Source organism: Neophocaena asiaeorientalis, unplaced genomic scaffold, assembly GCF_003031525.2.
Source record: "Neophocaena asiaeorientalis asiaeorientalis breed wild unplaced genomic scaffold, Neophocaena_asiaeorientalis_V1.1 scaffold29, whole genome shotgun sequence".
Taxonomy (NCBI): domain Eukaryota; kingdom Metazoa; phylum Chordata; class Mammalia; order Artiodactyla; family Phocoenidae; genus Neophocaena; species Neophocaena asiaeorientalis.
Window position 1 is genome coordinate 303,839 of NW_020174423.1, and position 57,560 is coordinate 361,398.

At 41.1% G+C, this 57,560-nt stretch overlaps 1 protein-coding gene and 1 pseudogene across 4 annotated transcripts; one reads left to right on the plus strand and one right to left on the minus strand.

The window, feature by feature from the left end:
- LOC112407312 (60S ribosomal protein L7a-like) overlaps positions 1–5,070 on the minus strand; it is a 38,445-nt pseudogene extending 33,375 nt beyond the window's left edge.
- Positions 5,071–22,740: 17,670 nt separating this feature from the next.
- On the plus strand, positions 22,741–50,440 carry AZIN1 (antizyme inhibitor 1). Of its 4 annotated transcripts, XM_024756578.1 has the most exons (12): positions 22,741–22,878; positions 31,093–31,238; positions 37,220–37,417; positions 39,443–39,616; positions 40,786–40,958; positions 42,613–42,747; positions 44,080–44,161; positions 44,521–44,595; positions 45,193–45,352; positions 46,745–46,860; positions 47,186–47,400; positions 47,948–50,198. In XM_024756578.1, exons 3-12 carry the CDS (start codon positions 37,316–37,318, stop codon positions 48,057–48,059), a joined length of 1,344 nt encoding a protein of 447 aa, XP_024612346.1. In that variant the 5' UTR covers positions 22,741–22,878; positions 31,093–31,238; positions 37,220–37,315; the 3' UTR covers positions 48,060–50,198. The 4 variants fall into 4 exon arrangements, with proteins under 4 accessions (XP_024612346.1, XP_024612345.1, XP_024612348.1 ...); XM_024756577.1 differs by lacking the exon at positions 31,093–31,238 and having other exon boundaries at positions 47,948–50,440; XM_024756580.1 differs by lacking the exon at positions 31,093–31,238 and having other exon boundaries at positions 46,748–46,860; positions 47,948–50,247.
- Positions 50,441–57,560: the final 7,120 nt, after the last annotated feature.

The following is a 57,560-nucleotide window of genomic DNA, read 5'->3' on the forward strand; positions in this document are numbered from 1 at the left end:
TTTTTTTTTGCGGTACGCAGGCCTCTTACTGCTGTGGCCCCTCCCATCGCGGAGCACAGGCTCCGGACGCGCAGGCTCAGCGACCATGGTTCACGGGCCCAGCCGCTCCGCATCATGCGGGATCCTCCCGGACCGGGGCACGAACCCGTGTCCCCTGCATCGGCAGGTGGACTCCCTACCACTGTGCCACCAGGGAAGCCCAAGATAGCATATTTTTAAAGTGGGAAAGTACCAGGTATTGCTCACAGGTCTAGGTAAGGTCTTGAGCCTGTAGCCTTGAAATTAAACTTCAGGCAGGAATATTATGCATATTTTTAGAAATATAGCATTTTATCATAACCAGAGGTCTTCAATCTAGTGGTCCTACTATTGAACTCAGTATCAATATATTTTGAAACAGGACTTATATAAATAGAATATGAAGTCACTGTTACCTCTAACGACTTGAAAGTTTTTCAACAAAAATTCTCGTGGAAGAGATCTTAGAGTGTATTCATTCATTCATTCACTTAGAGTGTATTCATTCATTCATTCATTCAAGCTACAGTTTATTATCCTTTTAAAAAAATATTTACATTCTCTGAGGTAGGCTGATGGTGACCTGAGTATACAGAGATCTTGGGAAGTCTGTAAAATATGAATAAAATTTCTTTGCCATATTCTAAGAACTTAAAAAAAAATTCATGTGAGATAATGTATGGAAAGTAATTGGTAAGTGGTAAAACATGATATGAAATTATTGTGTTTTACCTATTAAAGAAACGAGACATGGAGTGAGCAAAAATTTTGCTGAAAGTCATCATTAGCTAGTAAAGGAGGGACAAAGATGAAGTATAAATTCAGGTAACTGGACACATTACATGCTGGAGTTGATTCAGCAAAACAGTTTCCGGGCTTCGCTGGTGGCGCAGTGGTTGAGAGTCCGCCTGCTGATGCGGGGCACGTGGGTTTGTGCCCCGGTCCGGGAGAGTCCCGCGTGCCGCGGAGCGGCTGGGCCCGTGGGCCGTGGCCGGTGGGCCTGTGCGTCCGGAGCCTGTGCCCCGCGGCGGGAGAGGCCGCAGCGGTGGGGGGCCCGCGTACCGCAAAAAACAAACAAACAAACAAAAAAAAACAGTTTCGTTTTTGTAGCCAGGATGTGCGTGACTGTAAGAAACATCAGTCCAACTAAGGTAAAACGGGGTACTTACTGAGAGTACACAGAGATCTCACAGGATCCAAGGACAGAAAACGAAGTGTTGCTGGGCTCCATTCAAATTGTCCAGAGAACTGGGGAGCCCTCAGGAGCAGGGTGACTCTTCCCTGTGTCAATCTGTCTCTGCTTCTGCGCCAGCTTCCGCCTTTCCTCCATTTTGCCTCCCTTTCTCTGCTTCTTCACCCTGCCAGAGGCACAGCTTGGCCGTTCCTCCTGGACTTACACCATGGCTGGTAAGCTCCAGGACCCACCCTCAATTGACTACACACACTGAAGTCCTTCAGAGAGGAAGGAACTAGCCTGGCTCTTCTGAGAAAACCTGGGCCACTCAAGTCGTTTCTGAGCAAATGATTGGTTCTTGCTGGGTCAGGTGTGTGCTCACCCCTGGTCCAATCAGCTGTGCGTTTCCCCACCCCCATCACCTCCACCGCCCATCCCTAGAAGTCACATTACCTTACACTGTCTTGTGTAGCTATATCTTCCAGAGAGCTGTGGCTGGCAAGGGTGCTAAATTGCCAGGCTGGATGTTATCACATAAAGAGAGAAGCTATTTATAGGGAGACTGTACTTGGAAAGCCTTTATGATGTATTTCATTTATGAAATCTAAGCCCCAAATTTCCTGGTCGAAAAAATTCAATTCAAGGGAACTCCCTGGCAGTCCAGTGGCTAGGACTCCATGCTTCCACGCTGAGGGCCCAGGGTTCAATCCCTGGTCAGGGAACTAATATCCCACAAGCCTTGAAGCACGGCCAAAATAAAAAAAATCAATTCAATTTAATAAATATTGTGTTGGGCTCTGAAGATAAGACATATATGCCCATAAGATATGTCCACAAATAATTATAATACAAGACAATTCTATGAAAGTTTCTTAGAAAACTTTTAAGAAACTGGGGCTTCCCTGGCGGCACAGTGGTTAAGAATCTGCCTGCCAATGCAGGGGACAGGGCTTCGAGCCCTGGTCCAGGAAGATCCCACATGCCGTGGAGCAACTAAGCCCGTGAGCCACAGCTACTGAGCCTGAGCTCTAGAGCCCACGAGCCACAACTACTGAGACCACGCTCCACAACTACTGAAGCCTGCGTGCCTAGAGCCCGTGCTCGGCAACAAGAGAAGCCACTGCAACGAGAAGCCTGCGCAGCGCAACAAAGAGTAGCCCCCGCTCGCTGCAACTAGAGAAAGCCTGTGCTCAGCAACGCAGACCCGATGCAGCCAAAAATAAATAAATGAATGAATACATTTTTTAAAAAAAGAAAACTTTTAAGAAACTTACAAAATTACATGAAAGCTTTATAAAGGATTGTAAGGGTTAAGAACAGGCCTCCCTAAGGTGTGCTAATTTGGCATGTGGATTATTTTGTGCTAAAGGCAATGGAGACCCTGTAGGCTCAAGAGAAACTACTGCCCCTCCCTTAACTACCTGGAAGAGTTAAAATTGGGGATTTTTCCCAGAAAAAGTTATTACCAGAAATAAATTTTATCTAAGCAGCGCCATCTATATGGCAGAGTAAACATCTAATTCCCAGCCATCTGCTCTTCTTATTCTGAAATTGCCTTCCTGTCCTTGGAAATTCCAGGCCCCGATCCCATTCCTTAGCTCAGGATGGCATATATGACTCATTTTATCTTTCTGTCTCTGAACCTCTCATGTATGTAGGGTTTCCATATGCACAGATTAAAATTTGATTTTCTCCTGTTCATCAGTCTTACATCAATTTCATTCTTAGACCAGCCAGAAGAACCTAGAAGGGTAGAGGTAAGCTTTTCTTCCTCCCAGACAGCTTTTTTTTAAATACATAAATTTATTTTATTTATTTATTTACTGGCTGCGTTGGGTCTTCGTTGCTGTGCATGGTCTTTCTCTAGTTGCGGCGAGCGGGGGCCGCTCTTCATTGAGGTGCGCCGGCTTCTCATTGCCGTGGCTTCTCTTGTTGCAGAGCATGGGCTCTAGGCACGCGGGCTTCAGTAGTTGTGGCACACAGGCTCAGTAGTTGTGGCGCACAGGCTTAGTTGCTCCGTGGCATGTGAGATCCTCCCGGACCAGGGCTTGAACCGATATCGCCTACATTGGCAGGCATACTCTTAACCACTGTGCCACCAGGGAAGCCCCCAGACAATTTTAAATCTCCTAGGGGAGTCAGAAAACTTTCACTGAGTAAATGCACTTTGAGATACATCTTGAAGTGTTCATTAAATTTTTATAGAGTGACCAGGAGGACATATGTGAAGCAGTGGGAAAAGGATAAGCAAAAACTTGGAGAAGGGAAACTATGTGTGTGCTCTGTGACAGCAAAAACTACAATGTGGCTAAAGAGCAGGGTGCAGGAGGGAGAAAAAGAAACCAGCACGAATTGACTGGTCTCAAGTATATGCTGGACATTTTCAGATGTCACCTCATTTAATCGTTTCAGCAATCCTTGAGGTGGTGTCTATTGCCCCTATTTTACCAAGTGCACAAAGGCCGAAGCCATTCCCTCCATTGTACCATGGTGAGGATGAGGTGGAGAGGATGCAGAGAGCAGAGGGAGGGAGGTTGCCTGCCAGGTAACGAGCCCACACTCGACTCCGGAGGCACTGGGAGGGAAGTCATGCAAGAATTCAGAGCCAAAAATGGCCTGATTGCCTCTGAATTTTAGAAAAATAATGCTGGTGGTAATGGAAGAATTAAACAGAGTATTCTTTCTCTCTCCTTCATTCATTTAATTCAAAATATATATTGAAAACTTCCTTTGGGACAAGACTGTGGTGTACCAGACCTGTGGGAAAAAATGTCTGGGGCAAGATACAGCTCCAAATCTCACGAAGTTTACAGTTTCTGTGTGTGTGCATATAATGCATAGCTCATATATACTATTTTATTTTATTTTATTTTATTTGGCTGTGCAATGTGGCTTGCAGGATCTTAGTTCCCTGACCAGGGGTTGAACCCGGGACCCCGCAGTGAAAGCACTGTATCCTAACCACTGGACCTCTAGGGAATTCCCATTTGAGCTAATTTTTCTTTGTTTGTTTGGGTTTATTTTTGGCCAAAGAATTTTTATTACTTTTATGTACAGAAAATGCAATTGTGTACACTCACCTGGCCAGTTTGGTAGGCAGCTCTTTGGCCTTTGCCTTTTCCAGCTTGGCAATGTGAGCCCCTGATTTTGGACCAAGGATGTTGCTTCCCCAGTGAAGGCAGAGGTTGTCATATCATCATCGTAATCAGTCCTGATGGCTTCCACTAGCTTAGCCAGAGCCCCTTTGTCTTCCGAGTTGACTTGTGTGAAGGCAATGGTGGTGCAGGTCTTCCTGTGGACCACATGTCCCGCCTGGCCATCCCCTTGATGATTCAGTAGGGATCCCCCATCTTACAGCACAGGGCAGGCAGGAAGACCACCAGCTCAATGGGATCCATGTCATGTACAATTACCACCAGCTGAGCCTTCTTGTTCTCCACCAAGGTGGGGACAGTATTAACCCGTGCTTGAAGGACAGGTGGCCTCTTGGTGGGGACATCCCCTTTGCCCTCAGCTTTCTTCTCAGCTCAGGCCAGCAACCTCTGCTTCTTCTCTTGCTTCATCTCTGGTCTGTACTTGTGAGCCAGCTTAAGCAGGTGAGTAGCTGTTTGGCGGTCCAAGGCCTGGGTGAATTGGTTAAAAGCAGGAGGCACTTTCAGCTGCTTATAGAGGATTTGCCACTGCAGCTGGATATAGCGGGGCCGTTTGACGAAGTAGGTGAGGTCCCTTTTGGGCTGGATGTCCTTTCCAATGCCAAAATTCTTGGGCCTTTTTTCAAACAGAAGATTGATCACCTTCTTGGCCTGCTGCTTCTTCACGGCAGCAGGGGCTGGGGCCACCTTCTTCCCCTGGGCCTTCTTTCCCTTCGGCATCTTGAACGGCTGGCAGAGAGAACTTGATTTGATTTTTATATATGACGTAAAGTAAGGTCCAACTTCATTCTTTGCATGTGGCTATACAGCTTTCCCAGCACTGTTTGTTAAAAAGACTGTCTTTTCCTCATTGAACAGTCTTAGCACCTTTGTTAAAAAGCGTTTGACCGTATATTCAGGGTTTATTTCTGGGCTATTAGCTTCCATTGGTCTATATGTCTGTCCTATGACAGTACCATATTGTTTTGATTACTACACCTTTGTAGTAAGTTTTGAAATTAAGAAGTGTGAGTCTTCCGATTTTGTTCTTTTTCAAGGCTGTTTTGGCTCTTCTCTTGAGATTCCATTTGAATTTTAGGACGGGTTTTTCTATTTCTGCAAAAAAAGCCATTGAGATTTTGATAGCAATCACGTTTGAATCTGCAGATTGGGTAGTATTTACACAACATTTTGAATGCACTAAATGTCACAGAATTTATACTTTAAAATGGTTAATTATACATTTTGTGAATTTCAGCTTGATTTAAAAAAAAAAAATTGGGCAATTTTACCTGAAGAGCAGGTATGGGGATGGCATGAGGCTGCTGGAAGGTAAAGGAGGTTGCGATCAGAGGGAGGAATGTTGGGATTGAAGACACCAATACTGAATAGTTTAGGGCAGGTGAGGGCCCCTGGAGTTGAGCAGTAAAAATGGCTAAGGTGACCCAAACCTTATCTCCAAAGACACTGACTTCACAAAGAGATTCAAGACTGCAACTTCAGAAGGATACATCTCTAGTTAGGGATGGTGGCCATCACTGGAGTGGGGTGGGGATAGCTGAGATTATAGGGGAATTTTATTACTATAGTATCTTTATAAGGAGAAAGAAAAATGAAAGTTGTTTTAAAGCTATAATACAGGAACTTTACTTTAGGAAAGGAGGACAATGACCTAAGTGCCTTTTTTTTTAATCGTCGTGGGAGTGGCAGCAAGGTGTCAGATGATACAGGCATGGATAGGGCGTGGGCAGGCCAGCTGACTTAATCTCCTATTTATTTTCAGAGTAATGGTCTGGCAGTAATATTGTGGAGCTGGGAAATGGCCAATCCTGCCTTCCAACCCTGAAGTATGTGAGGCTTGTTAGAGTAAACATCCCTCAATTCAAGATGATAGCCAGGTTTCAGTTAAGGCAAGGAATGGGAGACAGACTGGGGGTGTGGAAGGATTTGTTCACCATGAAATGGGGGTTCCAGAGAAAAGTGTGAGAAGGAAAGGAGCAGCTGGGGAATGCGTGTGGGAAGGCACAGGGCAGTTTGGGGACCAGTGTACAGGATAAGATGGATGACCAGAGGCATTCACATTTTGGCACTTATATGGAATGGGAATAGGGTAGTTCAGTGAGTCACAGTGGCCTTAAAGGCCCAGAAAGACCTGTGATGTCAAGTTGAGTAACAGTGGGACAGGCCTCCTGGGATTCAAACAGGATACTGGACTTCAGCTGGGACTTCGGACAGTAGAATTTGGGTAGACAATAAAACAACTGTACAAAGTCCCTGAGGCAGACACAATCATGGATAACTCGAGGGCCCACGAGCAAACCAGACAAACCGAAGCTGAAGGTTTGTATGGGGGTTTAGAAGGCTGGCTCCCAAGGGTGGGGCTGGGGTCTGAAGAGCCTTATAAGCCAGCAGAGGAGTCAAGACATGCTTTGTGGGCGGACTCTGGGAGGCTTCACGCCAAGGAGTACTTCCCAGAACTTCTGCTGCCAGTGTCCTTGTCCCCACAGTGAGCCACAGCCACCCCCCGCCTCTGCAGGAGACCCTCCAACACTGGCAGCCGTATGGCTGACAGGGTCTTGGTGCTCCGGCCGGGTGTCAGGCCTGAGCCTCTGAGGTGGGAGAGCCGAGTGCAGGACATTGGTCCACCAGAGACCTCCCGGCTCCATGTAATATCAAATGGTGAAAGCTCTCCCATAGATCTCCATCTCAGTGCTAAGACCCAGCTCCACTCAACAACCAGCAAGCTACAGTGCTGGACACCCTATGCCAAATAACTAGCAAGACAGGAAAACAACCCCACCCATTAGCAGAGAGGCTGCCTAAAATCATAATAAGGTCATCGACAGCCCAAATCACACCACCGGACGTGGTACTGCCCACCAGAAAGACAAGATCCAGCCTTATCCTCCAGAACACAGGCACCAGTCCCCTCCACCAGGAAGCCTACACAACCCACTGAATCAGCTTTAGCCACTGGGGGTAGACACCAAAAACAATGGGAACTACGAACCTGCAGCCTGTGAAAAGGAGACCCCAAACACAGTAAGTTAAGGAAAATGAGAAGACAAAGAAACACACAGCAGATGAAGGAGGAAGGTAAAAACCCACCAGACCAAACAAATGAAGAGAAAATAGGCAGTCTACTTTTGACCATCTAGAGGGGTGGGGTAGGGAGGGTGGGAGGGAGACACAAGAGGGAGGGGATATGGGGATATGTGTATATGTATAGCTGATTCACTTTGTTATAAAGCAGAAACTAACACACCACTGTAAAGCAATTATATTCCAATAAAGATGTTAAAAAAAAAGATATGATTTGTAAGTAACAAAGCTTCATTATGGGTTTTTACCAGTGGAAGGACATTCCACTGGTAAAACAGCATTTAAGGAAGATTAGTATGAGAAACATCCATGCTAAGTGGATTGGGGCAGGAAAAATTGGGCTTGCCACAGATTTTGCAACTATCCAAACATGATGTGGTATAGGATTGGACTAGGGAGGAGGAAAAATGATAATTTCAAAATAAAAACAAACAGAACTCGGTTTATATGTGGGAGAGATAAAGAAAAGAAGGGATTAAAATTTTTCAAAAATTTGAACCTGGCTGAGAGTTATATCAAGCATGGGCAGGGGAGACCTGAAAGAGAAGGACCAGTTTAGGGGGAAGGAGTGGACAGTGATGAATTGAGTTTGGGACCTAGATTCATTTGAATCTTATAGCTAAGTGAGACTTTGCATCTAACCATGTGGAACAACTAAGTATCATGTTATATAGATAAAGAAATCTTGAATTTGAGATAACACAGGACATCCTAGAAGAGATGTCCTAGAGGCAGTTGGCCATTCAGAGCTGTACTTTAACGACAGATCAAAACTAGTGATATCCATTTTGGAGTCACAGGAATCGTCTTGTCAAATAACTGTAGGAATGGATGAATTATCCAAGGGACAGGAAACAGTGAGAAGAGGAGAAAAGCCATAGGAGGAGACAGCAGAGAATTGAATCAAGAGGCAGAAAAGAGACAGGAATTTTGGCTTTGCTATTTGTTACCTATAGGAACTTGACAATTTATTGACCTTCTCTGGGTCTCAAACTGCAGTCATATCAAGGCTTTCCAGAGTCGGGGTGGGGTGTGGTTGGGGAATTTGCTTCCAAGCTTTGAGTGAGCTTGGAAGCAGCCTCCGCTCCCTGGCTGTTGGCTGGAGACATTGGTATCTAACCATGTAAGCTTCTCCATAAGGGCACTTAGAACATGGCAGCTGTCTTCTCTCTGAAAGTGAGTGAATGAGAGAGGGCCCGGTCTCATACAACCAAATCTCAGAGGTAACATCTCATCACTTTTGCCAAATTCTATTCATTAGAAACAAGTCAAGGGGAAAGGGTTACATAAGGGTGTGAATACTAGGGGGCAGGATTATTGGAGGCCATTTTAGCAACTGCCTGCCATAATATCTAACAGTTATATTCTTAGACACTCATACTCATTACTTTTGTAGCTAGTTCACTTAAATTGGCAATTTAATAAATATTGAATCCACTGAGGTGGACACAGGCACAGGTGGGGCACAAAGAAGGCAATTTTACTTAGAGGGAAATTATGCTTGCACTGATTTTTTTTTTTTTTTTTTGGCTGTGTTGGTCTTAATTGCCTCACATGGGATCTTTCCTTTCGGTGCGTGGGCTCCAGAGCAGGTGGGCTCTGTAGTTGCGGTGCGTGGGCTCAGTAGACCTGTGGCACGTGGGATCTTAGTTCCCTGACCAGGGATGGAACCCGAGTCCCCTGCATTGGAAGGCAGATTCTTAACCACTGGACCACCAGGGAAGTCCCGCTTGCACTGATTCTTAACGGATAAAAAGGAGTTTATCAGGAGACAAGATGGCCAAGTTAAAAGTTTATCCAACGATTATAATTTGGACTGTGGAGTTCTTAGGAACTGATTTTAAAGTTGAGTGGAAATATGGCAGGCATGAAGAAAATATTTCCTAATTTGAGAAGTCTCCAATCTTATCAAAATGTGAAACATTGAGCGATTCACAGGATTTTATCATTTGATTTCAAATATATCTTTAGAAATCCTAATAGTTTAACACAATCTACAAGATCTTGAAACCCATTTTACTAAATTAGCACTCCTAAGTTTCATCTGTTTTCTAAAAATATTTTATGAGCACACTGATCAACTAAAAACTTGCATGAAATAATTCAGAAATTTAAGATTACAATTTAGAATGTACTTAGGAAAAACACAAAGGCTATTCTCCCATTTTCAGTGCTATTACTCTAGTACGATAAAGCTGAAATTCTAGTTTTATTTTTCATTGTTGATTTTACTAATTCTGTGGGCTTTGTAGGCCCCCATAGTTGACACACATTCTAGAACCTTCTTGCTTTCCTCACCCATACATTCAGTATTCTGGATGCGTAGGATTATGAGTATGGCTGAACTTCAAGTAAGCTGGTTTGGCAGTTTCCCAAAGTGTCAAAAATGACAGAACAGGGCTTCCCTGGTGGCGCAGTGGTTGAGAGTCCACCTGCCAATGCAGGGGACACGAGTTCGTGCCCTGGTCCGGGAAGATCCCACATGCCGCGGAGCGGCTGGGCCCGTGAGCCATGACCGCTGAGCCTGCGCGTCCGGAGCCTGTGCTCCACAACGGGAGAGGCCACAACAGTGAGAGGCCCGCGTACCACCAAAAAAAAAAAAAAAAGACAGAACATTAAGGAGCTTCTCTAAGGGCTTCTCTCCTCATGACTAGGGCTATCACTGTAGAATGGGTAGTCCCATTTCTTCCCTGTAAGTCTGAATTACTCTTTGGGGCTGTCTGATCACTCAGGCTTTGGCCCAGTCTAATCTAACTCCCCCAGATCTAAGCAACCAGAAGGCATAACAAGAAGTGACGGGAGGCCCTGAGTAATGCCAGCTCATCACATTTGGAAGAATATTGATTTTGATTTTCTGACCATTGTTCTCTAACAACTAAAAGGTTTGGTTCATCATTTTACTGTGGTATTAGCAACCAAATGTTGGATCCCAGTGCTTGATGGTCATGTAACTCTGCTGCCAGTGGGTACGGTGCCTGGGAAGTAAGAGGCATGCCACAACACAGACCCTCTGTGTTAAATCATCTCCCACTCAAGGGCTGCTGCTGGCAGCTGGAAATTTGACTTAGGAATCAAATATGTTGTTAAGCACCATTGTTTTTGTGTACAAAGAACAATGACTGAGACTTTTTTCTTTTAAAGCATTCTTAATGTTATACTATTATAGTGTCCCTCATTTTCTATTTCTTCACTTTCTTTGAAAAGCAAACACTCTTTTCTTGGTAATTAGGCACACAAGTAAACATAAAACACCCCAGTTTTTCTTGGATAGCTTATCTCCATTTTTATGACTACCATTTAAAATTAAAACAAACAAACAAACAAACAAGCACTATTCAGTTCTCTCAAATTAGAGGCATTTTCTTTTCTTGCTTTTTCTTTTTCCTTTTTTTTTTTCCTACTGTAGGCTATTGATTTCCTTGGGGAGGAGGAGGAATCAATAATAGCTAATCACAGATAAAATGCATCCTAATTTTAGTATGAGTAAATAATGCATTATAAAGAAATAGAACTTCACATGTTAATATGCAATCATCACATTTAAAGTTAAAATAGTGCTAAATTTTGCTGGTTTTTAAAAAATAATATTTAATGAGTAGTAATGAATATGTTTCACCTTTACTTTGTGACTAAGTAAGGAAAGTGTCTAAGAGGTCCCTCTTCTCCAACATCCTCCCAGGGCAGAAATCCCCTCTGTATCTCTGAGTGAGTCCAGTGACAAGATATTGATAGCTTTCTGCTCCACAAGACATCCTAGGGCACTGCCAGTTACTATGCTGTTAGGAAGTAATCAGAGGTCTATGTGCAAGGCACTGTGCTGAATGTTCCATCAGATTAAAAAAATAAGAATAAAATCCTTGCCATAAAGAAGCTTTGTGAACTTTTCACAAAGTTCAGACAATAATTACAATAACATAAGACAAGAAATTAAAGGGGCTATAGAAAGGCACAAACCAAACCTTGTGGAAACTCAAGGGGAGGAATGAGATAGCACATCTAGCCAAGGAAACCCACTGGTCCTAGCTCTGCTGTCTGGACTGACACTGTAGTTTCTCTTGTCTACTTGTAGAGCTTGACATAGTCTATAGACGAGTCCAAAGAGGCAATATAGTTGAGGGGCTTGAAGCTGGGTCTTGGGCATTAGACATCTTTGGACATGAATCTGGACCTTTTCTTTTTTAGCTGGGTGACCTTGAGCAAGTTACATAACCTCACTGTACTTCTGTTTTTTCATTTGTAAAATGGGCATAGTAAGACCTACCTGACAAGCTTACTGAAGAATTAAATAATAATATAAGGGGCTTTAGCATTAGTGCCTGGCACTTGGTGTATAAAAACTCGTAGCTTTTGCTTTTACCTCTTTTTTATTTTCCCTGTTTTTTTCTCCCCAATTTATCTCTAATATTTTTATCACTCCTAATAATATGTTGTTTCTAGATCTCCTCACCTTTATGGCTATCCTCCTCCAAACTATCTCGTTTTCATTCTCCTGTACAATGTGCTACCTAGAACTTTACAACAATAAAAATTTCCCCCCAAAATGTTAACTTTTCCTGTTGGTTGGTTTCTGACCAAAACAGTAAACCAAACCACTACTTCCCTTCTAACCTGTACTTCTATTAATGCATTAATTTATTGAATGTTCAAAATTATTGCATTCAAGTTTTTTTTGTTTTGGTTTTGTTTTTTAGCAATTCCATACATGCCTTATCAGTTCATGGCAAGCTTGTGGCCAACTACCTTCTCTAGGTACTATTTAGATAATTAATGAACAATAGGTCTCTCCTGTCTTGTACTTGTGCTATTGATTTTTTTTTGGCTGGTCAGACGGTTTGTGGGGTCTTAGTTCCCCTAACAGGGATTGAACCAGGACCATGGCAGTGAAAGCACTAACCACTAGACCGCCCGGGAATGCCCGTGCAATTGATTTTTTTAACCTAAGTGAAGGTCTTTTCCTTTCACTCTCTTGTGTAGGCTTTGATTCTTAGTAGCAAGTAACAGAAAGCTAGTTGGAACTAAAAACTTAAGAAAGACAAATTTTTCTGTTGGCATAACTGAAGAGCAAGAAAAATGGGACAACTAGAATGCTGACTATCCCTTCTTCATCATGAGCAGTGGCTTCATTTTCTCACATTGCTTTCTACTGGGACCCTTATGGCAGCGGCTCCTGGCTCATTACTGTCATGACTTGAGCCATAGAAAATATGATTCCCTCGAGAAAAAATGATTCCCTCGTCCATTCCTCCTCCCTCCAACCGAAGTCTGAATCAAATATATGCCAATCGTTATTGAGCTGCCTCTGCCCCCAAGAGAGGGTGAGAAGTTGTCAACCCTTAAACTGGTTACTTTGTCCCAGCAAGGCAGAAGGTTGAGAAGGTAGCAGTTCCTAGCAGAACTCAGGGTATGGCAGGGGAGATGTTCTCCCAAAGGGATGAGGAGTACATTTTCTAAAAGCAATGGAGGGGAATTCCCTGGCGGTCCACTGGTTAGGACTCTGAGCTTCCACTGCCAGGGTCACAGTTTCGATCCTTGGTCAGGGAACTAGTATCCTGCATGCTGCGTGGCCAAAAAAATTAAATAAATAAATAAATAAAAACAATGGAGGTGGCTTAGAATTAAGTGATTTAGACAAGTAGGACCTAGATGAAATGAAGATTCTCAAACTACTGTTGTTACAGACGGTTGAATGACCCAAAAATATTACTTTTGTGAAATCAAGTCATTTATGTTTCTTCTCCCTATTTAAGTAAAGAAGGAACTAATCTTTTATTGTCTTTACTGCATGGTCTTTCCTCCTTTTAGTTAGTATTAGGTAAAGCAAATTTAGATTGATATAAATGTTTATCCAAGAACTTTCAAAACTTCAAGTTAAATGACAAAGTAACAAAAAATTCTCATTAAATAAAATGTAGCCCACAGTTACTTATTAATAATCATTTAGGTGCTCAGATGACAGCACCTAGGCTAGGTTATTTATTTTAAAAAATAGAGTAAATCATAATTCAGACTGGACAAGAATAGATTTCAGAGCTCCGATCTTCTATATGCCCTGAACCAAAAAGTTTAGGATGTCTGCCAGGAAGTTGTTTTGAGACAGAGAGATACAAGCTTATCTTGCTATGTACTACCCAACAAACAAAACACTTATCAGATAATGCCTGACAGCAAAGTGAAAATGAGATTAATTTTCCAAGGATTTCCTAACTTCCAAGGATTAGAGAAAGATATGAGGGAGTAAACTCATGGGTCACGTCCATTGATTATTCTAGTCATGTATGTTACATTTCTTTTTAAAATTTTTATTTATTTATTTAATTATTGGCCAAGCTGTGTGGCATGTGGGATCTTAGTTCCCTGACCAGGGATCGAACTCATGCCCCCTGCAGTGGAAGCTTGGAGTCCTAATCACTGGAGCACCAGGGAATACTTGTATGTTACATTTAATTTGTAAAACTGGATTATTGCTTTGCCCTTTTACAGAGGTTTCAAAAACAGTCTTCTTAAATTAACAGTGAGTAATTTGTTATTTCTTGAAGTAATAAAAGACGTCAGTGTATTGCTTATGACGTGCTTATCTTAGAAACCATCCAAATCACTTGGGAGATATGCTGACCCATATCTAATGACATACGCAACAATTGCAATGAAAATAGAAAAAAATTCTTTTCCCTCAAACTGGGTTTGTATCTGGGCTCTCTCACCCTTTGCCTGCCAGGCATACCATTCTATAGTTCAAATTGTCCTGTGGACAAAGATATGGGTGATGGACATGAGCGATTTCAAATCAGTGCTGGGATGCAGGACACCTGGACTGGAATGCCACATAACCCCTGCTGACCTGATCCCTACATCTTGTGAGAAAAAGAAATTAAATATGACAATAAAAAGTCTCCTTCCAAATTAAGTGATTCCTCATCTGAGGTGAAAATCAACCTAGGTAAAGGAATTACAACTCTAAAAGATTATAACAACAGATTCTTAGCAAATAAAGGATAGCACCTTATATCAATTCTGTTCAAAGAGAGAATGGTGTATAATCTGAACTCTGTGCTCAGCAAAGTAATTTACAGAGCAAGTGAGTAATAACTCATTTTTACCTGTCCGTAAAAGACATAGCACCAGATTCTTGATAAGCAAGTTAGCTTTTTCGAATATTATCAGTGCACAAAAAGATGTGGTAGACAACTGAAATATCATAACATATTAAAGTGTGAATGTTTTAACTATTCGAAATCTATATATTTTGCTTTTCTACATAATAAGGCATACTCTAAGAATGTACCTTAGCAATAGAAATTCTTATTAAGCTCTCTTTAAACATTCCCATTAAATTAGGATTTTCACTCTCAGTTATCACTGGACTCTTTATTTTGTCACATTTATATATGTGACTACAAGATATTTCTATTACAGGCTAGTAATTTTAGGTTTACCTATTGTTTTTTGAGTGACTTGTCTTTATCAACAATCTAATTCACTCAGTCTTTTATATCTACTGGCACAAAGGCAAACAACTTTGAATCAACAGACCAGTATGATCTAAGTGTGAATGGTATTATATCATTTTATCTTAAGGCTCTCTACTTAATGATAATACTTTCTCTGGCACAACCTGTGTTTTTGTGTATGTGTAACCTGACTTGGCAAAAAAACCCTAAACCTCAAACCCGAAACACAATTAAATATCCTGTTCTCATTAGGCAGCTATCATTCTGTTAAAGTTACATACTATGTTGTCTAGTTCATTGAAATACAGTTTTTAAGGCTCTATTGTATTCATTAAAAGCTAGCATTATTTAGATTTGAATACACAAATACTAATTGTGAGGGCACATAGTTTGAATGATAAATTGTTCAGTTGCTTCATTGTATAAATGATGTTGGATTAGGGTCTAATCCAGTTGAAAGGGTGGACATTCACTCACTTCACTTCAGCTGCTCCCCACTGGAACCTCTGCCATGTGTCTGTGCCTCCCACTCCACTGAAATTCAGTTAAAGGTCACACATAACTTGTTTTCAGGCCCTTATCATTCTCCTTACTGGATCCTTATAATAGCTTTCCAAGTGTTCTCCCTGCCACACATGTATAGTCCTTTTTCTTCTCACCCCTACACTCTCCCCTTTTCTAAAATTCAAATCACTCCCATGATTGAAACGTTTTTGTGTTAAAAATCCAGACTTCTTAACCTGAGTTTGGAGTTGACCAATGACTTGCCATTTTCCTAAATCAGAACCCCTTTTCAGCCGTTTCAAGGATATGACATCCTGATCATTCGTTCTATCTTGAAACACCTTCCTTGAATGGCTTGACATCGTACTACTGTGATTCTCCTCCAACTCCTCTGGCTGGTCCTCTTTACTGGCCTATCTTCTCTCTGGCATTTCTCTAAGTCCTGTGCTTATATCCCTTTTCCTGTAGACCTTAACATTTCCTTAATTATCATGTCTGTAGGAGAGGCTCCTCAATTCACAGCCAAAAGGGCTCCAGATCTCCCTATTTCCAGGGGCTTTTGGACCTTTTTTTTTTGCGGTACGCGGCCCTCTCACTGCTGTGGCCTCTCCCGCCGCGGTGCACAGGCTCCGGACGCACAGGCCCAGCGGCCATGGCCCATGGGCCCAGCCGCTCCGCAGCATGTGGGATCTTCCCGGACCGGGGCACGAACCCGTGTCCCCTGCATCGGCAGGCGGACTCTCAACCACTGCGCCACCAGGGAAGCCCTGGACCATTTTTACACGGATATCTCATCAACAGCTCAAACTATGCTCAAGGAAGGCTCATAGTCTTCCCTCCGAACTAGGTCATTCTATTTCTATCTCTGTTCATGATTCCAGAATTCTCCCTGTTGATTAGTTTCATATCTCCAAATCATTTGACAACTTCTTTCCCTTGACATTCAAGATTACCTCTACACTTTATTTGACTTTTCCCTCCCATCTATTCTGAACCTCCTGATACTCTTCTTAACTGCTATAAGAGTATCCTTCACTGTTTCCCTCTTCCACATTTTCTGTTTTCAATTCCACTGATGCCAGAGTAATCTTTTAAAAATATCTTTGAGTATATCATGCCCCTGATTAAATGGTTCCAGAATGAAGTCCAAGCTCTGATCCCTTCTTGATCTCACCCTAACCCACCTTTTCCATCTCATTTGCAACACGATGCCCTAAGTTGGAGTCACAAAGGTCACTCACAGTTCTCTGAACTGGCCCATTTCTGTGCCTTCTCTCACATAGTTCCCTTGCCTGGAATATCTGCTCTCAAGATCACTTATTTCCCATGTCTGGAATGTCTGCTCTCAAAATTTATCTCTACCTTTCCCCACCAGCCTTTCTCTCACTTAGCTGCAATCATTTCCCACTTCCACTAGGTTCCATGCAACATTTTATCTATCTGTCAACAATTTAGTTATTTTGTGTAGTTGTTTTATTTCCCCTGCTAGATTGTAAGCAAGATTTCAAGTGGGGTATTCATTTCTAGCCCTCCTCCCTCCACCAGGGAGGGGGTCTAGTAAAGTGCTGTGCTTATAAATGTTCTGAAGCGAAAAGAATTTTTATGGAATGAAAGAGAAAATCAAGAGGCAGCAGAGTGAAATACGGAGATATGAAAACAGGAAAAGAGTCCACAGCTCCTGATTTCTACCTAATACTTTCATCCCAGAGCCTACATTTCAGCGTTGCTACCGTGAACGTTCTCTCTCTTACTTTCGTACCTCATGATTTAGTAATCAACCACAGTGCAGCTCACAAAGTAAACAGACGGTCGGCAAGTACCAGAGGAAAAAAGTCTGGGTCTTTATGTCAAAGATTTTGGAGGGGTGTGTCAGTACATATTGAGTCTCAGTTGCAAGGCAATAGCACGGGAGGACTCAGGGTTTCTGATGAGTAGCGCGAAGACATGTTAAAAAGATGAGAATAAACTAAAAGGCATGCAGGTCGTCCTAGGTTCGCCAGTAAAAATAAGTTTGTTATGGAGTAGTAAAATTCAAATGACCGCGCAACGAGACGTAGGGGGTTAAAGTAATGTGCCCTTGTAACGTCGGTAATGCCCTCTCCGACACTGGTCCTTCATTAATAAGGACTGGGTCTGACTGCACCAACTCTTTTAAAAAGGAAGACATAAATGCCACTCCTTAAAATAAAAAAAAATTCCTACTGCACCACACTGCAACGTGCGAGCATGGGGACATTTCCACGCGGTCACGAGCCTCTGCAACCACCCGAACACTGGGCCGAGCCTTCCTGGCCATTAGGAACTCGCTCCCAAAAAGGAGCGCTGCATCCCGCGGGGACTGGAGCTTCACCCTGGGAGGGCAGTCCCCAGGCGCAGCCTACAGAGCCCTCCAAAGCGGAGGCTCTCGATGGGGGGAGTCTCCGGGGTGGCTGGCACGGACCTCTCTTTCACCCTTTCCAGGCAGTGCTCGCGTCGCGCAGCCCACGGCCCCGGACTGCGCTCGGCGCTGCGGCCGCCCGGCCCAGTTCCTAAAGCGCCCGGGCCCGCCTCAGGCGTGAGCGCAGGCGCCCAGGCGGCAGGGGCGCGGGCGATGCAGCGTTCTGCCGGAGCCACTCCCTTATCCCCCGCCCGCCCACGTCCGCGCGACGGTCTTCCACGGGCGGGGAAGCTGCCGAGGGCGGGAAGCTACCGGACGACCGGCACCTGCATCGCGGGGTCGCCCGGCCCCACCCCCTTTCTCTCCCTCCGCGCCGTACCCCTTTCTCTTCCGCCCCCTCCCTTCTCTCCGGGCTGCAGCCCCGCTCCGCCCGGCTCCCGCGGCGACCCTGCCGCTGCGACGTCACTAGACCCCGCCCCCTTTATATAAATAATGGCGTTTCTGGCGCCGCCTTCTCACACTCTCTGGCTCTTCGCTCGATTGGGGTGTTTCGTTTCTTCGCCTTCTCTGCTCTTCTCATCCTTTCTCGCTCTCTGCTCTGCGGTGTGACGAGGCTGAATCCTCTCCGCACCCAGCCCTCGCCTTTCTTCTTCTGCCCGCGCTGTTGTTCTATTTCTCTCCTTCGGCCGCCGCCGCCACTGCTGCACAGCTGGTGTCGGTGCCGCGCTTTTCCCCCCACGTCGTCCCCGCAGCCTATGGCCCAGGCCGCCTTGGGTATTTCTGCTCAAGGTAACCACATCCCTCTTTAAAAATTCCGCCTAAAAAGAGAAGACGCTTTACCCGACTCTTTACCGCTCCCGTGGTGCATTGCTGTTTCCGGGGAGGGGGACTGGTTGCAGTCCTGAGGGGCCTTGGTCCCGCCGCCCGACCCTGAGCGGCGCCGCGCCTTAGCCTCCGGGAGCCTGGCGGGAGCGCGACCGGTTGCAACCGCCGCGGCCTTAGGTTATGAATGGAGCGGGGCGGGCCCGGCGCCGGCCTCCTGTGACAGCTGCCGGAGGAGGACGGGTGCTCGAGGGTGCGGGGAGTGCGGCCCCCCTCTGCTGGAGGAAAGTTGACGCCGCAAGGGGCCAGGCGGCGGGGAAGCCCCGGTGTCAGGTAGCGAGCGAGAGGCCTTTGGCCTCTTCTGGAAGCCTCGGGGCTGCTGCTCCGCCCCCTGCGGCGCTCCTGATTGGGCCGAGTCGCCTTCACTCACCCCAGCCACCTCCTGGAGCCCGAGGATTAGTCACCATGGCTTCGTTTTCCCGGCCGCGCCACGATTCCAGGGCAGAGAGAGGGAGAGCGGTAGGCTTGGGTGGCTTATCAAGCACTGTTTTGGCAGTTAATGATGCTGTTTTAACCCTTCCCCAGTGTATATCCTGAACGTGTGTTTCTTAGGCTAAGCTGCTGGTTCGGCGACCTGAAACGGTCGGGAACAGTTTACGGCCCCATGATGTTTCAGCAGATTTAACTGGCTTTTGTGGTTGCCTCGTGGATACATTAAGATGTTTTGTGTCCCGTCTGGTTTCCACCGTTGAACCCCCTGCTTGGATGGGAACCGGAGAACACTTCAGGATGTGTGATCAAGGAAAGGTTGATGTGGACGAGCCTGGCAGAAATACAGCTAATGATTATAGGGCAAGGCTCTAACAATCCTTTGATTTCTTTTGCAACCATAGGAGAGTACAGATGCTGGTTATGAAGGCAAATAAGCCCAGAAGAGTTAGAAGGAAAGATAGGCTCCTGATGATTATAGGTGATATGGTAGGTGCTGGAATCAAGTAATAATCAGTGCCGTCCCTCCTGCCACCCAGGTTTAACTTATAAATTGTCAAACATACAGAGGGAATGAAAGAATTGTACCCTCACCTACGTTCAAGTAAACACTTAACATTTTCCTTTATTTGCCGTTCCACTGTGCATTCATCAGTCTTATTTTTCTTTGTATTTCAAAGTAAGTTGGAGACACCAGAACACTTCACCACCCCTCCAACTTCAGTATGCACATATCATTAAGTAGAGTTTAATAGGGTAAAATTCACAAAACAGCAGAATGCACAAATCTTAAGTATATCATTTGACGAGTTTTGACAGAAATACAGCTGTGTAATCCAAACCTTTAACAAAGATGAGAACATTGCCATCAAACCCAGAAAATTCTCTTTTGCCCCTTCAAACTCCATCCCTCACTACCCACAGAGGCAACCACTGTTCTGACTTTTTACTAACCATATAGATTAGTTATTATGTAAACCTATTCTAGAACTTCCATAGGCATATATAATGTATGCATTGTATTTTGTGAAAGGCTTCTTTAACTCAGAATGTTTTTGATATTCATCCATTCATCAGTAAATTGTTACTTTTAACTGCCGAGTAGTAGTCCATTATATGAATACCTTGCCTGATTTTTTTTTAAACAACTTTATTTTGGAATAATTTTAGATTTATGGAAAAGTTACAAAGATAACATGGAGTAACTTTGTACTTCTCACCTAGTTTACCTTATTATAAGAGGTATCCATAGTACATTTGTCAAAATTAAGAAACTGACTTTGATACATTACTGCCACTTAAACTCCAGACTTTCTTTGGATTTCACCAGTTTTTAATGTGCTTTCTGTCTAGGGGCCAATCCAAGATACCACACTACATTTAGTTGTCATGTCTTCCCCAGTCATCTCTGATTTGTGACAGTTTCTCATGTCTTTGACAGTCTAGAGAAGTACTGGCCAGATAACCCAGTAAAGTGTCCCCAATTTGGGTTTGTTTGATATTTTTCTCATGATTGGACTAGGGCTTGGGGTTTTTGGAAAGAATACCCAGAACAACTTGAAAAGTCATTGGTAAAGGCAATGTAAGTTGTTCAGAGAAATACTGATAGTTCGGGGGATACTAAGTTTCTGGGTAGTTACTGTCAAAGTGATGGGAGGTTTTTGGTGATTTATTGGCCAGCTGCTGACTCGGTTAACTCTAGTTTTCCCTGTGCTGTCTGCCAAGATAGTGTAGCAACGGACATTCTCTTCAAACAGTTAAGGAATTTGATTGCAGTGTTGTACACGATCCAACTGATAGAAACACCATTCTAAATGTGAAAAATTTACCTTTCCGTATACCTTCTATTTTTCCATATCTTTATTTTTTTATAAATTTATTTATTTATTTTTGGCTGTGTTGGGTCGTCGTCGCTGCGCACGGGCTTCTCAGTGCGGTGGCTTCTCTTCTTGTGGAGCACGGACTCTAGGCGTGCAGGCTTCAGTAGTTGTGGCAGGCGGGCTCAGTAGTTGTGGCTCGCGGGCTCTAGAGCGCAGGCTCAGTAGTTACGGTGCACGGGCCTAGTTGCTCTGCGGCAGGTGGGATCTTCCCGGGCCAAACTCACATCCCCTGCGCTGGTAGGCAGACTCCCAACCACTGAGCCACCAGGGAAACCTTCCATATTTTTATTTAACCTCCTCTTATGGTTTATCTTGACTGTACGGATGAACATTCAGTTCATCCTGTATGTAAATGGCCCTGTACCCCTTTTATTTATATTAAAGGGTACCTTTCAAAGTTTAGAGTCTTCATTTCCTACTAGTATCTTTTTCATTAGGTGGAAATATTTTGAGATCCTGCTGAAGAACATTCTTGAATGTCTGAAGTGTAATGTTCTCAACATTTCACAGTACTGCTCCTGGGTTGCATTAAGCAGCAAAATAGCTATTGATCTATAGCGGGTGTGGGGGGGGGGGAATGGATGAAAATGTCTCAGCCAGGATAATTATCCTATTCCTTAGAACAGTTAAGAGTAAACTCTGTCTCTGTCTCTAGCGTGAGTCGGCTTTTAATTTACTTTTAAAATTACCTTGGTTTGGGAAGAATTGGAACATTTGTTTTGGAGTACTTAGTTGGAATCTAACGTGATGATATAGTCACTGTTGCATATTAGTATGGATTTTTGCCTCATTGTCCATAAGTGTCATTGAGCATGTGAGCAGGATACCCCTAGTAGATTGAAAGAACATTTTACCTCCCCTAAGGGTGCCTCTATGCTTAAGATGTGTCTAGAGTGCTTCTGAAATCTCAGATTTTTCTAATTCCTAAATTTCATTATTTTTCTGGTTCCCTTCTTACCACCTATCTTCTAGCAGATACTGTCAGGTTGTATTACTTTAAGGTAGCAATCACTGAGTTACGAATAGAAGTATAGATGTAGCTGTTTAGGTTAGAGGTGATAAGTCTATCCTGTCAAATCATAATAGGTAAAAACCATTTCTAAAACTTATTTAGCATTTTGTAGCGTGCCAAGCACGTTCACATTCATATGTTGTTCTTAGTGATAGTAGAGTGACTTAGGTTGGGAATGAGGAGGAGGTAAACCTTAAGAGGTTACTTGTCGGATACGTAAGGCAAGTCTCAAAAGTTATTTCACATGTGTACTTAGTGTATTAGCTAAGTCACAAAATGTTTTTCTTTTGGATATGTAGTAGGATTTTATACTTAAGCAAAGAAGAACTTAAAATTTGGAGAGTAGAAAAAGGCTTGTGGGTAGTTTCACACTATTAGATATACATATAAAATCTTGCACACAGACCAGGTTAGTGAGGGCACTTGGACATCTTAAAATTTGAGGCCACTTAGAAGTTTGGGTTTTGGAGGACAAATAAAAGCAAAAATGAAATTCGGTGAAGGCGGAAATTGAGTAGGTAGGTAGAGTAACTTGATAAGATGACCATGACCTCAAATTCTGTCAGTTCTGTACTCTAGCAGCTTGGAAATGCTTACTACATAAAAAAGTACTTGGTACTGTGATAAACCCTTTGAAAACATCATTTTGTGTAATGTGCTTTAATGAAACACTTCAAACTAAAACTTCTTCCCGCACTTAATCTTTACATCAGTTTAACCTTCTTGAAGCGCCACCTAACATTTTTTACCACTGGACTTATATATTTTTATTTTCTTCTTTAGGGCGAACTTTCTGACCAAGTATACAACTACCCAGAGGGCCTAGGAGAAGTGCTGTATAGAGAGCAGTTCGACTTCAACGCTGAGCCACCTTGGGAACCTAGCTGATGATAGGGGGGTTCCATCTCCTAACTTGTCCATGTAAGTATTTTCACATCTGCAGAGTGTGAGGGATGGTCTTGTAAAGTAGAAGTAAAGGAGAGTTCTTGTTGCTCAGTCTTTTTCAAAACTTGAAATTGTATTTACCACTTAACACCCCACCCCGCCCCCCACCTTTTTTTTTGGCCCAACTGGGTGGCTTGAGGGATCTCAGCTCCCCCACCAGGGCTTGAACCCAGGCCATGGCAGTGAGAGAGCCTGAAATCATAACCACTAGGCCACCAGGGAACTCCCCCACTTCCCTTAAAGTTGATTCAGTTGTATGCATTGTTTACTAGTGGCTGGATCCTTATTTACTATATCTAAGTACATACTGCAGGGTAAGTTTTAGGAAATCTTACTATTCCAGATTTTAATATAAGTTGGAGAGGTGGTTTTTTTGTGTGTTTTAATGAGGTGTGGGTAGTAGTTTAGCACACCATTCAATCATTTAACTTGTTAGATTCAAGTATTTGGAGTATTCAAGTATTCAATACTTGAATTCAAGTATTCAGGCAAAAAATTCTGCTCTCCATTCCACTCAAACCTCTACCACAGAGCATGAGATATAAGAGGTGAATCTTAGTTCTTATTTTTCTAGTTATGAGCATCTTGCCAAACACAATGTAATTTCTAAGAGTTTATGTTCTTTTTCACAAAATGACTTTGTATAATACTCACCTGGTAGAAAAACTGGTTGTTTTTAGAGGTATTACTGAGAGATGATACATGTTTATCTCTCAACCGGCTACCTTCCCAAGATATTTTCAGGGATAGTTTTTGACTATACTTGATTATCTGTGTATGGATTTAACTTTGAATTTAAACCTCTGTGCCCAATGCAGTTCCACAGTAAACTGTTGTTCGAACTTGTGCTGCTAGATTTGTGTGGTTCATTTAAAATTTTTTATTATTGGTAGATTTCTTGCAATTGAAATTTGGGTTTTGGTGTTGAGGTTTGGATGTCTTTAAGTGGGCTAGAGACTTGGAGGGAGTAACATTAGAAAATTTCAGGAAAGAGATCTAATTGGAGGGTGTATGTTAAAGCAGACCTTTTCAACACATTTACTGTTAACCTCAAATTACAATTTTAGACTTCTTTTTTTAAGTCTAAAGAGAAAGGGGGGAAACAGTTTAAATAATATGAATTCTTGAAAGTTCTGCTGACTTGGAACCCAGGCTGGAGGGTTTCCTGTACTCGCATACTGGCTTTCTCCTAGCTGTGTGAATTTGAGCATATTGCTTGTTTTTTAAATCACAGCTGTAAAATAAAGTTGAACTAGAACAGTTCCTTTAACTGTAAATTGATACAATGATTTATCTTCTTTTGAGGGTTTTAATCGCCCTTTGTTAATGCAGTGTGTGTGGTCTTTGGAACAGTAGCATTAGCATAACCTAGAATAGAACTGCAGCCTCTCAGCTCCACCCAAACCTGAATCAGAAATCTGCATTTTAACCAAGTGGCTTGTATGCATATTAAAGAGAAGTACAGTTGCCACCAGTTCACTGCCAAGCCAGTTATCTCTTTAATTTTTGTTAGTCATCTATTCTCCTTCCAGCATATCTGATGTTTTCTCCCAAGTTGGCTTAGAGATATAAAACTTTTCTGAGTGGGGTGTAGTTGACTCCATAGTTGAGAGGGGAATAGATTCTAAGTTGGAAGTTTCATAACAAGGTTCATGTTTTAAGCACGACCATATTAAAGGATAAGATTTTTATTTCAAGTCTCTTTTTTTTTTGCGGTACGCGGGCCTCTCACTGTTGTGGCCTCTCCCGTTGCGGAGCACAGGCTCCGGATGTGCAGGCTCAGCGGCCATGGCTCACGGGCCCAGGCGCTGCGCAGCATGTGGGATCTTCCCAGACTGGGGCATGAACCCGCGTCCCCTGCATCGGCAGGCGGCCTCTCAACCACTGCGCCACCAGGGAAGCCCCAAGTCTCTTTAATGGAAACCTAACTTTGCATTATATTTTATATTTCTACTGGTGTTTCCTCTTAGACTTGAGAAACATATTAGCTCATACATTTATAAATGATTCTGCCAACTCAGGGAAAAGTCTTTAAGGTAATTAATATTGTAGAACTCAAAAAGTCTATAATTTCCGTGTCTTTTTTTGATTGTGGAGGCGTAGTGTATATAGGCACAGATAGAAAATGCTAACACTTCATTCTGAAGGTTCCGGCAGCCAAAGTGACTGACTTATTTATTATGCCCAGGTACAGTGTATATTATGTTAAGTGAAACTTTAGTTCTTGGTGCTTTGCTATAAAGCTACAGCCACAATCCCTTATTCATGTAATTCCAAAATCTAAAAGTTAAAAAAAAATTATATAGCTTCCTTGATGTGACCTAACCTGATTTGGGAACAAAAAGTTGACCTGAATCTGAGCTAATTTGAGGCTACTTTTATTTTGACTTATCCCGTTTAGTGCTAATATTCCTAATTCTGCTGCCTCCTGGAGAGCGTTAAATAATATATTAAACTTATATGTACTAAATTGCCATTCTAAAATCTGAGAAATTTTGAATCCAAAAAGATATCTTGCCCCAAAGGTTTCTTGACTAGAATTAGTAAAGGTGGCAAGAGAAATTGTACATTCCAGAAATGTCCTTAGATATCAATATCTGTTTGCAATACTAGACATTGAAATCCTGGTATTTCCTGTGGAGCAACAATACTGTTTGGAAAATTAGAAGTTAAAGGATTTAACACACTGGCCTTCATGGAAAACACTTAGCACATAGCACTGCAAAATGTATAATTCCATGACCCATGTTATGCTTCCAGCACTCCAGTAGGATTTCTGTGCAGGTGGTCTAAGCTCTAGGATTTGGCTTCAGAGTTAGGTTTTCAAATCCAGGTAACCATCTGAATTTTTAGGTAGTTCATTTCATTAAGTATATTGAAACTATAAGCTGCTTGCATAGTAAAATTTTTTCTTTGGATATGTGTGCGGTGTAATGTGTGAGCACTGTAAAGATATCGTCACAAATGCTTAAGCTTAATAATATCTCAGATTACTGAAGGGCTCTAATTGTGGAAAAGTTTTTGTGTACGTTTTAAATTTCTTAGGCTCTGTGCTGCAGTAGTATTTTCAGTGGGCTATATTTTCAAGTTATTTTAGCTAGAGCTCCAATTATAATTAATAGATCAGCCTAATGGAAAAATTTTAAAGGCTGTTTCAGGAAACTAAATTCTCTTGTAACCAGCTGCTTTTATTAGCAGATCTAGTGATGATGTCAGATTGAGTTAATTATTAACATATAACTTTTAATGTTTTGTTTCTAAGAATAGAAAAGGGATTCAATTAATTGATTTGTCTAAATGGACAAATTTTGTCTAAAATTTTAAATATTTAAATTACCAATATTTGGTAATTTAAAGATTGTGTGATGTAAGCAAATTCACAGAACTTTTATTAATGGTTTTTGGTGCTCTTTGACCACGAAGACAAATAAAACTATCATTGAAAATACACAGATTTAGGGACCAGTTTTTAAAGTATGTGTATCCCCTTGGCATGCAAAAAGTAGTATTTAGTGGTGCCTCATTGCTTGTGTAAAGTAGCAAAAAAGCATTCTATAGAAGTCCAATGGGAATAATAGGATGTTAATGGATAAAACGGTTTGGGGGACATGGTATTCTTTCTTCAGGCAAATTTAGGCTCTTCTGGGGGGCCAAATAGATTAGAAAGCAGTGTAGACCATTTTTAAAGGGAATAAAATTGTTCTTGCATTTATTACAGAAGATAGTGAGCTGAGAAAGTTAATAGTCACTACCAATCTGTGTATTCCATTACACTCCCTTTGGTCTTAAATTCAGAGTTTTTGAGTTTGGGGTTTTTCTTCTCTGCCCTCAAAAAAGCATTTAGAGACACTTAATTCTTCTGATTAGGAGTAAATAAGATACTGTGTAAACTGTACGTCATAAGCTATAAAATCTAGGTAAGTGGTAGGCTGCAGGTTTAGGCTGGCTATTATTCAGACCGGCCTAAGGAGGCCGTTGCAAGTGCAATGCTGTCGTGTTGGTAAGGCCTAGAAGACACAGATGCTTTTGTCCTTCACCTCCATTCCAGGGCCATCCATGCACACTGAAGCAGTTTGTCACAACCTAACCGAAACAAAGATTTGGCCATCCTTTTTTCTAATCTAGGGAATAATGTGAAGAACATGATGGCATAAGTAGAAAATATTTGTGCAGCGTACTGAGTTGCAAGGATTAGGCTGATGAAGTTCAGCCTGCCCAAACCATACCCAGCCACCATGAGGTCTTAAGTGCCTGTAACTGAGTGAGTTGCAGCAGGAGTCAAGATGATAAAACCCTTTTGGGATGCTCTGCTCTAAACTTTTCCACCTTTCTTCATTATCTTATGTAAGCACACATTTCATTTCTCTAGGATTTACTTGGTGTGGAGTTTTGACCTTTCTTTCCTTTACTGTCTAGTTTTGTAAACGTGTGAATTGATCTTTGTTACCTTGAGCAAAATTATTTGGGGGTACGATGGTTTTCTTGTTTTTTTATCTGTGATGTGTGTGGACTTGATCCTTAGAAGTTTAAAATTTTTTATGAAGACAGCATTCTCTAGAACTGCTCTGTTCAGTACAGTAGCCACTAGCCAGGTAGCTATATAAATTTAAAGAATTCCAATCAAATAACATTAAAAATTCAGCTGTTCAGTTGCTTGGGCACATTTTGAATGCTTGGGAATTATATGTGGCTAATGGCTATTGTTTTGGACATTGACAAAGAATGTTTCAATCATCATAGAAAGTTCTGTTGGACAGCATCACTCTAGGATAATTGTTACTGTGAATGTGAGTGGTATTAGCCATATTAATCTTAAAATATCTATTAATAAGAATCATAAGAATTACACATTCTCTTCTTTCTCCTTAGGTTTGTCTAATAAACTGTTCTTGACTGTAGGGGCTTTTCAGTTTTATATTCTAGTTGAATTCTTTAGTTGCCCAGCATGTTCTTAAGATCCAGCTCCCTGCTATACTTCATGTGCTCATACAGACTGAACTTAATATTAGGTTTACGTTGAATATATGACTTCAGATTATTTTTGATCTATTTCTTTCTTTTGGCGGGGGGTGGCTTGTGGGATCTTTGTTCCCCAACCAGGAACGAACCCTGGCCCCCTGCAGTGGAGGCATGGAGTCCTAACCACTGGACCGCCCGGGAATTCCCTATTTTTTGTTTTTTACTGCAAAGATACTGTGGTGCCCAGTTTATAAAGAGCTCCTAAATAAGTATAGTCTCTCCTTAGTTCATCATCTAGGTTCAGCATGGTTGGCATGTTATATTTGGCATGACCAAGAGTAGGATGGGATATCCTAGTATGTTGAACATGGATACTATAGCAAAATAAATAAAACTCAAAATGAGAGAGATTTGCTATCCCGAATTCATGAAGAGCTCTTATAGGTCAATAAGAAAAAGCAAAAAACATGTAGGGAAATGAGCAAAAGGCTTAAAAACAATTTTTTTTTTTTTGCGGTACGCAGGCCTCTCACTGTTGTGGCCTCTACCGTTGCGGAGCACAGGCTCTGGATGCGCAGGCTCAGCGGCCATGGCCCATGGGCCCAGCCGCTCCACAGCACGTGGGATCCTCCCGGACCGGGGCACGAACCCATGTCCCCTGCATCGGCCGGCGGACTCCCAACCACTGCACCACCAGGGAAGCCCTTAAAAACAATTTTTCACTAATAACATAGCAGTTTCACTCCCAGGTATGTGGCCCTAGACTGTAGCACACTGCTTGGTTCTTCATTTGTGGATCAGCTAGTTTGCAGACCGCAACTTGAGCAGTGTTCCCCTTGGGTACATAAATAACAGCAAGAAATTATATTATGGTGTTTATAAACAATATAGCAAAAAAATGGGACAACCTATAGGTCCTCTTTGGATAAATAAATGTTGTACATCTACAAAGAATAGTACACAGCAATGAAAATTAATAGATGGGACTCCAGTCCCATCTATCTGTGTGAAGGAATTGAAATTATAAAGTTGAGCAAAAGACGTCATAGTAGGAAAACAACAGTGACTTCATTCATGGTTCAAAACCAGTAAAGCCGATGTTTTAGAGGGCAGATAGAGGAATAAAAAGATTAAATAACACGGGAATGATGATTGGAAAAGTCTGAACATGCTTATTCTAGAGGAGATGCAACCACTGCTACCTGTAAAGATATTTAGGGGCTTCTGAGGTATTCAGTCTTCCTTAACCTGGTATTTACTGCAGTCATTGTAATGGACACATGCTTTATATAATAAAAATAAATTTTCCTCTTGGTGAGGTGGCAATGAGATCTGCCGTAGGGTAATCAAAATAGTAGTTAAGTGCATTTATTTAAAAGGTTATTTCCTGTGCTGCACCAGGAAAACTAGAAAGCTTGAAATAATATGGTTATGTATTTGCTGCTATTCATGTTGCATTATAATAGTTATCTGTAATGTTATTACATTTTAATCACCATAGGGATTTATATATTTCACTTATGTACAGGTACATACTTGCTCCAGAAGAAATTTAGTCTTCACATCAGATAGTCAAGACACATTTTTTAAGAGAGCCTGATCTTGTCAATTTCACTTGCAAAAGTATATTGCTATGAAAATCCTGTATTTCCATTTTCTCATTTAGATGTATTTTAGAGTTTAATGTGAGGCATTTCATTGGGCAGCCTTTACCCAAGCATTTCAAACTTAGCCTGTTGGGCTCATTTCCTTTAGAATTCCCCCCACCTTTATGTATTTCCTATTCATCCTTGTTCTTGTCTGTTTTTTTTTAAAATAATTTGTCAGCAGTCACCTTTAGTGTTCTTCCTCTAGAGTTAGTTTTTTTCAACCTTATCAGCTGAAAAATAAACTTAAGGGTGTTTATTGCCATTATTGGCTTTCCTCTTGCTGTCAATTAAAGCAACCCCTGTCCTGATGATCCTAAGTACTCAGTGTAGGCTGTTGTTGTTATCCATCACTTTTGGTCCAACATGGCAAAAGTTCATATGGTCTTATGATCACACAATTTATTGGAACTTCTACCTACTAGTTCTGATATGTAGCTTCCTGGAACTGCCTTCCTGGAGGCCTGCTCCAGACCTCATGTTTGTAGTACCAGTGTCATCCCTTCTGGCCGATTATTTCCAAAGGTATTCTCTGTGGTAAGTAACATTTTTCTGTGGGATGTAGAATGCAGAGGTGACTTTGACAGCATTGTGTCTGTCTATTTTTTTTTTCCCATTGTGTCTATTTTTAAAGCTGTGAGCTGAGTGCTAAGTCATCAAATGCCTATGTAAAAGTAATAATAAAAGTAGATTAGAAAACTACAGGTGGAACTACCATGTGGCCCAGCAGTCCCACTGCTGGGCATGTACCCTGGGAAAGCCATAATTCAGGGAGAGTCATGTACCAAAGTGTTCATTGCAGCTCTATTTACAATAGCCCAGAGATGGAAACAACCTAAGTGTCCATCATCAGATGAATGGATAAAGAAGATGTGGCGTATATATACAATGGAATGTTTCTCAGCCATAAAAAGAAACGAAATTGAGCTATTTGTAATGAGGTGGATAGACCTAGAGTCTGTCATACAGAGTGAAGTAAGTCAGAAAGAGAAAGACAAATACCATATGCTAACACATATATATGGAATTTAAGAAAAAAATGTCACGAGGAACCTAGGGGTAAGACAGGAACAAAGACACAGACCTACTAGGGAATGGACTTGAGGATATGGGGAGGGGGAAGGGTAAGCTGTGACAAAGCGAGAGAGAGGCATGGACATATATACACTACCAAACGTAAGGTAGATAGCTAGTGGGAAGCAGCCGCATAGCACAGGGAGATCAGCTCGGTGCTTTGTGATCGCCTGGAGGGGTGGGATAGGGAGGGAGATGCAAGAGGGAAGAGATACGGGAACACATGTATATGTATAACTGATTCACTTTGTTATAAAGCAGAAACTAACACACCATTGTAAAGCAATTATACTCCAATAAAGATGTAAAAAAAAAATAATAATAAAGGTAGAAATACCCTTAGGCTTCTTCAGAATAATAGTAGTAGTGTGAATTTCAAAATATCTTAAGTTCTCATTTTTAATGAGTAAAAGTCTTTTTAGAAAACTGGTCATGTGTTAAGGTTGGGTTTCCTGCTTAGATGTCTCTGAAACAGTACTCAAACTTTCAGCTCTCCCTGTTCTACTTCCAGGGAGGTCTTCACTTCAGAAATCCAAGACTCATATTCATCCAGCTTGGTGTCAAGTGGGCTGTTGCTGCCAGAATTATCTTGTGATTATTTGAGAGATGTATCAGTTTCTTCTGAAGTACAATCAACTGTAGAAGCCTTTGTAGCAGGTGTGTAACAAGGCAAGTGCCCAGCTGCTGCAATCACTCCTCTTGGAGCTACCCTGTCGATGACTTGAGGACTCACGACCTCATGAAAGACTCCAGGGAGCAGTGTGTGGTTCTTGGGAGCCTTTTCTTTCCTTGGCAGCTCTTCCTGAAAAATGTATTATAAAAAAACACCAATATGAAGGTGTAAATAAGGAATGTTAAACATGCTCTTTTCTTACCAGCTATGATGTCCAAGAGGAAATTATTTCGTTTATAAACATAGTATTGTGATTGCAGCAGTTGTATTAGTGTAAAATAAGCTGAGCTTTCTTTCACCATATATTTAGGTGTTTGGTTGTGAAAATAGCTCAAAGGCTCTTGTGAGTAGAGAACACATTTTAGTGTCTATTGATAAAAATAAACTTGGGAGCTTTTATTAAAAATGGATTTGCTCTTTTAAGTTTAATTTAAATAAGTCAATGTCCAGCAACACTAGACTGTAGTATGTAGTGGTCTATAACATGTTGGAACCAATAAATCAGTCCTGTTTCTGATTTATACACCTTTAAAAAAAAAATGGTACAGTGTCCGTTGGGAATTATAACCAGGATTAGATTGGAACATGGGGGAAGTTTGGCATCATCTGGGTTTGAGTCTGCTGCATTCCTTTTTTTTGGCCGGAGCACTTTGCAGGATCTTAGTTCCCCAGCCAGGGATTGAACATGGGCCCCCTACAGTGGAAGTGCAGAGTCCTAACCAGTGGACCACCAGGTGAATTCCCTGAGTCTGCATTCTTAATGGAGAGATCCCTGGAAATTCCCTGTGATGTGGATTAACTTGGTGGATCTGGCATACAGTATAAACTCTGCTCACCCCCAACACATGCACAGTTATTTTCATTCTGACTCCCTAGGACATGCTGTGTGTCAGATTTTTGGTTTAACAATACCACCAAGTAACTTTAAATGCCTCTTGAAAACATTTTACTCAAATATTTCTTTACTTTAGTGCTTTGTAAAGCAGAAATGTAGAACATGAACCTTTCTGCAACAGTGAAACTTTAAAGTATTTTTGCTCACATGTTAAGAAAATTGCAAGCATAGGCTTCTGAGGGTATGGTTATGAACTGCTTTTAGGACTCTTTCAGTGAGATCGGGCATAGGAAAGACTCAAGAATAGTCTATGCTTAGCCACCAACTTAAGCCTTTTCAATTTTTGGAAATACTGGGCTTCCAAGTGAACATTTCATTTAAGCACAGGGTTTGTGGCGCAAAATGTGTTAGAAACCCTCTTTCCTGAAGGTCTTTGTGTTTTGTGGATTCTTTTGAGGAATTAGTTTTTCCTGGGCATAGCTTTTAGTTTTTAACTGACAGTTGAGCTTTGCAGTTACATGTGGGTCACTTGTATATCAAGGTTTTGGGCTCCTTTTAAGGATGTGAAAGATGGACCTCTTTTTCAACACACTTCAGGGAGTTCTTTCCTGTCATCACCACAACGCTTAAGTTTCAGAACTCCCCATTCTTAGAATTGTCCTTTGTCCATCTTTTCTCAGCACCTACTCTGGGCTAGGAAATTATGGAAATCTTAAGACCTTCCTAGGGAGTATCTGAGAAGATAAACCAAGATAGAGCTCACTTATCTCAACATTTACCATCTTTTATGTATAGACGTTATTAGTATTGGTTTTAATCAACTATTATTGCAGTGCTTGGTGTAATCACGGAAGTAAAAAAATACTACGTTTACATCTGTCTTAGTTGTTTCAGGTGTGTTGGTTCCAAAATCCTTTTTGTCAGGTCCTGCCAATATAGCAAATTTTATTTTATTTTTTCTGTCACAGTCCTTTTGTGAGTAAGCTAAGGATTGGTAAACTAACCCTATGGTTACTTCAGAAGTCAGAGTTCCATTTCAGTGATGGTAATAGAGCCACTCTAATGTACTCTCAATCTTTCCTTTAGAGCAGGGCATGCTTTAACATATCTTTATTCATGTTGGTAGTACATTTATTTGTCAGATGTTTTAGTTTGGCCTTTACTGTTTAAAATTATTCCACTTCACAAAAGTCTGTAGTGACAGAAAGCAGATAAAAATGGTTGCCTGAGGTGGACAAAAGGGACATGAAGAAATTTATCTTTATGGTAGTGCTGGTTACAATGGTGTATACATTAGTCAAAGCGTGGGTGTACATTATTGCATGTAAACTGTTGATAAGATGGATGGAAAAGAAAAAAATTCAAATTTAGAGTTTACCTGAGAGTTTTAGACAAAAGATATAGAAGGAGCAAGGTTGAAATGTAGAAACTAGTCATAAAGAAAGGTTTGAAAGGCTATGAGAAGGCATGATAGGATGTTTTGGTACCACATGTGAATAAACTTTATTATACAGAGGTTTAGGAACTATGGGAATTTATATGTCTGAGAAATGGTTAATTGATTATGGGGGTGTCATTTAGTCTATCAAAGAGACTGAGAGTTGTGTTTGGTTTCCAAAAGAGGGATCCCGTGTTTTCTAGGAACGGGACTGCTGGGGAGACAGAGTTTTCCTTTTGACAGGCATACCTTGTTTTATTGCGCTTGGCAAATACTGCATTTTTCACAGACTAAAGGTTTGTGGTGACCTTGCTTTGAGCAAGTCTATTGGTGCCATTTTTCCAACAGCATTATTTTTTAGTTAAGGTATATACATTGTTTGTGATTTTTCGGTGTGTGTGGGGTTTTGGGGTTTTTTTTTTCACACTTAATAGACTAGAGGATAGTGTAAGCATAACTTTTATAGGAACTGGGAAACTGAAAAGTTTGTGTGACTCGCTTTAATGCAATCCTCACTTTATTACAGTGGTTTGGAACTGAACCTCCAAGGTATGCCTGTTAATTTGATCATCAGCATCTCTAGAGCTAGCCTAATTAGTTCTGTGCCTCAGTGTCTTCATCTGTAAAACAGAATAATACTGTCATAGTGGGGTTTTTAAAATATTTATTCATTTATTTTTGGCTGCATTGGGTCTTCGTTGCTGCGCGCAGGCTTTGCGCAGGCTTTCTCGAGAGTTGCGAGTTGCGGCAAGCTGGGGGCTTCTCAGTGGGGATGGCTTCTCTCGCTGCGGGGCACGAGCTCTAGGTGCGTGGGCTTAGTTGCTCCGCGGCGTGTGGGATCTTCCCGGACCACGCTTCGAACCCATGTCGCCTGCATGGGCAGGCGGATTCTTAACCACTGCGCCACCAGCTAAGTCCCTGTCATAGTGGTTTTAAAGGTTAAGAGAATATTGTATAAGTACTTGGCACACTTATAAAAAATGTCTGCTTTTAGATTTAAGCTAGTTTAGCAGGCAGTGAGAGTTGAACCTGTAGATTTTATAGTTTGAAAATAGTTGGAGCAGCTGCCGGCTCCATCTCCAGAGCGCCCTTCAACTGTCCCCTGACCTGCTTCTGAGTGCCAGTGCAGCTCGAGCCCGCCAACCATGCCTGCGGGCGTGTCCTGGATGTCCTACCTGAAAATGTTCCCCGCCAGCCTCCTGGCCATGTGCGCCGGCGCAGAGGTGGTGGTGCACCGGTACTACTGGCCAGACCTGACAATACCTGAAATTCCACCAAAGCCTGGAGAACTCAAAACAGAGCTTTTGGGACTGAAAGAGAGACAACATGAACCTCAAAATTCATCTGCCAAGAACTCTGTGAATAATATTATGAGAATTAAATACATATTTTTAGGAAAAAAAAGAAAAAGAAAAAATAGTTGGAAAAAATTTCCTATCCCTATGACCATAACCTTACTTAATCTAGAAAAATTTCTGAAGAATGTGGGCATTCAGCAGGTAAGACTGGATTGAATGGGCCTGATGTTTGTGCAGCTGTTTAGGATCCTGATGTTAGAGGAAAATTAGCCTTCTTGTAAACACTAGATGTAGGAAATTGAGGTTCATCTTGTCCTGGCTTTAAAAGATAGACTTTACATTTGGTAGCAGTTGCCTGTGATGGTCAGTAATTGATAACTCAAGGTTCCCAGGTAAATACTGCATAGAGTCTCATGAGTGGAAATACTAGGCTAAAGATCTTGATTAAGTATTTTTCATCATTAATAGAATAATTGATCTTTTTGAATGAGTAGGTTTTATCTGTTCTGTTGCTTTAGTGCATAGTTGAATATCCCTCTAAAATTGATGTTCCAGCTGGTCTTACATTGCTTAAAATAAACATGTATCCTCAAACCTAAAATGTGTACTTTCTGGGTACAGATTTAAATCATTTCTGGTATCATAATCTAAGAGATTTGCTCAGCTAAACTGAATGTAGTTGAGTTCTTGGAAATAAAATTGTCATTTTTTAAATACTGCTTGTATTTTATGAAATTTGACTAATGCTCTGGCTTATTGATGAGTTTGTTTTGGTACAACCAAAAAGCCGACACTTTTTTAAAAAATTTATTTATTTATTTTGGGCTGCATTGGCTCTTTGTTGCTGCACGTGGGCTTTTCTCTAGTGCGGTGAGGGGGAGCTACTCTGTGATGCGCGGGCTTCTCATTGCGGTGGCTTCTCTTGTGGAGCATGGGCTCTAGGCACATGGGCTTCAGTAGTTGTAGTTCGTGGGCTCTAGAGCGCAGGCTCAGTAGTTGTGGCGCACGGGCTTAGTTGCTCCGTGAAAGCCGACACTTTTGAGAACCACTGAAATGGAGTATATTTTTAGGACAAGGGCCGTCACCCATGGTGAACTCTTGCATAGAGCAGGGAGAGGGGAAAGGAAAGGGGGCAATCAAGGATGTAGGAAAAGCTGTGCAGGTTTTAAAATAGGTTGCCAAGAGCTGGTCTATGTCTATTATAGTTAATGTGGCAACCAGAAATCAGTCCCAGGCAATGAGTAGCATCCTGTCTAGAGGACTTGTTTTGTTTATGGACTTTATATTAAAATAAATCTTTGCCTAAAGTAATGTAAGGACCAGTGAATTCAGCAAAGAATATAAACTTATTGTGTGTGCTGCTCCAGAGGACAGTGGGTAATTTGGAGAAAGGGAAACGTTATTTGATTGGGGAGGGGTTGGATTTAGTCTGATGCCCTTTTAAAAATCAGAGTTCTTAGTAAATAAATGGTTTAGGATGTATAATAGGTTCCTAGCTTATGCCTAGTTTCAAATTATGATGGCATTTTTGTATTTCTGGCAGTTGGTGACTTAATTTTAGCTCTTCCGAGTCAACACTTAAACAAGCGATTTTAATTTTGTTTTTCACAACCATCTTTTGAGGAAGTAGTTAAGGTAGTTAACTGAAGTTGACCTCAGATTGCGCAGCTATTAAATGACACAGCCAGGACTAGGTCTGCTGACTTGTAGTCCAGTAACATTTTCACCAATCAGCTCACCTCATAAGAGACTTAACATTGTTAACTTGATTTAACTAGTCCATTTTAGCTTGTGGTGGGATCTAGATAGTGTGTATCAAAACTACGGATTGTCCCCTAAAGTTGGCCTCCACTTTCACTCATTCCTATTGTTGATATTTACACATCACCTACTCTAGAATTTTACTTAGAAGACATTAATCTGCAGTTACCTGGTAGCACACTGTTACGTGGCTGGCAGTGTACTGAAGTTCAGACTGTTTTGATTTCTTAGCTGCAGACATTTATTCCGCTAGCTTTCTTTACTTAAAATGAGTAAAATTGTGTGTGTGATGGAGGAATCACGAAACAAGATGAATAAAACAGACTGGCTCTGCAACTCTGTATGTAAGGTGACCATGTTTACTTGTAATATTTTGTGCATATGTGTCAATTACCTTCTCAAGAAATTGTCATATTAAGCTTATTTTTTTAATGTATAAATTCACATTTATTTGCTTTAAAATGGGCACTAAAGGAAAGGATATTAGTGATCTAGTATTTCTGAAAGTGTTAAGTGATCACAGATTCTTCACTGAATTGGGTACTTCTTATTAACACACTCTCATTGACAACTCATACATTAGGTTTGACTAATGAAATAATACAGACCTGGAAATAACTTCTATTTTGACAGTTTGTTGCATATTCTAAGGACCCAGACGTAAGGCTTGGTGGCCCGTCTCTTGTTTTTCCTGGTTTATGACTTTCGGCTTTGTGGAATACGGCTGAGATGAAAGGATTTATTGACGATGCAAACTACTCCGTTGGCCTGTTGGATGAAGGAACAAACCTTGGAAATGTTATTGATAACTATGTTTATGAACATACCCTGGTAAGTGTGTCATCTCACATTTCTGAAAACAGTGTTATAAATTTCTGAAATATGAAGCATCAATGCTTTGTTTCCAAGGTCTTAATATAATAAAAGTACTTTGTTCCAGGTTGTCTTGACTTGACAACCCCAGTTCCCTTTGAGAAGTGATGAGATTTTCTTTCTAGCTCACATTAAAAAAAAAAAATGCTTCCGGACAGCCCTTTCTCTTCTGTGCTTTATAGCACCTGTTTTGTTGGGGTTTTTTTGCGGTACACGGGCTTCTCCCATTGCGCAGCACAGGCTCCGGACGCGCAGGCTCAGCGGCCATGGCTCACAGGCCCAGCCGCTCCGCGGCATGTGGGATCTTCCCCCTGCATCGGCAGGCAGACTCTCAACCACTGTGCCACCAGGGAAGCCCTGTATGTTCTTTTATTTTCTTGATATGTTGCCAGCTATCCACTTAATCAGTACATGGCTTCTTACCCATTTTTCTCAACTGTGTACTTCCGTAGATTTTAATTTATATTTCAGATAATCTTGGTTGTGTATGTTGAATGAGAATTTATACTGAATGCTTACTCTCCACTGCCCAAGTGTCAATTTCTATAGAATCATATTTATTGCTACTTAAGATCATTTTTGTTTCGTACTTACTGATAGAAAAATTTTGTTTACTGCCTTACTGATAGAATTTTTGTTGAAGCTAATTTCCCATATTCCCCAAATTCGAAGAATTGTTTTTGTGTTACTGGTGTTCAGTAATAGGATATCCAAAAAACTTTCTTCTTCTCTTGACCTTTACAAATGTGCTTAAGTCTTCTCACACACCAGCAAAATCCTGTTATTTCTCTCTTCTGCCATCAGAATTCTTTTTGGGGGGTGAGGAAGAGTGACACTTGTCCTACCGTTCAGTCTGTTCTATAGCTAAGTCATTCTACAGTTAATTCTCTGATGTCACTAGTCTTAGTCACTTTTACAACACACTTCCTGGGGATGGCAGCATTTTTTTTTTTTTTTTTTTTTGGGCAGCATGTTTTTTAAGGATGGGGTAACTTCAGTACAACTGTCCTATATGTGCCACCCGTAACCCATAATTTCTGGTCGTGTCTGTTTCTTGGTCAGTATGTTCCAGTAATGTATATCTTCAAATAATGTGGACTATAGAAAACAGTAATATCTTCATGGCTTTTCAAACAATATTTGGATGTTGTATGATTTTAATATTATTTTGTCTGCCATCTAACATTGGGTAATTTATGCTCTGGATGACATGCATAGTCATCTCTCTACCCCTAGAGTAGCCCCAACTTTGAAATCATTACACATCTCTCCCAATCCCTAATTAAAATCTGTTTGTTTGTTTGTGTCACACTGTGTGGTTTGTGGGATCTTAGTTCTCCAACCAGGGATTGAACCCAGGCCACAACAGTGAAAGCGCAAGTCCGAACCACTGGATCTCCCAGGAAATCCCCCAGTTTTCTTTCTTTTGAGGGAAGAATATCCTTACTCAGATTTATCTGACATTTGGTGTACTTCTGTATTTTTAAATTCAAGTTTGCCACCTATATGCACACAAACTACCAACTTTATCTCCTTAAAAATTGGTTTCGTTTCCTTGTTTTACTGTCTTTAAGTGAAATTCATAATGGAGATACAGCTTTTTGTTTAGTTTCCTCATTCTACTCACCGTATTAGGAAATTAGATTCTATACTGCTAAAGTAGGTTTATTTTAAACGGTTAAGGAAAGCATGGAAGGAAATAGGTAGTCTTCTTCCCCTCCACTCCCCAAAAGTAAAGTTGAGGCAATTCTGAAGTAGAAAGTCACTATAATTGATATATATTTTTTTATCGAAGAGAATATTTTCTATACCAGCATAGCATAGCACAGCACAGAGTCAGATTTAAAAAGAAACAAGCCTTAAGTGTGGTAGTATGTAAATGTTTATTTTGGCTCATTTGTGGAGGAAAAAGGAGTTATTTTCTATTTATGATACTCTGTTTTCTATAGTTTTTTATGTTTTTCTTTTTCATAACCATAATAGACAGGGAAAAATGCATTTTTTGTGGGAGATCTTGGAAAGATTGTGAAGAAACACAGTCAGTGGCAGAACATAGTGGCTCAGATAAAGCCATTCTACACAGTAAAGTGCAACTCCACTCCAGCTGTACTTGAGATTCTGGCAGCTCTTGGGACTGGATTTGCTTGTTCCAATAAAGTAAGTCATTTTCATTACTTTATTACTAAACTGCAACATTTTTAAATTGACTAATTTTTGGTGACCCACAGCAGTAGGAGAACAGTTGCAAGGAAGTTTTGACTTTTGAATGTGTTTCCTAACTCTTGTTTAAATTTGCAGTTTAATATTGGAAATTTACAAACTTTCAAGTGTACCTTTCAAGGAACGTTTCAGTGAGATGAGATTTTATAAGCTTTATTTTTCTTTAATCAAAAACTGTTATTCCTCATTTTTAGCCTAGAGCTAGCTTGACCAAATTACTTCTTATGACAGCAAGATAATATCCTAAACTATGAGATTTCTCTGATGGTAATTACAGGCGTACCTCAGAGGTACTGCAGATTGTATTCTAGACCACTGCAATAAAGCGAGTCCCATGAATATTTTGGTTTCTCAGTCCATATAAAAGTTATGTTTATACTATATTGTGGTCTATTAAGTGTGCAATAGCATTATGTCTAAAATATAATGTACATACATCAAATAAAATAATGCTGTTGAAAAAATGGTGCCAGTAGACTTGCTCAACACAAGGTTGCCACAAATCTTCAATTGTAAAAATGCAGTATCTGCAAAGTGCAATAAAATGAGATATGCCTGTATACCTTTTTTTAAAAAAATAGGATCAGTATTTAATTTTAATTTTATTTTTTGGCTGCTTTGGGTCTTTGTTGCTGCGTGTGGGCTTTCTCTAGTGCAAGCAGGGGCTGCTCTTTGTTGTGGTGTGCAGGCTTCTCATGGTGGTGTCTTCTCTTCATTGCGGAGCATGGGCCTAGGCGCACAGGCTTCAGTAGTTGTAGTTGTGGCTTGCGGGCTCTAGAGTGCAGGCTCAGTAGTGGTGGTGCACAGGCTTAGTTGCTCCGCAGCTTGTGGGATCTTCCCGGACCAAGGCTCGAACCTGTGTCCCCTGCATTGGCAGGTGGATTCTTAACTGCTGCACCACCAGGGAAGTCCCTGTATACCTTTTTAAAAGGTTTTTAACAGAGTACAGTATAGTAAGCATTACCGGCATCTAAACTATGACATACATAATCCTAATTTAACCTTATATAATTTGAATTTAACCAAAAAATAAAGGTATGGGGTAGTGATTGAAAAGTAATAGAAAGCTTGCCTTTTAGATGACACTGTTTAAAATCTGTTTTTAGACTGAAATGGCTTTAGTGCAAGAATTGGGTGTATCTCCAGAAAACATCATTTACATAAGTCCTTGCAAGCAAGTGTCTCAAATAAAGTATGCAGCAAAAGTTGGAGTGAATATCATGACATGTGACAATGAAGTCGAATTGAAGAAAATAGCACGTAATCACCCAAATGCCAAGTAAGTGTAAAACTAGGCACATGGGAATATTATTACCTAGGGTTTGGGGTTGTCTTTAGCCTGGGAAAAGGGGGCATTTATGTAGAGCAGTGGTATATGTTGTGATTACTGTGACTTATTTCAAGTTCCTTTATGGAAAATGCTACTAGCATTTTATTGGCTACTTCTGATCCTTCCTGTGGAGCTGGAATGAGATAAGGGCATTTTGGGATATGAATTTATAATCTTTAATTCAAGGAAGAGAATCTGGTTGGTAGGATAATCAAATTAGAGCCACAGCTATATTTTCACAATTACATTAACCATGCTAGTTATTTGTCATATTGGGAACAGGATGTGTTTTGGTCAGCTTTTTTTCCTGGTTAGCTGAGGGTTTAATCTGCCCTTAGATGTGGTTTCTTGAATGGTTGTCCTTTGTGTCAGTGTCTTAGGAACCTAGTCCATAGATTCCTGGGATTTCTTGAAGGCCCTTCTCCTCAAACAGGAAGTTTAATGTTTTTACTTGTACCTACATGCATCCCTAGAGTTACTTTTTTAACTAAAAACTTCACTTTTTAAAAGCAAAAAAATTTAAGGCAAAATTAATATTGCCATGAATTGGTATATCAAGAGGATTTTACAATATACTGAAAGTATATTAGTACAAAATTGTTTCCTTTTTAATAAGTTATTGTGTATGTTATATGTTGCCGAAAATGTGTGTCATATCCATATTTCCCTTGTATTCATAATTTTCTTACTGACTTTAATGGTATTCTTAGAAAGGTATCCTGACAGGATTTATTACTCTGAAAACCTTTGTTTTGATAAAGGCCAGTTTTTTGATAAAGTGGTTCTAGGGAACCGCTTGTCTCTCTTAAAAGTCTTCTGGGGGCGGTGGTGGGGGAGTCTTCCTTTTCTGTGACCTGATTTGGGGTGTTTACTGTATTAGATTATAAATGGAATGGTATATTCTTGATAGAGCTGGTTCTAATGGTAGGTAGAATAATTTTGCTTTTACAAACAGCATTTTTGTATAATTGCATTTTTTTAGTGGTTTGTAATTACTTGGAGATTGCCTGATAGTCATGATCATTTTGCCTTGGTAGGCGTGGTTTGGAAGGAGATACCAAATAGATTTGAATCAGCAGTCTAAAAGGCTGCTGTTGAGATACGTAAAATAACTTAGGACTTCCTAATTTTTTTGTTAGATGTACAAAATTAATGGGAGGAATGTTCAGAATAAGTGGTAGAAGGTTCGCTAACTAGAACAATTTAGGAAATTTGGAATTTTTAAGTCCTGATCGTTTTTACTGAAAGACATCGGTGGCATTGCTACTCAATTTAGTCTTTCTAGGTGGATTTATGGACTGATGGACTTGATTTGAAAGTAATGTCTTTCATTACAGAGCCCAACCGACTCTTGATGCTACAACAGAGTCTTAACTTCCTGCATTTTCCAAATTCCCATCCTTGTAAGCTTCATGCTTTAGGCCCTAATTGCTAGTTTTTTCTCTATACAGGATTGTTTTTCATTAGGTTCACTTGATTCATCCGACGCTGGATTTTGGAGCGCTGACAACATAATCAACACACTTCCTACAATCTTCAGGCTTCACATGTGCTGATGATGATGTAAACCAACTCTGCCCCAATCATCTTCCCCTTCTCTTAGGGTCTTACTACATATTGCAACAGAAGATAATATTGGAGGTGAAGAGGGTAACATGAAGTTTGGCACTACCCTGAAGAACTGTAGGCATCTTTTGGAATGTGCTAAGGAACTTGATGTCCAAATTATTGGGGTTAAGTGAGTATTTGTTTTAAACTTCATTTTGTGATGATAATCTTTGTCTTTATGTTACTGATTTAGAATTTCATTTGCATGAACTCTAATAGATTCAACTTTGGGTTTAATATACACATTTCCCTTAGTTCAGGAAAGCAACTAAATATGCTTATCCTTCATACTATTTTGTACCTGTACCTTCCCCTCACCCAGTAAAGAGAGAAAATAGTAAATAACAATTCAGTTAGTAATGTAAATCACCTCTTTTTAAATTGAATGGAGGGATTTACTAGAATTCTAATGAATACCAAAATGGCATTCAGCTTCTAAGTTGGAGATGTCGTTTCATTTTTTCTTTTTCCTATCCTAAGACTTTTTCTCTTCTTTTTAATTCCTCAGGAGCACTTCAAAAAATCAGTAGACTTTATTTTACCCTCTCTGTTTTCTGTGTGAGGAAACTAAGACCCAGAGAGTTAATGATTTTGATCATAGTTTCAGAACCATGATCTGAATCAAATTTGGAGCAGCTTAATGCTCCAAATTTTAAAATTGCTCATAAAGATGGATAAAGAATCACCACTGTTAAGCTTAAATCTACCATACTTGATAATATTAACAGTATTGGAGAGTTTTCATAGTTCAGCTAAATTTTATTGTTAACACACAGGAAAATTGATTTGGGGTATATTCTTCTATGAATTTTAACATATTTTTGTAACCACTGCCACAGTCAGGGTACAGAAAGAACCATATTTCAATTCATTTTATTTTATTTTTTGGCTGTACCATGCAGTTTGTGGGATCTTAGTTCCTCAACCAGGGATTGAACCTGGGCCGCCTGCAGTGGAAGCATGGAGTCCTAACCACTGGACCGCTAGGGAATTCCCTATTTAAATAGTCTGAATCATTGATAAGTATCACTGTTAATGAATACTAACCAGTATCAGTACTACTCAGCTGAATTAATGTTCACTTGTATTTATTTCACAGTAGATACATTTTTATATTTTTAGATAAAATTGTGCATTCAAATTAAAGGTTTTGTAGGGTGATGCTTGTTACTTTACCATATATGCATAAAAAGCATGTCCCTATCTGATAGTCATGAAGCATAACTGATAACTTATAAAAAATTGTTTATAAAATTACAGTATTATCCTAATATTGGATAATACTTTTCTAAAAGGCTGGTATTGTAACTTGGATGATTAGAGGCTCGTGCTTCTAATGCTTTAAATATTTGGTAAGGTTAATGTGAATATTTTTTGTGTCAGTATGGTGAATGAGAAAGGACTTACAGGAAAGGCCTCTAAAACTTGGAGCAGCTTCAAATTTATTACTCATTTCTTTCAGATTTCATGTTTCAAGTGCTTGCAAAGAATCTCAAGTATATGTACATGCTTTATCTGATGCTCGATGTGTATTTGACATGGCTGTAAGTTTTTCCCTTAAATTATTTTGATATTTTAAGCCAGGATGTTATCTAAGATTCAGTGGTTTTCTACCTCTGAAGTACGCTCATTCATTCTTTTTTATGACATGCACATTTTAAAAAATGGGTGTGAAGGGATTAAATAGTAATTTACTTGCATATGTCTAAAGATAATACAGAAACATCAGGAAGACAATATATATAACATTGAATGAATCTGCTTCTGTTAGTAGAAAGCAAGAAGTTTACTGTACTAAAGGTTAGAACAGAGATTATTTACCTCCTTTTTTTTTTTGAAATGTCCCTATATGCATTACAATTTGGAAAAGCATTTAAAGATTTTCCCCCCTCCACATCTCTAGGGAGAATTTGGCTTCACAATGAACATGTTAGACATTGGTGGAGGCTTCACAGGAACCGAATTTCAATTGGAAGAGGTAAACCTTGTTCAGTGGGTAGACATACTGGAATAATCTCTCATTCTTTACTACTTACCTGGTAGATTTGTAGACGAGAGTTTTTACAGCAGCAACTAAAGGTGTAACATTGTTTAAAATTTTATTCTAAGAAAATGAATAGGCAATGAGAAGATAGCTTAACTTTGAAAAGTTTAAACTCTATAGCATAATTTTATCACAGAAAGTTTCTGTTTTCAGTACTTGATGGCACAGATGAATTCATAACTTGGAGAGCTTGTGCTATTTTATCCAGATACACACCACTCCTCACCTTCCTAATATATAGAAACTGATTTGAAATTTTGTTCCTTCATTGATAGTGATTGAATATAGAGACATGACTTTAAACAATCACCAGTAGCCATTTGCCATTGGAGTTAAGAAAAAATTTTTTATGCCATTATGATAGTTAGAAAATAAACTTTGATGACTTGAAAGCCTGCTTTATCACAAAGCTTCATGGTCTATAATTCAAATACTTAATTTTCCTAGAAAATTTAATAGCTATCAGTCTCTTAATATTGTGAATTATCTAATCCAATATTAAAACCATAATGTGGGGTTTTAAATCCATAGGTTAATCATGTTATCAGCCCTTTGTTGGATGTCTACTTTCCTGAAGGATCCGGCATTAAGATAATTTCTGAACCCGGAAGCTACTATGTGTCTTCTGCATTTACACTTGCAGTTAATATCATTGCAAAGAAAGTTGTTGAAAATAAGTTTTCCTCTGGAGGTAAGTTAAAAAGTTTATAGTTTTGTTTCTGTTAGTAGGTAATTCCAGTTAGTTCGAAGATGAGTTTATCAGATACTACTCAGGTATAAATTTACTGTAGGACATTTCATGGATTATAAAGTTGTGGGTGGTCTTCATCCATCAGTAGGCAGCAGCTAGGGAGCTTTTCAAAATGCCCTAGCCAAGGTCCCATTCCATAATAAGACTTTCTGAATCCAACTCTTCTTGATACTGATGTTGAGATAGGCTTATTTTAGATAAACTTACCCATGTGATTGATTCCCCTTAAGAACCAGTACAGTCTTAAATGTATGATTTGACAAGTTAATGAAGGCTTACACTGTCATCTCTATCAAGCTACAAATAATTTTCATATCTTAAAGTTTTTTCTCAGTTTTGTTCCTTTGCCAGATAATCACTCTGATTATTTTTCCACCACAGATTAGTTTGGGCTGCTCTTGAACTTCATATAAATGAGGTCATATAACATATATTCTTCTGTTTAAGACAGCTCAGTATAATGTCTGAACCATTTTGTTTTACATTTATTGCCAATTAATAGTCCATTTTCTGAATGAATATACATTGTATATTCATTGTATCCATTCTCTTGCTGATGATTATTTGATTGTTCCCAGTTTTTGGCTATTAAGAATAAAACTAGGGCTTCCCTGGTGGCGCAGTGGTTGAGAGTCCGCCTGCCGATGCAGGGGACACAGGTTCGTGCCCTGGTCCAGGAAGATCCCACGTGCCGCGGAGTGGCTGGGCCCGTGAGCCATGGCCGCTGAGCCTGCGCATCCGGAGCCTGTGCTCCGCAACGGGAGAGGCCACAACAGTGAGAGGCCCGCGTACCACAAAAAAAAAAAAAGAATAAAACTATTACTACATTCTTGTACTACTGGAATTGTGGACATTTTTCATTTCTCTTAGGTAAATGATTAAGAATAGAATTGCTGGGTCACAGAGTAGGTGTCTGCAAAGATTTCAGAATGGTGTTACTATTTTGCCCCTCCAATGACAATGTATATATGCAAGTTCTGGTTGCTCCCCACCTTCACTGACTTTTTGTGGGGGGGGTGTCAATGTTTTAAATTTTATCCATTCAGTAGGCGTATGGTGGTGGTATTTCAGTGTGTAGTTTTAATTTGCATTTACCTGGTGACAAATGATGTAGAGCACTTTTTTCATGTCTTCATTGGTTATCCTCCTTGTGAAGTGTGTTCAGTATTTTAGGCTAACAGTTTTAAGGTATGTCAGTATATATATATCGGTGTTTATGTTTTGAGGAATGTGAAACCTACGAGTCAGTTCTGTAAATACTAATTCAGACTTTAATACACCTTTTAGATGTTTTACTCTAAACTCATCTTTACTTTTCCTGTTTCATTTCAGTAGGAAAAACCGGAAGTGATGAACCAACCTTCATGTATTATATGAACGATGGTGTTTATGGTTCTTTTGCAAGTAAACTGTCTGAGGACTTAAATACCATTCCAGAGGTTCACAAGGCAAGTTTTATTACATATAATATAAAAACTGCTTATATGGCAGTTTATGAACGAGCTGTTATTTTTAAGATACATCCCAATTTTTGGAGAAATATTTTAGGATGGGGGAAGGTTGCCCCTTTTTTGAGGATTTGCATATCTCTGGCTGAGTTCCTTTAGTTGCTTCCTTAGATAGAGTTAAGGAGCATCACTGCCGCTGGTTCTAGGCCTTTCTTCCAGGGGCACATTTGATCTGAGATAGTGAAAAAATGCTCTTATCCACCTTCAAATTCAGTGCCTGCCTGAGTAAAAACCTAACAAAACAACACCTTTTTTTTCCCTACAGAAATACAAGGAAGATGAGCCTCTGTTTACAAGCAGCCTTTGGGGTCCATCCTGTGATGAGCTTGATCAAATTGTGGAAAACTGTCTTCTTCCTGAGCTGACTGTGGGAGATTGGCTTATCTTTGATAACATGGGAGCAGATTCTTTCCATGAACCATCTGCTTTTAATGATTTTCAGAGGCCAGCTATTTATTATATGATGTCATACAGTGATTGGTAAGATGTTTTTGTTTTAAAGCAGATTGGGTATTTGAGGTGACAGAACGTTTGCTAATTTTAATTCTGTAATGAACGCACAACTTAAAAGTAATAGCAAAATGATCTTTTAAGAGTAATCGGGGGACTTGCCTGGTGACGCAGTGGTTAAGAGTCCGCCTGCCAATGCAGGGGACACGGGTTTGAGCCCTGGTCCAGGAAGATCCCACATTACTGCGGAGCAACTAAGCCCGTGCACCACAGCTACTGAGCCCGTGAGCCACAACTACTGAAGCCCGCACACCTAAAGCCTGAGCTCCGCAACAAGAGAAACCACTGCAATGAGAAGCCCGCACACCGCAATGAAGAGTAGCCCCTGCTTGATGTAATTAGAGAAAGCCCGCGTGCGGCAATGAAGACCCAACACAACCAAATAAATAAATGAAAATTAAAAAAAAAAAAGAGTAATTGGAAGACCACTTATTTTACAGTCCTATTTCATTGTCCATTTGTTACGTGGTTGTGTGCTCTTTATCCTTAAATTCAAATTTTCTTTTTTCTTATGTAGGTATGAGATGCAAGATGCTGGAATTACTTCAGACACAATGATGAAGAACTTCTTCTTTGTGCCTTCTTGCATTCAGTTGAGCCAGGAAGACAACTTTTCCACTGAAGCTTAAGCAGGCATTAACGCTTTTTTAGATATGAAGTTGCAGGTTAAGCTTGTCTGGTCTACATTCCAGTGTGGAAAAAATTTGAACAATCTTATTCTGTTAATTCTCTTGGAAACAAAAACTACTAGTAATAGCTGTTTGGGACCAGACAAAATTAGCTCTCACCTATAATTCACTGGGGGTAATTGGGAGATTAAGATAATGTATCCACATTTAAACTTACCAGTTTGCCCCACCCCTTAAGCGTTTAAAATAAAATATGCAACAAAATGGATGACTTAGTGGAGATGGAAGCCCATTAATTGGGTTCCCCATTAAACCGTTTACATACAAGTACACAGTTTTTATACTAAGGATTCGTGTTTAAAAAGTCTTGTAAAGTTAATGTCTTTCACCCAGATATATCAAATGTCAGTGGAAGACCAGTGTGATTTCATTAGATACGTTTAGTGTATTTAGAATGTGTAAATTTGTGCTTTGAACTGTAGTTTAATAAATGTACAATTGCATCATAGTATTTGTTGTATTTGACCTAATGTAACCCTTGTATGATTGCAATAAAATTTTGTGTAGATTTTACTGTTTTTTCAGGCTAAAACTTTGGGAAAGGGGCTAGCTAGCAAAAGTAGTTTCGAAATAGATGTGTATATGGACTGTTTAGAAGGTTATTTTCCTTTATAGCCCATTTAAGTTTAGTTTGGCTCAGTACATTTTTCAGTTATTTAATTAGTAATTTAAGTAAAATGGTAAATCATTGTGAAGTTGAGATTCATTATGGAGAGTTGATGTGCAGTAAGCATGTTTAACAATTTTAACACCAAAAATGTTAATCCTTCATAAACCAATTGTAATAATTAATAGGTGTTTCTGTACAGATAGAATGCATAGAGTACCTTAGTAAATCTTTGAATCACAAATCTTTTGGCTGAAATGGAACATTCTCTTAAGTACCTTGAAAAAACTTTGGGAGAGGGAAATAAAATTGCAGAAAACTGCAGCGCACTAAATCTTAAAGAAGGGCTACATCTATATCCAGAAACCTGATGCTCCTTTGCACGGAATATTATTTAAATTGAAAATTGTGAGGTGGGGTGGGGAGAAGCACACCTATTTTCAGTTTCTCAATTGCAGTGATTTCAGACTTAGGGTTTGTTTTGTTTTAGCTGTTCACTTAGCTTCTTGTTATTTCCCATTTGTTCAGCTTAGTGTAGTTTTAATTCTTTTCATACTAAAATTTTATGGTGATTGGGGGAAGTGAGTTAGAGTCACTAACATGACAGTTGTTGCCAGGAATTCGCATTGTTCACTGCTAGTATATTAGTTATCCTAGATCTCAGAATCACAATAGTAATAAGCAACAGGGGTCATTTTTTCCTAACTTACTCTATGTTCAGATGTGGAATTTCTGTCTACCAAGAGGAAATGTGACTTCACTTTGGTGCCAATGGACAGAAAATTCTACCTGTGCTACATAGGAGAAGTTTGGAATGCACTTAATAGCTGGTTTTTACACCTTGATTTCAAGGTGGAAGGAAATTGGTCATGAATCTCTAATAAATTTCAATCTCTTAAACCAGTAGGTGCTTAATATTTTTGATTTGATTAATTCCCATTTGAATTTTGTGGGTCCTATTAAAAAAAAAAGACCCCAATCTGTTGTCATCTAAATTACCCTTGGGCTTTTCCAAGATGTAATGTGGGGTTTTATGCAAAATTCCAAGCTACCATGCAACTTTTTTTAACTGTAATGAGGAGGAATTGTTCCTAACCTTCTTTACTTGTGCTTTTTGGTCCAGAAATGCCAAATCTTTTAAGAGATGGTACAACTTTGAGTCATTGGCCTGACTATACAACTTTGAGTTTCATGGCGTGTCGATTTTGCCATATTTATAGGAGAGCTATTCTGTGTATAAACAGCTCAGAGTTGCAGCAAGTAAGACATGAATGATACGGTAACTTTAAGAAATACCTGTGTTGTATTTGAAGACTGTTTGCCATAAATCTGAAGTTTGAACTTATGTATTTCAATTTGGTTTGCTTAAAATGTTAACAATTTTTTTAAACTATTGTAATCTCAGTTCAGAATTTAACTGAAACTATAAAACCCAAATGATTTCTATATAGTAAATTGAACTGTAAAGGTAACTTGTGTGTGATTCTGAATACACAGATAAAATGTTTTTATTCCTCCTTACCTTTTAGTTTTGCTTTGCTTTGGCTTCTGTCGTGAAAGAGTTGTAATTTTACATATCAGCTTTGTGTGTTAACTTGTAAGCATTCTTTCAGAATCTTGCTTTATCACATAGTAACAAATTGAATCTGGTAAAATGATTCTGGATATTACATTCGGAATACTGAAGGCTTTGATAAAGTCCAATATATATGTGAGCCCAAAGATTTTTCTTTGGGTCACATATTCACCAGCTTCCTAACAGGTTTAAACTTACACTTAAATAGTTCTGTATAAATTAAGCTAGATATTCCTTCCAAGTAAATGTGGGCGCTGATATTGAATGCAAATTCGGGTTGAAAAAGCCACACCAGTTTTTTGTTTTGTTTTTTTTGTCTCTTTTTGGGGAGTTACTCTTGATTTCCTCACAGTAGTTATTAGCAACTTGAGCAGTAATGTAGTAAAGGATGCTTGCTTAATTGGCTTGAAAGTATGAAATCAGAAAAAAAAATCTTAATCTTGCATATTCAAGTTGTGAATAAGTCTTACAAATACTTTAATCCCTGCCTCATCCATCCTGAAGTAGGGATAGAAGTATGGTATAAAGTGTTTGCAGATGGCGGGCTTTCAGGGGAAGAAACCTGGCCTAGGGGGGTAAGAAACAAAAACTAGTTCTAGTCTAGCTTTTGCTGGAGGCTGATCTTTACCTACTTAAAGGGATAAGCTACCAGCTTTTGTGTGTTGTCTTGGAGCAGGTAAGCACCATCTTTCTTACTCCTGAATTCCATGACCTATATTGGCTTCAGTTTCAAAAGCAGTTCCATTTTAATCTTTGAAATCCTGATTCTACCATAATACCGCTTACGCCTGTCAAAACCCTTTGTAGTTGATGGATTAGGAAGAAATTTAGCACTGGGTCAATTATGGGAAAGTGCAAAGTTAATCCACAGCTGGCTAACAGACGAAGTGATCATGTATTGGCAATAGAAAAAAGGGGTTGGGGCTTCCCTGGTGGCGCAGTGGTTGAGAGTACGCCTGCCGATGCAGGGGACACAGGTTTGTGCCCTGGTCCGGGAAGATCCCACGTGCCGCGGAGCGGCTGGGCCCGTGAGCCATGGCCGCTGAGCCTGCGCATCCGGAGCCTGTGCTCCGCAACGGGAGAGGCCACAATAGTGAGAGGCCTGCGCACCGCAAAAAAAAAAGGGGTTGCATGAGAGTGCAAGAGAAGAAAGATACTTTGGTTAAACCAGCAGGGTCTTACTGTGATTAGATTCAGCCCCAGATTCCAGTTAGAGTTTTTCCTAAATGACGGTGCCAGACTTCATCCTGTTCGCCTGTGCTTAGAATTCTGTCACCACTTTTTTTTTTCTGTCACCACCACTCAACTTGAGTGGCCCCTTTTTATTGTCAACACTAACCTCTCTCTTCCCGCAACTCAGCCCCCAGACGGCCATCACCCACTTTGCTGTAGCTCACCTCTCCCGCCTTCCGCCTGCTGACAGACCACCCACACCACGTGACCCTGAAGATCAGCAGCCCCAAACTACGCCAACGCCACGGCAGGGCCAGAGTCAGGCTAGAGACCTGGTTCTAGAGCCTTGCCTCCTCTCTCTGACCTGGACTATTTCAATGGTTTCTAACTAGTCTCTCTGCTACTAGGATCTCCCCTCGAGCCACCATCCTTATGGCTGCAGAATGAGCTCCTGAACCGGGTCTGATGAAATCACTAATCTGCTTTGAAGTCTCCCTTTGTAGTCCTGTCTGGGATCTGTGCTTTCTGGGCCCTGGTCGGCCTTCAAACGGAAGGTGTAGGGACTTCCTTGGTGGCGCAGTGGTTAAGACTTTGTGCTCCCAAAGCAGGGGGCTGGGGTTCGATCCCTGGTCAGGGAACTAGATCCCACACACATGCCGCAATTAAGAGCCCGCATACCACAACTAAGGAGCCCACATGCTGCAACTAAGACCTAGCACAACCCAAATATTTTTTTTAAAATCCCCAAAGGTGTCATCTTGCTACTCATCCAGTGAGATCCCGCAGCACCTCTCAGACAGCGTGGCTTCTTCACAGCAATGCCCGAGGGTGAGTTCAACCTTAATTCATTTCTTTGCTTGTTCATTTATTCTCCAACAAATATCTTTTGATATTTCCAGGCCAGGGACTATTCTAACACTGGGACAGCAGTAAACAAAATACCCCTAAATCCTGGCCCACGTGGCACTTCCATCTCAGGAGGCCTCTTAGAGGCTTTCAGCTCATTTCTGGATTCTGAGGGATGGACCTGCCCCCACTTTATCTTTCGGCCTGCTACAGTAAGTGGTCTGACCCTTCAGGGTCCCCCGCATCCCTCATCCAGGATGCTGGGCTGGACAAGAGTGAGCAACTGTGTAATATCCACACAACCTCAATTACACACCCAACAACTGCAGGTGGTTCTGTGCCACACAGCTCAGCTTGTGAGTTCCTCTTTCAGTCTGCGACCCTGAAACAAAGCTTTTCTCCATTCTGGCCTCGGCTGCTGTCTGACTCAGAGTTCATGAAGCAGCAGTAGAGCCTAGTGGTTAAGAACGTGGACTTGGGGCATCGTAACTCCATTTCTACCACTTACTGGCTGTGTGACCTTGGACAAGTTAACTTCTCTGATCCTCAGTTACCTCTTCCATGTATTGATGTATAACAAATTGCCCCCAAAATTTGAGCTTCATTTCTTCATCTATAAAAAATAGGATTGTAAGAATTCAATGAGTTTTTACATTTAAAGTGCTCAGAAAAGTGCTCAGCATGTAGTAAAATTTCAGTATGTGTTTGCCATTATATCTCCTGGGTTCCTGCTCATTGAATCTCCCTGGGGCTTAGAACCCTCTTGCTCCTGATGACTCCTGAATAAGATGCTTTGGTAATGGAGACTGTGTGGAATTACTGGTGACTCTATCTTCTTCCAACAATTCTTTGAAATATCCTTCATATAAGATAGAAACTAGAGGGGACTTCCCTGGTAGTCCAGTGGTTAAGAATCCACCTTGTAATGCAGGGGACACAGATTCGATCCCTGGTGGGGGAACTATGATCCCACATGCTGACGAGCAACTAAGCCCACAACTACTGAGCCTGTGTGTTCTAGAGCCCGTGCACCACAAGGAAAGATCCCATGTGCTGCAACTAAGATCCAATGCAGCCAAAAAAAAAAAGAAACTAGATAAGAATATGGCAGTTGGGCTTCCCTGGTGGCGCAGTGGTTGAGAGTCCGCTTGCCGATGCAGGGGACGCGGGTTCGTGCCCCGGTCTGGGAAGATCCCACATGCCGTGGAGCGGCTGGGCCCATGAGCCATGGCCGCTGAGCCTGCGTGTCCGGAGCCTGTGCTCTGCAACGGGAGAGGCCACAACAGTGAGAGGTTTTAAATTTTGCTTACCGCAAAATTTAAAAAATATATATATATATGGCAGTAAAGTGGAAAACAACTTTAAATATTAGGTAAAACTGAGGCAAGGTTAGTCCAAAAGTGACCATCACAAGGTGCTGCTAAAGTCTGACCATGCTTTGTCTCTGAGGTTCCTAGCAGCCAGAGTTAAAAGGGAAACACTTTAAATTCAAATTTTAAAAATGTTAACAAAATTCAAAGCATCCATAGAATATGAGTGAAGCTTTCTTTCCACAGTGCAGAGCACAGTGCCAGGGGCAATTAAGCTCAAAATGCTCTTTCTAGCAAGGGCCCAGATGCAGATGGCTGGCCTTCCCTGTTGGTGGAAACAGAAGACATCGCTGCCACTCAAGGGCTCAGGGATTGGGCGGCAATGGCTGATCTTCCCACTAGATGGCGCTCGTGGATTATCTTTGCTCATAGTGCCTCCTCGAAGTTGCAGCAAGCAATTTCGGTTTTCTTAGTTGATTTCACGTAGTATTAAATTCTCATGTTCTAGCATGTTTCTGAACATCACACAAGCCTCCGCCTCTCTGTCCCAATCCATTGTTACAGTGGGTTTCGAGGTGGGTCGGAGCCAGGAGGAAGAGGGGATTCTGCCTCACCTTCCTTCCCCTCCTCCATTCACCCACCCCCATTAGCAATAGCTTTTGCCACTGCAAATCCCAGAGTACAGGTTTGCAGTGACCATGACAACTGCTGGAGCTGAGCCCACTGACAAGTTACCGTGACAACTCTGAGCCCAAGGGGGACCCTTGTTCCTGGGTGTGAGACAATATAACCAAAGGCTAGAAGACCTGGGCACTCAAGGAATGTGGTGGTTAAACTTTGTGGCTTTTTCCAGGTGCATTTTGAATTCCAAGTTGGGATGTCAGGTCCACCAATGACATACCTATGGCCACACAAAACCAAGTTTACATAGCTTGATGCATCCAAGGAACCCAAACACCAGGCAAGCCTTTGGACCCTCTCAGTCTGAAGGTCAGGTTGGGCTTTTTGTAGGATCAAGTGGTTGAGGCCAGCTCAAAAAGCAGGGAATGATTAGCGCTGGTGGGTTGGGAGAAAAGGGACTCTTGCTGATTGGATCTGTGGGGAATGTTTTCTATGTGACTATGGCTTTGCTAGATCCATTAATCAGTTTTTGTGATTTAGAAGTTAAGATTTTGAAGGCAGTCAGTCAGCTGGTTTCTCAGTCTGCCATCTTCCAGTAGCTCTTGAGGTCATGGCTGTATCTTTTTCATATCCCCAAAGCCCGGCACATAACAGATGCTCTTTGTTGGGTGGGTGAATGAACTCACAAACACCACCTCCTTTCCGGGGTTGTCCCAAGATGGGTGAGCAGACAAGATAGCGGATTCATGGAATACATATTCAAGAAGTACTGACTTTATGCCAGGCACTGGGCCAGGTGCTGGGAACACCATGATGGGCAAACCAGACAGGACCATGTCCCGAGGGAATCAACAAATACATGCAAGACTACAAAAGAGTCTCAGCTTTGAAGGAACAGCACTGATGCTAAAGAGCAGATGATGGGGCACTTGGCTTGGTCAGGAAGATTTCCTGGTGAAATGATAGTTGCACTGAGATGTGAATGAAGAGTGGAGTTAAGTAGGTGAAGAGATGGAGAGAGAATGTTCCAGGCAAGGAGTACGGCCAGTGTAAAGGCCAGGAGATGGAAATTCAAGGGCCTGAGGAAGAAGGTCAGTGCTCCTGGAGGATGGAGACTCATAGCACAAGCATTGTGTAGGATGCCCCAGCCCAGGCAGGGCTCTACCGGCCTTTTGATGGATTTCTATTTTTATCCTAAGAAAGATGGGGGTGGCGTTACTCTTTTTATACCTCGAGGTGGGCTGTGTTTCAGAGCTGTCAAACGATTCTGCAGAAATCCTAGGTGAAGCCATAAACATTGGAGCCTCTCCTGGTGGTCCTGCAGTGTATGTGAAGTAATTGAGCTTATGTTTGAAGGGATTTGTCTGGCTTCATTGTGGAGAAAGGACCTGAGGAGGGCAAGAATTGGGCATGGCAGCCTGGTTAGGCTCTGGCATTGGGACCAGATGGTGGTGGTGCAGTGAAGGGCTGCTTCAGAGGTAAATGGGCAAGACGTGGTGAGTTGGATATAAGGATGGAGGAGACGGAGGGGGAGGATGCCTCTGAGTTTCTAGCTTGTGTAACTGGATAATGGGCTCGGTCACTGACACATTGGCCACAAGAGAAGAGGACCAGGTTCTGAGGGGAGGCTTGTGAGTGTGGTCTTGGACATGTTTGCATTTGAGGTGACTTTGGGGTGGGGAGATCAGTGGGAGGCTGGGTACTCAGTTTGGAGTTGAGAGAGGCCCAGCCCAGAGGCTGCGTATGGTTCTGTGCATGTGGTAACAGCACAACCAATGCCAGCCGAATGACATGCCCTTTTGGAGAAGTTACTGTTGTGCCCCTTTGGTCGTAGGTGGGTGTGGGTGTTTTGGGGGACTTCGGCTCTCTTCCAAAATCCCCAGGTGGGGTCCACTGGGACAAGCGTAGCCCTAGAAGTGAATCCAGGAGGAAACAAAGGCAACTACACAAGTGGTGACGTCCATTGGTTTGAAGGTGGCAGCCTGGAGTAGAGAAGGAGGTGTGGCCACATCCAAAAGTCTAATCCAACCATATCCTACCCTTTCACATGGCACCCCACATTCACTCACATCTCATCAGCTGGCACCTCAATTACCTGTGATTACCGAGCACAGACTGAGGCAAATGGGAAAACAAGTGCACACAGAAGAGACTCACGTCTTCAGACCCTTGTACCTGAGGTTAGTGCAGTCTCTTCAAATTCAAAATGTTCTGGAAACTCAAGTTTTTTGTTTAGTTCGGTGCAAACTCATTTGGCCTCAAAACCTGCCTGAAGGGACATGAAGCTGTTTATAGTGTTTATTTATCCTAGTTGGTGCGAATAGTCACACATTTTGCTGCAGGAGTGTGGTGTGTTTGATTACGGGGTGTTGTGCTGTTCCAGAGCCCGCAGCTGGTGGTCATGGCGTGTGGGGGGTGGTCACCTTATACAGATACTGTGAATAATTCTAAATTCCAAACACATTCCTTCAAATTCTAGAAGGGGGCTAGTGGACCATTTTATCATCAATCTTTTACTACTCAGGGGAGCATACAAGAAAATTTAAGCATGCTAAAAATGATGATCTTGAAAGTGTGAAAAGCATGATCCCATGTTGGTAGAAACAATTGTTTTTTGAGCACTCAGAACACTGCTAAACAGTGTTCTAGACACTGAGGATGGTGCAGTGAACAAAACAAGGCCTATGAGTTCACAAAGCTGACAAAATTGTACTTTTAAAATTCTATAAAAGATGCACACACAGATTTGCAGATATGAAGTACTGAAGGGCAGACAGTAAAATTCTAAAACAGGCATTATGAGTAATTTGTTTTCTTTTTTTCTTCTCCACATTTCCAAATTTTCCTCTAATGCTCAGCACTCGTTTTGGAATTATTATTATTTTTTTTTTTTCAGTACGCGGGCTTCTCACTGCTGTGGCCTCTCCCGTTGCAGAGCACAGGCTCCGGACGCTCAGGCTCAGCGGCCATGGCTCACGGGCCCAGCTGCTCCGCGGCATGTGGGATCCTCCCGGACCGGGGCACGAACCTGTGTCCCCTGCATCGGCAGGTGGACTCTCAACCACCGCGCCACCAGGGAAGCCCTATTATTATTATTTTTAAAAGAGAATGGAGATCTTTAATTAACTAGGAATTTCTACGAACCTACAGCAGGACCGGAGCCCTCCTCTGCCTCTGCAGTCGGGTAGTTGCTGTAGATGCGAGGGGAGTCTCCGTGCACTTCTGAGGCCGCACCAGCAGAGAGCGCCGCGCTCACGGGGCTCGGGGCGGGGCCGCGGCCGCGCTTTTCTCCCCAGCAACACCCGCGC

Excerpts from the sequence above, each read along its gene's own strand:
- AZIN1 (XM_024756577.1), top strand. The coding sequence starts at position 37,316 with ATGAAAGGATTTATTGACGATGCAAACTACTCCGTTGGCCTGTTGGAT. Across the intron at positions 40,959-42,612 it reads CGTAATCACCCAAATGCCAA|GGTCTTACTACATATTGCAA; the intron begins GTAAGTGTAAAA and ends CCCTTCTCTTAG. Across the intron at positions 44,596-45,192 it reads CCGAATTTCAATTGGAAGAG|GTTAATCATGTTATCAGCCC; the intron begins GTAAACCTTGTT and ends TTAAATCCATAG.